The sequence below is a fragment of the Parasteatoda tepidariorum genome, chromosome 9, assembly GCF_982258835.1.
Source record: "Parasteatoda tepidariorum strain Cologne lab strain chromosome 9, Ptep-v5.0, whole genome shotgun sequence".
In the NCBI taxonomy this organism is placed as follows: domain Eukaryota; kingdom Metazoa; phylum Arthropoda; class Arachnida; order Araneae; family Theridiidae; genus Parasteatoda; species Parasteatoda tepidariorum.
Window position 1 is genome coordinate 43995108 of NC_141763.1, and position 54380 is coordinate 44049487.

The following is a 54380-nucleotide window of genomic DNA, read 5'->3' on the forward strand; positions in this document are numbered from 1 at the left end:
ATTTCTTAACGAATATATTTTCAAAGCATACTCATTGAATCATTAAGATTCAAGACCAAATAAAAAATTTGTAATGATCAGAAGTATTTTTATCTCATAGCAAATTTGTTTTCAAAGTACACTCTTTGAATCATTAAGAGTTAAAACCAAATAAAGTAAAGTTTTAGTTTATAAAATTAATAAATGATTCTTTTTAGTGCTGTTATAAGTTTTCAGCAACCTTAGTTTAAGAACCCATTATAATTAGTTAAATACATAAAAATTAACAATTAATTGAATATATTCAAAAATTTATACAGAAATAAGTTTGAGGTAATTAACAAAAACTCAACAGAGCTAAATATGCAAAACACAAAATGTTTTTTAGAAGACATAAGACACTGATTTTTGTTATAAAATGGTTTTAAAATCAGTTTATTTTCTAAAAACCAATTGTGTTTATTTGTAAAATAAAATCTCTTATGAAATTACAAATTTTTTGGTTAATATTCATGTACTTGAAAAAACTTCATTGGTCTTGTGGGAGATATTTTATTGATAAAAGAGATGAATGACTAGATAATGAAGAAGAAATGGGTTACGCACCATCATCTATAAATTCTAGAATGTTCATTTTACTAAAAGTTTATATTTTGCATTCAGGATTTATTCTTCAATCTGTTAAGTACTCAATTCAAAGCAGTTCTGTATTTGTGTTCAATCTTTTTTTTCCCCTTCATATAAATGAATACTATTGAGATGTGTTGAGTGTAGACTAGTTAAAATTGGGATAATATCTATTTTTGCTAAGTTTTACTGATCTGCATTAGTTCCTGAACAGTTATAGCAATACGCACTAGTCCTCCTTGTTCACCAAGAATATCTTGAGGTGAACACAAGAGTTCCTGCAAAATAGAAAATATATCCATCAATATATATATATATATATATATATATATTATAACTACGCTTAAAATTATTGAAAGTTAAAAATTAAATTAAAATTTAAAAAGATGAACCACAGAGTAAAGACGCCCTTCACTTTGTAAAGTTAAATCATTTTTATTCAAGATCTTGTTGGGGCACCTAAAAACATTTACATGTATAAAGAGAGAAAATTCCTGCCGCTAAGTATTTGGCAATCACACTATCGTCGATAAAGATTACGTTGGTGTAAAGAACCTATTGGTTGGGGTCAACAGCAGTGGTCCAGAGTGATGTTCTACGATGAATCTCATTTCAATGTGACAAGTTATTCTAACAAACAATTAGTATGGAGAGATGGGGAACATGTTATGCACAACAGTATGTTCAGGAACGTTATTGGTGTGACCCAAGCAGTGTCGGCAGGCGTCGTGCACAATTTCAGAATATCACTTCATATCTTTGAGCGAGGTAGTGCTAAATCTCAGCAATATTGCAGAGAGCTTATTCTTTATCATGTTTGTCTATTTAGGGGTGTGGTAGGTCCAAAATTTCTATTTACAAATGACAATATACAGCCACACAAGAGCGCTGAGCACACTGGAAGTGAAGGTAATGACCGTATGCAGTTGCCTGCATACTTCCCAGACCTGAATCCTATACAGCCTGTCTGGGATGCCCTAGGCAGGCGTGTTTTACAAAGAACACGCTCTCACTGAGCTTTGACAGAAGAGTGGAATAATATCCAAGATACACCCTGATAATACAGTGAACAGCTAAAATAATAAATGCAAAACAAGCATTAGTGCCTGAGGTGATCTTACTGAAATACTCATACCTGTTTCATTCTGGCAAGAAGACTCATTTTTCTCGACTGTTTGGAAATCGTCTAAGGAGCGTGTTTTTTACATCCAATTTTTGATGTGACAATATTGGTTCAATTTTGCATTACTATAAATGTACATTGTCACCAATAAATATGTACTTGTGTTAATTTCTTCAAACAATGTCTGTTATTAGTTATTCCGAAAAATGTAATTGTTCCTTAGCAATTGTCAAGCAGTGTAAAATATTTTAAAAGTGATTAAATTTTTTTAAAAATCTCCAATTTAGCAACATTTTCTTCTAGCTAAAAATTTTAATAAATCACTGCCTTATTCTCATTTTTTGCAAATTTTTCTGAGCCCAAATATTTCAGCATTGGAGTAAGTTTTAAAATATAAAAAAATAAGACCATAATCGTTGTTCTCTCCAAATTGACATTTTGCACCATTTTCAAAATAAACATAATGGGCACTGGAAGATAGGCTTAACTTCACCTAAAAATCACGAATAACTGTTGCAAACTCACAGTTATTCAAATAACATATTATCCTGCATATCATAGCAGAATAAATATTACAAAAATTTTTTTTAAAAAAAACATAATTTCATGGAACTACAGTGCCTTTGAAAAACAGCTATTCACCCAGAACTCAGTGGGTTTCAAATTAATTATATAAATTTAAATGCATCCAACCACATGCAATTTACCATTCGAAAACAAATTTAACATTTTAAAATTTATCAATGCCTCCTTCAGACTTAGACAAAATAAAAAACTTGCAGCAGATATAACATATCATAAAAAAAAACTTTTGCGAGCAATTTATTGACTCTAGTTACTTGTTTCAAGTCTTTCGTCCCCAGCTACTTCGACGATATTTGCTCAAAAATCACTGATGTTTTAAAAAGTGTTTACATTTTTATAAAACTCTTAATTGATCATTATTCATACCAGCATATATTTCTATACATTAAGCAATTTTTCAGAGATATAAAATTAGTTATTGACTTACCAAATTTTCTGCTGTATTCGAATTTTGCAAAATTGGCTGCATGAAACTGCATGCTGCGTTTTTTTTTTTTTTTATAATATGTATTGTACTTTGTCAATCACAAATTTCCCAAAAACAACTTACGGGTGTTTGTGTTTATTATACATGCCTGGCTCCCTCTACTCTTTTTAACAAAGTGTCTGATAGAATATTTTCTAATCACTAAGCATTGTTTATTGATTTATTTACTTAACCAATTAAAATTATTAAAGATCAGACAATTTTCTTTATTATGCAATACTTATATAAAATAGATTTTTTTTTTTTTTTTTTTTTTTTTACAATTTGAGACAGCTAAGGTTGCAAAAGCACACCACCACTTTTAACAATATTGAAACAAAATTGCTATTTTAATAGTTTAAATTTTTCTCTATTTAACAAAAAAAATTTCCAACAAGAATTTCATTTTAGTGTAATTGAAGAAGTGGAGATAGCTCAAATTTTCCACAAAAATGGAAAACATATAAACACTAAACCCATATTAAATTCCTTGAGTTTTTATTATTTTTTAAATTACCAATAAATAAATTTACTTAAAATAAAGTACTTTATTTATTTGTAGTCAATATTTAACACAAATTTGTATTTCAATAACATCTTTTACAACTCTACTTCACTTTTCAAGATAGCATCAACGCTCGTGTTGTGTAAATATTGTGAAATAGATCAACTTAGCAATTTCGGTTAAGTTATTTGATTTATTAAGTATTTTCAGTTATAACTTTATATTTGTCTTTAATCACCATACAGCAACAGTACACAATTATTTTCATTGGAGGAGAGGAATTGTTATATCTAGTATAACTGTACATTGACTGCATTAATGCTATTTAAAGACGATGGAAAAATTCACACAAATAAATTAAAAGAACGTGCAAGTTTTAAAAAAAAAGCAAGTTGTAAAAACTACATAATATACATCAATGTAAGTCAATCTAAAACTAAAGGTATCAAAACAGAAAGAGAATTAAACCAATTATAATTAAATAACTTTACTAAATTTGCATAATTTGTTAAATAAGCAGTAAAATCAGTAAATTTTTTTAATTAATTTTCTACAAAAAATATTCATTATATATAGTTATTTAAACATTGATAATAATTCTTTTTAGCTTAAAGGTATTTTTTTAACAATTTGTAAAAGAGAGATTGGAAATAATGTGCAAGTTAAAAAAGCAAGATTGTAAAAAAACTACATAATAAATATCAAAGTAACTAACTACAAAAAAAAAGTAATAAAATAGAAAGCAAATTAAAGCTTATTAAATTGTTCAAATAAAATTTTATACTTTGATAAACAGAAGATCAGCTATTTCTTTACTAATTTTCTGTATTTACATCAACTTGCTACTGGCAATATTAATTAAATCTAGTTATACAGTTCTGTCAATATTGAAATTAATTTTTAAAAAAATAATCTTAGAAGCATTTTTTAAGAATATATAGAAGCAAAAAATAGGTATAGATAGAAAATAATGAAAACATCTGGTGTGTGCAGTAACTATATTGAGCAGCATGAATAAATGAGACAACCTCTGTTTCATAAATAGGAATTTAATATATTTGCAATACATAAAAGGAGTAAATATATATGTATATATATATAATTCTGCATAATTTGTTTGATTTAGTTGTAGCGAATTATAAAAAAATAGTTGCCACTTTGTTTTCAGTCGGGTGAAGGAAAAGTGTAAAGGAAAAAAGCAGTGCCAATCAAGACAGTAAGCAAAAAATAGGATAAAATGACTTGACTCGTTGAGGAAGCAGCCAAATTAGGCATTTCTTTGGTATTTTTCAAGGAAGCAGCTTGTGTTTCAAGAAAGGATTCTGCCCAACTTTGAAGTTCTGCCTGGAACGAGAAAACAGGCGAGAACATACGAATTAAAATTTCAACTCATAAAATTTTGAATAAAACAAGGAAAAATAAAAATAATTTTAAACTTTACTTAAACAAATTGTGTAAAAGTGTTATGAGTTTCAATTAATTTGTGATAAAAATATGAGGATTCTTTCTAGAAACTAATGATTAAGGCTTATTGTTTTAAAACAAAATTAGAGGAAATAAAACTTGTTTTATTGAATGCATTCCACACAAGAGTTGATTGCAATCATAATTTTAGTTTGTGAAAGTAAATTTTAAAAAAATTATATCAGTAAATTTTGCCAAAGAAAACTGAAATATTAACAATTCATTAGATTAATTTTTTACAGTTCATGGATAAATATGAGTTTACTTATACATTTTGACGTTTAAACAATTCTACAAAAGAAGTGGACATTTGAAATCATGAATCGTGACTCATGAAAGAAATCATCAATAATTATTATAGAAATAAATAAAGATATGGTGTTGAATAGTAAAAGAAACATCTTTTAATACTGTTTAAAACAGTTGAAACTAGATATTTATTTTTTAAGACAGAGGATTGAAACATGTTAATGTTTAAAACACAAAATGTCTTAACCCACATCTTATACAACAAACCATTATGAAAATATTTCATTCAGTTTTTAACTATCAGGTAATATCTAATATGGTGACTGAAATCATAAAAAAAACTTGTTCATAATTTTAATTAAAATAAAAAATAAAAATTAAAAAAAAAAACAGCAATCTTCTGATATACAAATTCCGAAAACATCTGTATATTTAACATGAATTGTAGTTAAAATTAAAAAATGTTTAAACTTAGTTTTAACTTCCTAAAAAATATTTAATTTGAAATCACCTTTTATCACTGCACTTTGGCTTGATTTTTTTAATTAATAGCCATATAATAGAATACTCCCTATGATCATTGGCAACAGTTTCACCCCCACTCCTTCATTAAACTTTGATGACATTTAAAATACTAACTGGCAATACAAGAGCAAATAAAGCTACTACAGAAGCAACACAGAATCAAATATTACCAATTCGTAATTAAATAATTCATCACGAATATAAACTTAGCATTGATTTTTGAAATATTATTTGGTTATACAAGAACTGAAAAAATACTACACAGCACAAAAAGATAAAATATCTTTCAACTTATTCGAATACAGCGATAGTATTTTAAATTAATTTGCCATACAAGAGTAAACAAAACTACCACAGAAGCCTTATAGGATCAAATATCTTTTATTTATTAGACACCAACTCAGCAATAGTATTTGAAATACTAATTAGCCAAACAAGAGCAAACGAAACTACCACAAAAGCAAAGAGGATCGAATATCTTTTATTTATTACTGAGACCAACTATTTAAATACTAATTAACTATACAAGAGTAAAGAAAACTAACACTGAAGCCCAATAGGATCATATACTTTTTATTTACTACAAACAGCAACTTAGAAATAATATTTGAAATACTAATTAGCCATATGAGAGCAAATAAAACTACCACAAAAGAAAAGAGGATCGAATATCTTTTATTTATTACAGACACCAACTATTTAAATACTAATTGACTATACAAGAGTAAAGAAAACTACCACTGAAGCACAATAGAATTATATACTTTTTATTTACCACAAACAGCAACTTAGAAATAGTATTTGAAGTACTAATTAGCCAAACAACAGCAAACAAAACTACCACAAAAGCAAAGAGGATGGAATATCTTTTACTTATTATGAACAACAACTGAGCAATTGTATTAGAAAAACTAATAGATCATATAAGAGCAAACAAAACTACCACGGAAGCAAAGAGGATCAAATATCTTTGATACAATGCAGACACCAACTGGGCAATAGTATTTGAAATACTAATTGGCCATACAAGAGCAAACAAAACTACCATAAAAGCAAAGAGGATCAAATGTCTGAAACATTGCAGACACCAATTTAGCAACACTAATTGACCACATATGAGTAAATAAAACTACCTCAGAAGCACACGATGACAAATATACAATCTTGTATTGAGATAATTGATTTGAAAAGCAAGACTATTAACTGAAATATATCAAACAGCAACAAAAATGCAAACATACAAATAGAAAACAAGAAATTACTCATCTACAATTGTAATTTTAACTGCTTTTTTTGGCAAATTTTAAAGTATAACAAAACGCAACATAAACTAGTACTAATCACAATTAAAAAGAATATAAAAAGCTGAAAAGAAGAGTTGAAATAAAGATTCGGAGATTATTTATAATATTGCTGCATTAAAAAAAAAAAAAAAAAGGAACAAGAAAAAAAAAAGAAGAAGAAAGAAGAGAAGTGTTTGAATATTTTTATACACTTAAAAGATCTGATTCAGCATTTATCTATGTAGTTCCAAAAAAGCAAATGAAATACAAATTGTTTAAAATCATCAGCCGTATTTTAACTAAATTTTACATTAGTTATTGCACACACCAGACATAAAGAAAAAAAATAGCAAAGAAAGGAAAATGCTACTAAATTGCGTTAAAAGCTAGGCAACACACATGATTTTTTTTTCTTCAAATCTGTAAAATTATTGGTTAAACTATCTTTTAACCATTTCATATATGATTTGCACTAAAAAATAACCTTTTACATCTTAATCAAGAGATTGCGGCTTCATCAAAATATGCCTGAAACGTTAGGAAAAAACTGCATACATATTCATTGATTGGACAATTTCTATTATTACAAAATTATAAATTACATAAATGAGAAATTGATATATTTCTTTTCAGCCTTATTCACTAAATTTTAAAACCTATATATTAAAGTATAAATGAATAAAAAATTTTCAAAATTATGAGCAGTGTTATTTTAAGAAATAAAAATGTCAGCATTTTAAAACAATATTAACAGAGAGTTCAACTCCTGATACAGATTTGGACCATACTTGTGTGATAGAAAAATTAAATAAAAATGATGTCGAAATTTTTATAATTATTTTGTGAGCATTTCTTTCCCCTCTTATGCACAAAAAAGGCATCTTTTGAATATAATTATGAACAGAAAAAAAATTCTTTCAAACATTTCTGCAGAAAAGAAAACCAAAATATTTTACTTTCTAAAAGAAAACTCTTTCTGCAAGCACTCTTAACGTTCTGCGACAATGTCGGCGTGATTCTGCCATGGGGAATTTCAGTGTTACAAATATGTTTTGTATACTGTAGATCATATATTATTCTACAGTATATCAGAATACTCTCTCAATTTTTTCTATTTAGGATACTCTAAGATTAAACATTATGCTAAAGATTTTAAGTAGGATCTATTCCAGGTCATAAAAGAGTATAAAAATGTAATTTAGGCTCAACTATAGCACTTAAAATACTTTGTAAAGAGCAGTCATAAACGCTTAGAAAAAGAATTTCCTTGACTTTAAAATACTGATTTCATTGAATTTGTCTATGAATTATTATTTAATTGCTAATCTTTAAGTTATATATTATCCTTAAACATTAAATAAATTACACAACACTTATATTTCCCATTAGAGTTTAAACAAAATTAAAAAAAAAAAAAAGAATTACTGTAAGATCAATTTTTTTACAAAAAAAAAATGAACTTTTAGGTACCTTATAATATAATTCATTTACCATTACATATTGGGCATTTTAGTTAAATTCACTATTTTTTTTCAGATTGACTAATTTTCTTTACTTTTACCTATTCTCTCTGCCCTGAGGCCACTCTGTATAGAGTAATACTATGCGTAGAATTTTTTTTTCTTCTTCAGAATTGAAAAGATGATACCACAAACTTAGAGAAAAATTTTTAAAACTTTTTTTATTAATAGCTGTGAGTGTCATATGACTAATTTTGTGACTAATTTCAATTGCTGCATATTCTTTGTCTTACATTCATTTATATGGAAAATTTATTGTCACACAAAACAATAATAAAAATATATTTTAATACAAGAGTTTGATATGAGTTCACAGTTATATATGATTTTTAAAGCAATAAAAATAAATTTTACATGAACGCAGTTAAGCAAAGCACATATAGTGAATCATAGATGGCATAAATCAGGGCATGAAATTTCAGTTCCAAAGATACTAGTCAAGCTAAAAGTTTTGACCACAACTATTATAAATTCATAAAAAATATGAAATTTTTTTTAAATGTAAACAAATGCAGCAGTAAGAATTGTTTGTTAGATGAAACCATGAATAGACGAAAAAGAACGTAGGAAGTTAAAATATTGAAATGCATTAATTGTAATAATAATATTAAATCAAAATAATGTTGTCTTAAGGTGTGATAATTTGGCAGGTGAAGAGAGGACAACACATAATTATCTTTTTTATATATAAATAGAAGAAAACTGCTTTCGTCTGATTTCAAAACACCTCAACACACCACTTCATTGAGGTCAGATAATCTAAACGTACATAGTTTAATTAGAAAATTTTTTAAACTATCAAACTTAGTTGACAGTTCTAAATATTTAATCACAAATGCAGAGCTGGTAATTGGAAATATGGCTCCGTTAGTTGAGTTAGGGCATGCCTCATTTCATCAAGTACAGAAAGTGATTCTGCTCAGCTGCAGAATATTTGCACAACTTGCAAAAAAAGAAAATATATATATATATACAGGGGTTTGTCTAGGTTTTTCTAAGAGGTACCAATTTTGTGAGAATGTAGACATAATTTGTGAAAATTAAAAAAATTAACACAAAAATATGGTAAAAATATGGATTTATCGTTTCTTACAAGACACAAAAATAAAATTTTAAGAAAAAGTATTTTGAAAGACTACTGTTTTTCCTTAAGTTGAATTTGAGAAGGTACCGCTAAACGGTAGTAAATTTGGCTTGGACAGACCCCCAATATATATATATATATATATATATATATATATATATATATATATATATATATATATATATATATATATATATATATATTATTAGGCAGATCATAAAGAGGTCAGTAAACAAAGACCTCACTCAGCACAATTACCCCACTCACCAGAGAGGGTGTCATTTAAAGCAAACTGTAAATTGTTGTAAACTGAAAGGCTGTATTTGAACTGTAAATTGAACTTTTATGCAGTACAGTAGATGAATACCTTAGCTAACAACTTGAACACATGCATGAAAAATATAAAATTTAGTGGAACAAACATAGAACAACAAAAAAATAATGTTCTAATCATAAATACTCACATTTGGCACCCCTAAACGCCTGCAAGCCTCTAAAAAATTATCTGCATTCCTTCTGCACTTGGCAACAGTCAACTTAGGCTAAAAAAGAAATTTTTTCAAAAACTTCATTATGCATATAACATAAAACAAATAAGAGCAGTGATAGCAAGAATTGATGCAGTTGCATACCATTATGACTATCAAGATATTACAAATTTTTAATTAATCAAAAAACTCAAGGTATCTAAAAAAGACTAAGATAATCGTTATAATTAAAAAAATTTTGTATGACTTAATCCTCTTACAAAACAATTTTGTAACAGGGTGCATAGCCAAATTATGCAACAAAAATAAGCATCTTTTAAACAATTTTCAAGACTCAAAAAATATTTTTAAGCACTTTAAAAAAATATCATAATTAGGCAGGATTGGAAGTTTTTTTTTACAACTGACGGTTTTATCTTGCTTTAACCGTCATGTCAAAAGAAAAAGAAAACCTTTTGTCATTGTTTTTGATAATTTTAAGAAATCATAGAATTTTGAATCATGTAAAGCGAATGGCGTTTTCATATGCTATGGACGCCGAAATAGATTGGGGTTGAATTAACGTAATGTGAACTGTGTCTTTTTGCATAATTCGAAGCTATAATCAACATAGTAAAGGAAAAAAATCACTTTGAAAAAGGGAAAATTAAGCCCTTTTTAAAAACACCCATTGAAAAAAGCACCTTTAAGGGCTTTTAAAAAAAGGAACATCGAAAATAAGCACCTTTAAGCACTTTTTAAAAACTCTATGTACCCTGTGTAATAGAAGACAAAAGCAGGAAGTTACAAGCGCTGCTATTACAGATGGATGGAGATCACAAAAAACACCAAGTCTTTTCACGAACAAATCAAAGACTTGTGAATAATTTGATTAAAATAGGAAAGATATTACTAATTTTTTTTTTTTAAAAAAAGGAAAAAATCAAAGCAAAATCCAATAATTTTCTGGATAAATTACACGAAAAGAAAATCAGCATATTTTATATATAATAGCCAATTAAATTAGCACTATAAACAAAAAATAGAATTATATTCCACATTTAATAAAATAGATTATGCTAAATATCTATAAATTTGAGGTATCAGGAGAGTAGTATTTATCATGATGTGACTTGAGAGCAAAATTTTTTAGAGCAAAAATTTTGAACATTTCAGCATTAGTACTCTCAGCTGTAACCATACGAATTATACATAAATAAATTTTTAATTATTACATTTAGTACTCATATGGAATTTATACTAACACAAATAACACATAACACAAATTGTTGAGATTAAGTGTTGAAAAGGAATAATAAATCTGAATTATAACACTGCTTTGCGATTGAAAAAACAATGAAAGTGCTTCCTATAGAATTTGAAAAAAGTGGCTTAAAACTACTTTCTATTACTAATGTTATGAATGCTAAAATAGAATTTTTAAAAAAAACTGATAGAAAAAAAATTCATTTTTGAGCAAAATTTTTTTTTCTTTAATAGGTAACTTATTATACAAAAATGCCAAAAATATAAAAATCACAATTTTGATTTTTTTGTTACTTACGTTGATTCTGCTATTGCACAGCAGAACAAATATCCCACTTAATACTCAAGATTGCACTTGTTATCCAAACAATAATCTGCATCGTTATATTAATTCACTAAATGTTACAAGAAGCATAAATGAGAATAATTGTGTTACTAACATAGAAACACTTGCAGTGTACAGGCGGAATTTTGCAAATATTCCACAGCTCAGTGCAAATTTTATCAAATTACTTCATATTGTGATGCAACTGAGCAGAATTTGATAAAAAATTTCGAACTTCCCTGTCAAAATTAGATTTTTCACCATGATTGTTAATCAACAGACTTACTCCGGAAAAAAAATTATCAAAAGCTTTGTAGAGTTTTACCTTATAAGACTGAACTAACAGTACAGATTATTTAAATTGAACATTTTCTCAGATAGGTGTGGAATATGAGGAAAGACAAAATTATTCTAAAATTTTCCTATTAATTAGACTCATCCAGCTGATCTTAAGTTCATATGATACTTAGTAATTGTAAATATGAATATAACCATTAAATTTAGGTTACCTGCCTTTTGTATGAATTAAATTATTAATGTCCAATTAAATAACAATGTTATGTTTTCTAAAACAATTTTTAAACAAAAATTGCCTGATAGGATGCTAGTTTATATGGGATTCTACCAATCCATGACTATGAGACTGAGTCATGGCTATGAGAATAAGTGTGCATTTTTTAGTGAATGAAATAAATAAGCAATAAAAAGGAGAAAATTTTAAATAATTACCACTGCAGGAGAAGGCACATGAATACATGTAACAGAATTAGCTTTAATATTATTTGCTAGATGACACAGGAACACACCATCATTTAATGCAGACTCTAGATCATCTGGAAGTTTCAGCTTTAGCCTACATTCTAGTATCTACATAAAAGAATAAGCCTTTCATCATACATAATGACAAGAAATAATTTTTACACATATATCTTTCAATTTAATGCTTATTAAAATAGCACAAATAAACTTTCAAATGCAAACATGAAAACATTACTAACTACAAAAAATTAAATGCTATGCTGTAAATGTATCAAAAAATTTTCTGCTATGTGCCACGACTTATCGTCTAATATTTCATCTTTCTTTTTTTTGCAGGATATTTTTCTAATGACTTATAAGGTTTAGCACAAACACACGTTTTCAAGATAGACCAAATAAAAATTCCGTCAAATTCAAGTCTGGTGAATAAAGTGGCCATTCTTCTGCAGATAAAAAATCATGAAAATGATCAATTAATCAGTCATGAGGACTTTTAGCTGTGAGTAACAGCAGATAAAAGACTGACACTCATATGCATTCTTGGGCATGTGCTTGGATCATAACAGAACATAACAATCAATATAAGCATCATAGTAATTAAACAAAAAAAGCATAATGATTCATAGAGTTTTATAAACAATAAGAAAGTAATTGCACGGTATGTTACTTAGTTTTGTAAACATCTCTATTCATTTAATCTTTTAAGTACCTTGCTTCAGATGCTTAAGCCTGTTATTCTAGACCAGTGTTCCCCAACCTTTTTATCACCGCGGACCTGTCAACGTTTAATAATTTTACCGCGCTCCGCTGGGGGGGGGGGAGTTGATTGTTTATATTTTAGATTATTTTTATTTTTTTATTTTAATTCAAATGTATTTAAACGTGCCCTCAAAATAAAATACATTTGCACCAAAAAATAAATATAAAGTGATTTAACATTTTAACTTACTAGAACGTTAAATCAATGAGAACCCTGAGCTTGTTTCTTTGCAATGAGACGGTTCCATCTGGGGGTAATCGGAGACAATGACAACCGAAGTGTGTTGCTTATGTCCTGTTTATTCCGTTGCTTTGTTTTGGTTGCTGTTACTGCAGAAAACCCAGCTTCGCACAGATAGGTTGTCGGAAATGGCAATAGGGATTTAAGTGCTGTGGTGGCAATCTCGGGGTATTCTGCCACGACTTTAATCCAGAACACCGGCAGAGTTGTTGCCTCGAACGTAGTTTTAGACAGTCGTCATTTGCAATCTCCAGCAGTTGATCTTCTTCTTGCACAGGCATGCTAGATTCGCCCGATTTGTTGACAAATGGGACACAGATCCATTTCTTACGAGTTCGCTGGTGTTTTGTGGTTGGCGTTGTGGTTGATACGAAAGTAGCATTCAAACTCTTTTAAAAGAAAAAACAGGTGATCGAGCACCAACTGGGAGTCCCATTTTTTTAAATAAATAAAATTTTAATGGAACACAGATATTTTTAATTTGGGGTACAAACCTAGGAATTTAAATTCAGCTTCAATGAAATGGGTGGCCCGGTACCATTTGATCCACGGACCGGTACCGGTCCGTGGACCGGGGGTTGGGAACACTGTTCTAGACTACATATTATACTTGCAGTATGCAAAAAGTTAATCATTTAGCCTTGATAATGACTCAGTATAATTAGGTTGACAAAAAAGTAAGTTTGAATTACACAATTATTCATCTCTGAAACTGTATAAAATTTAAATAATGGCAGATAAACTTTTTCAATTTATAAGAAACAATTAATTTGCTATTGCCACAAATACAAAGGATTTAAAAGAACTATATTCATTATTGCAATTCCTTAACATATCAAGCAATTCAAGTTGTAGCTAAAGCAAAGCTTTTCATCAACTTTAAACAAACTAAGACTATTACTATTTACTTATTTTTTTAACTGTAGAATTACAATATTTAATCAAAATTAAACTAAATTTTTACCACTCCAATACTATAAAGCATTTGTTATTAATTTAAGCAAAAGTTGTACATAAGTGTTAGGCACATTGGGAAAAAATAATGAAATTAAATTTAAGACATTTCTGCATAAATTAAAAAGATTAAAACCATTACTTCTCGTAATCTGGATATTAGCTCTTGCTCTTCTCTAGCCTTGTCAAATTCTCTTTTCATTGTGAAACTGGATTTCAAAGGCTTAGGAGGAGTAGTAGCTAAAAAATAATAACAATTTTACTTTTTCAGTGAAGGCAAGTTAACAAAATAAAGCCTATATTTTTAAATTATACCTAAATAAATACAATTTTTTAATGATTGATAAACTTAGTTTCAAAAAAAAGTCAAAAGAAAAAGAAAGAAAAGAGAAAATAAATTTATCTATTAACAAAATTATACTTTCAATCTTTTTTCTTTCTTCTTAAATGCACGCTATATAAACAGCATTAGCTAACCATTTGAAGGCTGAAAAGCACCCACACGAAAGGGTGGTGAAAAGAAATAAGTAGCAAAAAAAATTTTAACAAAATTATTTAAATGAAAATAATTCATTTTAGCTTTATACTTTTCTTCTTTAAATAAATTGTTCATAAATAAATTTATAAGCCTTATTCCCTACACCTAAATTTACAGGAGAAACTTAAAAAAGGATTTTAAAACATACTTGTTTTTGGCCATGTAAAGTTACTTTGAGAATTGTCATTACTCAAAGATGGAGAGCCTTTATCTTCCTGACTAAATATTTTATCTGCTGAGTTCATTTTCTAAAAATTAGGAAAAATATCATAAATACAACAGACACAATATAAATTAAAATATTTATGAAACTTAAAACATCATATTAATAAAATATTTATAAACACAAGGCTTATTAAGATGATTTTGATGCTAATTTTATAAACTATAAATTGACTAACAAAATCAATGATAAATTGCTATTTACAGCTAATTTTTCTGAAAATTTTCTCATCCACAGCAAGTGTAACCTCATTTACTTGGATACACTTTGAAGAATTCTGTCCTGATTTCTCATATAAAATAAAAATTAATTTGAGTGATAAGTACAGACACAAATATCAGAAAATTTTCTGGAACAGTATACACTTACTAACTTACCAGACTATTTTTATAAAGAGCAAATAACAAACTAAAGAAAAATATAATTTGCTCTTCTTATTAATAATTTGCTCCACTTAAAAAAAAATAATTTGCTCAAATTAAAAATAAAATTTGCTATAACGGCCAACTTTATCACCAAAGAATAATAAAATAACCATTGATTCAACAGCCAAGGAAGGAACTTGGCCTTCTCGATAACATTTCTCCACACAATTATTTTTGCTGCCAGATCTTGCAAGTTATTATAAAATATACTTTTTTTAATTTCAGGTTCACTTGTTTAGAATTGAAAGCTTTTAGGAATTTCCAGCATAATTTCATTAATGGAGCAGTAAACAACTCATAATAATTTGAGATCAATATAAAGAAAATTCATATACATTTCTGATGCATTAAAAAATAACTAGTATCAATTATTGTTTAATAATCATTCACACTAACACTTAATTCAAATTCATAATCAATTAGAAGACTTCGTAAATAAGTAATTTTAAAGTGGATTTCAATAATCTCAAAATGAAAACACAGTGATTATGCAGTTTAACAATTTAGAACATAATTTAGAGGTTTATTCCTTTATTCACAATTTATAAATTGTATGATATGTTTGAGGATTCATACTTATCATTGAACAGACTTTAAAAAATTTTTTTTAAAAAAACACAAATGCCCTAAACTGACCATTCACAAAGAAGCTCACATCTGCAATTACTAGCTGTAAATGACATGAATACTCACACCATTTAAAAAGCTTTTCCCTATTGAATCACTGTGAAACAATATATTAAAATATTTAAAGATGCTTACTTTTCGACTATCATTGTTTGGGGAATAAGTCATCTTTGGCATATTTTCCCCAGGACTATCTGGTTGCACCACTGACTCTGAATGCCATTGATTGACTAGGGAATTGTTATTTCCTTTGGATCCATCTTCAGACTGAAAAGGTTATGAAAGGAAATTTAAAATATAAGAGGTCGAACTCTTTAATTATATGTTAAATTAAAGTTCCTCAAATAACATAAGTCTTTAAAGTAAAAATAGGCATAGTAAACCCTCTATGTATGAAATGGTTCATAAGGTAATTTTATTTTTGTCTATGTAAACTGACTGAGTGTAGAATTTAATGGCAGAATAAAAGCAAAGATCTCAAAGAAGTCATAGAATCATGCAATCCATATATACAAGAAAAGGGACATATCAGGACAGGACTTTCATTGAGGGACATATACAATGGAAAATTTACAAAAAATCTCTTGAATACAAAAATATGAGTTGACAACTTGAAAAATAGCATTTATTATTTCAGGAACATAAATTTGTGGAAAATCAGACTGAAGGAAGATTTCCTTTTGGACGATTATATATTGTTTTAGAAACATATGTTTTTGAGGAATATATCTAAAAATATAAGTACACAATTTTGATGATTGCATAATAAAACAATTAAAGGGCTTGGAGCAAGAGCAAAGTAAGATCAAAACCACAAATTGTTAATGAGAGCTAAATAAATTTAAAAAAATAGGGTTGTGTAGTTTTTGTTCAAGATATTTATAATGCAGGAGAGATCTGATTGCACATTAGCGCCCGGAATTTGTGCTAATTGAAGCAGCGGTATAGTCTACAGTCAAAATGAGAGATTTTTGTTTATTTTGTCATTGCATTGAGTCTCTAAGTTCTTTACCCTGCCTTTTTCCAAGCAGAAAAATCTATATGGATGAATGTGTCTCTGCTTAATAAAAAAATTTTGAACATGTAAAAATTTTAACCTCAATGAAACATTTTTCTAAGATAGGAAATTAAGTTGATTGTTATGGGGTGGAAAAAATGTTTGGTAAAAAAATATTTTTAACTATGAATGAAGATATATTAGCAACTAATATAGGTAGATGAAATTTACAAACACATTATAAATGAAAATTATGAAAAAAGTGACTTTGAAAATGAAGCAATAAATAAATCCCTACTGCCTTCTTAAACAACTGCAATTAAATTCAATTATCTATTCATTCTTTTCAATTATCAAAACAATCAATTTCCTTCTTGTTGTTATTTCAATTTGTTTTATCAATGTAATTTGAACAGTAAAAAACAAAACATTTTTAAACACTCTAATGTGTTTAAATGAATTAACAAACATAAACCTGCAAAAATTTGCAATGAAAAGTTTCTTGAAAATTTTTTTCCTCACAAATTCTGTTTAAGAGTGTACTTTAATTAAGAATAATTTCTCACAGTCCCTTCAAAATCATTAAACAAAGAGCAATCTGTATAATAGTTTTATTCGTTTGTAAAACACAACATACAATTATTTTAATCATGAAAGTAATTGAAAATTACTATGCATAGTAAAATTACTATATATATACATATAATTATTTAGAAATGTTATAGCTTTTTCATAAACTATTCTATATAATGTATATTTACCAGTGGAGCAGCATTTTCGTTTCTGCGAAGAACTTGCTTGGAAGCTACAGATGTTTTTGTTTTCGATATTGGAAGCTTGGGAGAAAGCTCAACTCTAAAAATGATAATTATAAATTGAAACTATCTTTTGAGTTAATTCAGGGATTTGAACAAAAAATAGCATTACTATCAAAACTTTTTATCTGCACAAGAAAGAACAAAATTTTATATATTTTCTAGATTACTAATATTTTATCCAATATATTAAATTAAAGCTTAAATCTATATTTATTAAGCATGAAAAAAAATTTTTTTTATTAATATTTGTATTTTAGGGAAAACTAGCTCTCATTTTAACATGTACTTTACTAATGTGTTAACATGTACCTATTTTACAGTCACTGTAAGAAACTTTACAAAATATAATAAATTGAGGAAAATAGAATAAAATTCTTAAAACCCTCCACCAGTTTAACATTTCTTTAACAGGTAAGGTAATGAACTTTGCAATATACTATGTTTAATGAACAAATATTAATACGTCCAGTCGATAAAAATTATTAATATATCATAAGATAAAATAATTTCAAAACAGCATAATCATAAAATAAATTACCATAATAACAATTAAAGTATTAGCAATAAAATATTTCTTAGTTTAACCAATAATTTTACAGATTTGAGAAAAAAAATCATGTGTGTTGCCTAGCTTTTAAAGCAATTTAGTAGCATTTTCCTTTCTTTGCTATTTTTTTAAAGAATATTTAAGTAAACTGAAGTTCAATTAAGATAATTTAGCTTCACTGTATCATAAAAATTTTGTCTTATTTATAACAAGGAAAAATTTTGATAATAGACATGACAATTTCTGTTATAGCTGAGTAGAAAAAACACACATATATAAAAAAAAATTTAAAGCAGAATTACACAAAGATATTTTGAATCTTTATGTACCTCACTACATTAATACTTCGAATATGGGTAAATTAGTATACAGAAAAATGTGAGTTTAATTATTTTTACATTTTAACTTGTTAAACATTTTTTTTAATTCCAAAATAACAAATTTTAAAAACAATCAGACTAATATTTACATGCAAATTAAAATAAAGGTCTTAAAAGGTCACATTATCAAGCATCAGATCTTTTGGAGTCTAAAATATTTATAAAAAAGGAGTGAATCTTTAAATATTACTTAATATTAAATTCAATTATTACTTAAATATTAAATTCAAAACTCACAGACTTCAATTATTTAAAAACAGTTCTAACTTAGAAATATCACATTTATTGGATTTGAAACAATGTGCAACATAATTAAATTTTTCACGATTCAAAAGAAATTCAAAGACAATGTTCAGAATAAAAAAATCATAAGCTTACCCATTTTCTTCCGGAGGTGTTTTTTTGTAGATATTTGTAGTTTCCGATTCTCTTTTCTTCTTTAAAGCTTCCTTATATTCCTTGAAAGTTTGGACAGTGGAGACAGGATCAGAACTATTTTCTTCAGAAAATTTACCATCATCTCCATTTACTGGGATATAATTAAATAAGGTGCTAGAAATAAAATAATGACTCATTTATTATAACTGTACTTTTACATATTTTAAACAAAAAAGCCATTATAAATGCTGGAATAAAGAAAGCAGTCATCTAACAGACGTTAAATCACTTCTAGTTTTTAACTATATGAGTATACCAAAAAGAAGGCTTTTTGTGAGTTGAATAATTTAATGATAAAGCAAAATGACATGAATAAAATACAAATAAACATACAGAAATAGATATATTACAATTTAAGTTCTATGAACATTCTTTAGTGTCTTAAATACAAAAAAAAAAGTTACTAAAGATAAGTTGTTTACAGAACCAAAACTACAGTATGACCATCTCTGCATGTTTATAGAACTTTATTCATTTTGTTTAGCTCTATCATAAATAGCCCTATCCTCATTTGAATGGAACATTTATATACAGAGAGTTAAAAAAAAAAAAAAAAAAACATGACTAGAATAAAAGGGAAAATGAAGTATGCATAAAGAATTAAATATCACAAAGTAACATTAAGTCACTAATGCTTTTAGAAACAGATAGAAAGGCTTGCAAATTGTATGCAATATGCAAGGAAAATAAACAAATATGCACCCTTTTATTTAAACATCTATAGAATATTATTTTATTATGTTTCTACACTTATTACACATTTACAACCAATACTGATGCAGGAGATGGAGATAATTTTAGTTTCTTTGAGAAGGCGAGACATTAGGTGCAACATAGGTGTAACATGCCAGGCCATAACTTTTAGCACCTTCTGTAGTTCAATATGCTCATAAATGCATAATATGCGTGGAAAAAAAATTTTAAAAAAAAAACTCTCCAGGTATGACACATGAGCCGTGATGGCTCTGGGAATAAAGCACTCGCCTTCCAATGATGTGGACCAGGTTTGAATCTCAACGATAACTGGTCGATATGAATTCCACATCCGGCTTGCACCAGCTACAGTGATAATATAAAATATCCGCAGTGGTAGAAGAATCACGGGTTAGAGTCCCCTTGCCGTCAGGCTAACCGTGGCAGATTTTTGTGGTTTTTCACTCCATGTTACAAAAATGTGGGTTAGTTCCATCAAAAAGCCCCAAAAATCCATCAAAACTTCTTTCAATACTTGATCCAGGAGTTCCCTTGTCGTCTGGATTGGGTACAAAATTACAAGGCTACATAGTTGAACATTAGTAGTCCTAAACCCAAAAATTAGGTTGGCTGTTCAACATCAGTTATAAAATAAAATAAGATGACACATATGCGCTCAAATAAAGATGACATGAGACATCCCCTCAAATAAAATTCTAAAAAAAACTTTATATGTAAGAGAAATTGTGAAATATATAACTTATCAGAAATAGTTTTTAAAAGGGGGTAAATTGATAGAGTTATCCACATCTATCTCATTATATATATACACTGATAACTCACGATCAAGAAATGCCCAAATTAATTGCCGGTGTATAAGTCGATGACTTGATTTTCGTAAAATTTTTATAGATTGAAAAGGCTACTTATACACCAGTATATATGGTACTCACCTGTAATAATAAAAACAAAATAGAAGACTAGAATAATGGAAAATCAAATAACATTAAGGGCAATCGAATAAAAAAATGATAACTGCTGGTAATGCTATATTATAAATACAAGTAGAATAATGTAATAAAAATAAAGTTGAAAATCTCACTTTGTGTTTTGATTTCTAACAGCCAAACTTCCAACATTTTCCCATCTAGGAGATTCGGCTGAGTATTTTTTGAAGCCAAGAGTGAGCTATAATAAGAAAAAATTAAATAAACACAAAACAAATTTTCACTAAAAACTTATATAAGCAACAACAAAAAAAGGGGGGGAAGGGCATAAATTTTTTTATTTTATTTTTTTTAGCTTAATAAGAATAGCATTATGGAAACAAACTTTTGCAAACGAAAAATAAAATCCTTAATTATTATAATTTTTTTTTTTTTTTTCTTTGAGGAAAGTAATAATATAATACTTCTGGGTACTAATCCATATAATAGAAGAGAAAGCTAATAGAAAAGATTTTAGCAAAAAGTACTGAAATTTTTATAGTCAAATGGTTGATAAGAAATCTTTATTTCCTTCATAGTTCCACTATTTTGAAACTAAATTAGTAGCATCTTTTTCAAATATACTAAAATAAAGATTCTTCTTAATAATTAATTTTATAACCTGCCATATTCATTTTGTTAGAAAACTAATGTGACACCTGGTGGTGGTAGAACTTTGTGCTTTCGAGCCACAGGTCCTGGGCTCGATCTCTAGGCTGAGCAAGGTTGACTTCAATGGGTCAATAAAAAAAGTATCAAGCATGCTTGGGGACTAAACACCGGGAGTTCCTTGCTTGGTTGACCTTCCAGATCTGCTGCTGCATCCCAGAGTTCAAGGTCAAGAAAACTAAGTAGGGAACAGTAGGCCTTGGTTCTCTATGGGCTGTCGCATCACTGAGTTTAGTTTTAGAAAGTTAATTTTATGAAAATATTTCATACTACAGTAGAGAAACAATTATCTGGGATGCTCAGGACCATCGCTATTCCGGATGTCTGAATTTCCCGGTTTTCTGGATTGACCAAAAAGTGTCGTTAATCGATGTTTTATCAAACCCGAATTACAAGGAAAAAGTGAAACACATTTTAAAGTACGAGAAAAAAGAAAAGCACTCCTAAATTTAAAAAAAAAAAATTTTAATATGGTAGAAAAAAAATCTCTAAAAGAATAAAAAAAATTGCAAGTTTAGACAAGAAAAACAAGTTTAAAAAATACAAAATTCTCATATTTATTTTTTAAAAATAATTACAATCATAAATTAAGTAATATAAACAAAACCAATGATTAGATAACGCAATATACTTCATACCTAATTATAAGGGGGGACGATAAAATAAAAGGAAAAGTTATTAATCTAAATAAAAACAACACTTGAAAATTATCGAACCGAAACAATAGTTTAAAAAGGCACTAGCATAAATATTAAAACCCAGAGCAAGGCAAGATCAATGGAATTTTAAAAAAATTTATACAATTTATGAATAAAAAGAATTATTTATTGAGTGAAATTTATCGTGAAAAAAAAATCAAACGTAGTAGAATCAGTAAAACAAAACTGCAATCTACTTCATGAAATAATCATATGTTTAAATTAATAAACAATTCTCCTTTTATTTATTTTTTTTACAAAAACACGATTTTTAATTAAAGCAGATGTGATTCCACATCAAGAAAAACTTGCAAATAATACCACACTTCCAAAGAATCAGAATTTATTCAAAAGAAAAGCAATGTCAAATAGCAATATCAAATATCAAATAGCAATATCAAATAGATAAATATATTTCTCTCTTTCATCTTCTGTTCACTGATATGCATGTGCAATGCATTCCCCCCCCCCTAAATCAAAGATAAAGTGAAATCAGCATGCCATTCCTTTGAGTTTGATTGACGGCCTAAAGGAGAAAATTAAACATTCGTCCCTTCCCTGCCTCCTATCGATCTAAGATCTTTAAAGTCACGGAAGAAATAACGTTTCTCTGAGTAAACGGGGGGGGGGGGGATTCTCCCCTTCCTCACATTTTCCTCTACTGAACTTCAAGGATGAGTCCAATTTCAGTTTTTTTTTTTCATAATCGTTCTAGTTCAAAATGGTGGGTAAACCAAGCAAAATTTTTCCCGGCTTTCCGGTTATCTGGATACCGGATAAATGGTTCTCTACTGTAGTAACATCTGAGAAAGTGTACCATCTAACTAAAATTTTATAAATCCAAAAAAATACAGTTAAAGGTCTAGCTCTAATTTCATAAATAGATAAAGACCAAATTATTTAAACTGGTAAACTCATGTAACCATTAAATATAATCATACCTAATTTAAAAACAAAACATTACTTACATCTTGAGATTCTTGAGATCTGCAGTCACCATCTGATGTGCTGTAGCCTGAATCAAATGTATAACTTTTTCTACAACTACCAGAAGTAAAGCCGTTCTGAAACCTTGAATCAGATCTAAAATAAAAAAGAATTTTAATATTTATTTAAACATCCAAAATAAATATTTAAAAACAAGTGTTTAAATTTTAAATAACTTACAAAATGGAAGGACTTCTGTATTTTTGGAATTCTGTTTCTAAAACTATTCCACGCTTATCTTCTTTGATAGCTTGGATTTCAAGGAACTTGAAAACATGAATTCTTCCTCTTTTGCAAAGCTAAAAATAACGATAAGAAACAGCATTGAAAAAATTAAAGGCATAACTATTTAAGCTCAATATTATTTCGGTACCTTTAAAGTGAAAAGAAAAAAAGATTAATTGCTAAATTCTCAAGTTGAAAACAGTTTTAAAAAAATATTATTCAAATTTAATTAAATTATATAGAATTCACATTTAAATTAATAAGAGGAATTACTCAGTTTCAATTAAATACTTAACATGATAAATATAAGATAAATCAAATGAAGATTACAGAATGTTGGGGAACCACACATGTTCACTATTTAAATAATACTATGTATCAATATTTTTTTGCCTTCGTGAGATACAAATACATATTTTTTCTATATTTTTGTAACTATATGCGCTGCCAATAACTTCCTTTTTTACAGAAATCGTTTGTTTTTTTCTTTTATTTAATAGCCCATAAGTCAAAAGAATGTTTCAGCACTTTACTAAACTTTGAAACCCTTTTTCTCTAAAGAAAAGTTTAACTGAAAATTTTAGGAACTTGGAAAACTTGAAATTGCAGTTACATAACTTATCAAATTAACAAGGTTATATCATCAAACAGTGCGATAATTTTGGATCAGCCCAATAAAGATGAAAAGATATACATTTTGAAAGAAAATAAATCTACAAGAAATTTCTCAACTTTAAAAGAGAGCAGGAAATTTCTGGCCACAGTGGATTTTTGATTAAAGATTTTTGAAGTCTTGATTGGAAAAGAGAATTTCATATTTGAAATTTAAGAAAGAACTTCTCAAGGATTGTCTGAAAAAAGTCAGTGAATGTTAGGAGTGTACAATAAAAAAAACATACATCAATCTTCATATTAAACTAAAATAAAAGTGATCAGTAAAAAAATTTGTAAAACAGAATGTCAGTAAAGAATTTTTTTTTAAATATCATTAAAAATGCCCCAAAAGAAAATTTAACATAACACTCAATTCTAGAAATATTTTAAACAACATGAACACACGAATACGTACCACAGCTGGAGGGAATGTCATTGGGTTATGATCTAAAATTAAATCTTGCAAAGAAGTCATGTAACGCATTTGTGTGGGTATGGTAGAAATCCTGTTGGCAGAAATGTCTAAAAAGATCAACCTCAGCTGACATAGCTCTGAAAATACAGATAGAGTTTATATTATGTGCTTATACAAAAATAATAAAGTTATAATATTATAAAGTTGTATCTCAGTCTGCTAAACTGCACCAACAATTGTTCTTAGAATCTTTTGCTTGCAAATAAGTTATCTACTTTTTTTCTGATTTATTCATTTTCCAGCATTTACTTCCATACAAAATTATTTGTTTTACTAAGGTCTTATGTGATTTTATTTTCTTACTCAAGTATTTTGATTTTTTTATATTGTAGCAGAAATTGGATTTAATTCAAACTAATATCTGAAATTGTGTAAAATTCATAAGAAAGTGATAACTAGCAGAAGATTTTCATCCCTGCATACTTTTTTCCCTTTTTTAACAAATCGCAAGTGCTGACAAAAAAAAAAAATTTCTTCAAAAGGAAAAAGAGTTATGTTTATTTAGATTTTCAAAAAGTGTCTGCGAAATAGACCTTTCTGGTAAATGGATGTCGGGATACGGGAGTTCGTACTAATATATATTTGATGAAAATACTTAGGGGCAAACTTTACATGCATATAAAATTTCAGACGTGCCAACCTAGCAAAATTAACATTCAGGAGTTTCCCTAACAAGAATTCAGGAGATTTCAGGAGGGGTAAAAAAAGGTGCATGGTATGCAACATTTGGCACTTCTAAGGAATTTTAAGTAAAAAATTTATTAAATATAAGAATGCAAGAAATTTTACACACTAATAGAGCAATAATTGTTTAAAAATATTAAATGGAAATAAAATAATTAAACACAGATTTAGCAACACAAAACTATATTAGGTAGATACTCTTTAAATAAATACCATTTCCTTAATAAAACATTATTCAAAAACCCTTGACACTGTAATAAAAATGCACAAAAACTTTTAAAAAATAAACAAATTGAATAACTATTTTATTTTAAAAAACCAATTCAATACTAATGTATAAAAATACTAATGTCTGTACAATAAAGAACCAATTAACCGGGATGCTCGGGACCATCGCTATCCCGGATGTCTTAATTTCCCGGTTTCCTGGATCGACAAAAAAGTGTCGTTAATCGATGTTTTATCAAACCCAAATTACAAGGAAAAAATTTAAACACATTTTAAAGTAAGAGAAAAAAGAAAAGCACTCCTAAATCTAAAAAGGAAAAAAATTGTAGAAAAATAAAATTTAAAAGAATAAAAAAATTTGCACGTTTAGACAAGAAAAACAAGTTTAAAAAATAATTACGATTCCTAAATCAACTAATAAACAAAACCAATGATTAAATAACGCAATATATTTCACGGGGGGGGGGGCGAAAATAAAAGGAAAACCTATTAATCTAAATAAAAACAACACTTGAAAATTATCGAACCGAAACGATAGTTAAAAAACGGCACTAGCATAAATATTAAAACCTAGAACAAGGCAAGATCAACGGACTTAAAAAAAAAAAAAAAACTAATGAAAAAATTTGGTAATACAAATAATTTTATTGAGTGCAAAATTTATCATGAAAAAAAAAAAAAAAAAAAAAAAACGTAGTGGAATCAGAAAAACGAAACTGCAATCTGCTTCATAAAATAATTGTATGCTTAAATTAATAAACAATTCTCCTTTTTTTTTTAAATAAAAACGCGATTTTTAATTAAAGCAGGTGTGATTCCACATCAAGAAAAACTTGCGAATGATACCGCACTTCCAAGGAATCAGAATTTATTCAAAAGAAAAACATTTTATTCTTATTAATCGATGTCAAATAGATAAATATATTTTTCTCTTTCATCTTCTGTTCACTGATATGCATGTGCAATGCATTTTCCCCACCCCCTCGTAAATCAAACAGCAAACGAAATCATCATGCCACTCCTTTGAGTTTAATGACCTAAAAGAGAATAAAGATCTAAAATCTTCAAGGTCGCGGAAGAAATGACGTTTCTCTGGGTAAACGGGGAAAAAAATTCTTCCCTTCCTCACATTTTCCTCTACTCAACTTCAAGCATTAGTCCAGTTTCCGCTTTTTTTTCATATCGTTTTAGTTCAAAATGGCGGGAGAACCGAGCAAATTTTTTTTCCGGATTATCTGGATACCAGATAAATGGTTCTCTACTGTATGCATGAAAAAAAGAGTTGCAGACTTAGCTCTCCGCAATTAAGTTTTGCTAAAGTCATTGTTACATGATTTGTTGAAATTGATCCATACTTCCGTTTCGACTTAAGACATCCTTGAATTTTTTTTTTTTTTTTAAATATACGAAGACTAAGCGAATAATTGATATCACGTTGCTAGTTTACGAGCTTGTTACCAACCGTGGAAAAATACGCATTAAAAACTATAAAAACAGCAAGATACAATATCAATTCCAATCCAACTATCGAGAGTACGAGTTTCCCCACTCCTGAACGGACGACACTCGATAACGACATGTGACGTCATTGCATTCAACTCCACACGAAAGAAGAGGAAGATTTCACCCGCCCCCAGTGTAAGGGGGCGGGTGAAATAGGAGTGTTAAGAGGTAACGTTGAAGAGGGGGGAAAATAAAGCATGTTCAGCTACGCTTCAGGCAGATGGTAGTTTGATAAGAGGGGATGGAATTCAAGCTGAAAGAAAAACTTACTTTCGCACTCGCGGAAAAATTAGGTAATTTTGAATTTGGCCGTCGATCGCAGTAAAATTCGGGAGTTTTTCAAATCAATTCCGGAGGGCGGGAGAATAACTCAAAATTCGGGAGACTCCCGCAAAATGCGGGAGAGTTGGCACGTCTGAAATTTGCACCTAGGTATGTCTCATGACAATCAACCACGGGTAATTTCATTAATAATTAGCATTTAAAAAATATTTCAGAAGACCTGTTTTATTTCTCTTGACTGTCACACATAATGGAGAAAATATACATAAATACACACATTAGAGCAATATTATTTTCATATTTTCTCCATATTTAAAAAATATTGAACATATAATTAGCGCTCAAAGCTTTATAGTAATAACTGGGGAACTTGGCCTTAAGCTCGCTACCATTCGCCAATAATCTAACATAATTTACATTACATTAAAATATACATACCAAGCAAAATTATTTTCCCCTCCAAGCGTAAAAAATAGTGAACATAACACATGCTTCTGTAAATTTTTAGTAATAACTAGAGGACTTAGCCTTCTGCTTGCTATCATTTTTCAATAATTTCATATAATTTATATAATATTAAAATATACTTACCAAGGGGTATTTCCAAAAGTAAATTTCTTTTTAAATTGAGCTTTTGCAGAGTTTGAACATGGCCCAACTGAGGAGGGATTATAGTTATTTCGTTGCAACTAACATCCTGAAAAAATTGAGTGAAATATTGTTTGATAAATCATGGCATGTTACATCAGGGGTCTGTCTAGGTTTTTTTGAGAGGTACCTATTTTGTAAAAATTTAGAGATAATTTGTGAAAATTAAAAATTATATTAAAAAATCAACAAAAAATACAGATTTATCCTTTCTTATTCTAATAAAATTTTAAGATGTAAGTATTTTGTGAAACTACCACTTTTCCTAAAGTTGAATTTGTGAAGGTGCCTCTAAACGGTAGTAAATTTAGCCTGGACAGACCCCTGTATGTATATATATAAAACAATTAAAAAAAAAAAAAAGAGCAAAAATAGAAAATATTAAAGATACTTTATTTTGAAAAAAGATAGTAGAAAATGCTATTATTTTTAATTTAAATTTCTTCATTTCAATAAAAAAAAAATTTTTTCATAGAAAAAATTACCAAGTCTCTTAAGCATTTCATTGACGATATTTCTTCTGGAATAGATACTAAACGGTTGTTTCTCAAATTACAGACTTGCAATGGAAGATGGCATAGTGCAACTGGTATAACTGTAAGTTGATTACGGCTAAAAATGACAAAATTGAAACAAATCAGAAAAAATTTGAGAGAAAATTACATTCTATGGTAACATATACATAATAATGCTGCATTAGATATCACATGTATGGCCATAAACAAATTTAGCCAAATACGTACAACACACACAGGGCAAAAAATATGTATTTTTCTGAGAACAAAATCTGATCTTTCTTTTTTTTTTTTAACTATAGGCTTTTCTGCGACAAAAAACAAGTTTTTCCCATGTTATTCAATTGAAAAATAGTGCTTAGCAAGAAAATTTTAGTATTTTTCCCAGGGACTCAATGCTTGGACATTTTTAAAAAAATACGCACAATCACAATGTACTGTGATAATAATAAAAATACATAAATTTTTTGTACATTTACCACACTTCTAGAAAACCTATTTCATTTTTATTGGCTTTGGCACTCTTTAATTAATCTCTCATTTTAATCCTCTAACTTGGACAATACCCAGCTATCTCTTCAAAAATCAAAATATTAACGCAAGGGTACAGACTGATCCTGCGAAAGAGGTTCCTGGGAAATTCATGCAGTATTGGGAATTTTGGGTCTAATTTAAAAATATTGCTACAAAATTTTTAATGCAAAAAAAAAAAAAAAAAATATTTCAAAAGAAAAAAACTTTGAAGGAAAAATTATTTGAAGAAAAAAATCTTCCAAGAAAGAAGAATGAGGACTGCCTAGTAAAAGAATATTTTCTATTTTTTTAAAAGTAAAAGAATATTTTCTGTAATGAATGTTAAATATAACACATAACTTCATAACAATTTGTTTGATCATTAGTTTGAATTCCTAAAGTTTATAAGTAGAACCTTAAATTTAGTTTTGCGAATAACTAGTATTTAAATAAATTTTTATTTCAATCTTTAGCACATATGCTAGCTTAAAATTAAATCCTTTTAAAGTCTTTCTTCTTTATTAAATAAAAACTTATCAAAAAATTTTAACAATATACAAACTTTCTAAAAACATTTTTAAAAAACTATTATAACTTTTAAAAAAAGAGAGATTTTTTTTTGAAATTTTAAATAAAAAAAAACTATGCTCTGAGAAAATATTAGACCCTGAGAATTTTCTGCACCCTTGCATAAAAGTACCATTTATATAAAACAATTAAAAACATTTAATTATTGTTTCATTAAATAAGTAAAATTAAGTTTAAACTTCGAAAAAATTTTCAAAAACTAAATCCAAATGTTCAATACATAAAAAAAATATATTTAAATAGTTTCGATACAAAAAAAAATTCCCTTTAAAAATAGTAGCATTGATGATAATTAATTACATTGATCATAACATTTATTTCTTCACAAATACTATAAACCAGACAAAATACTACTAGATAAAAGAAGCTTGTGGCATTGGCTAGAGCTCGGGGGGTTGAAATACAGGGACGCTTAATGCCAAATATTTTATATGATATAAAATAGTATACGGACAAACATAAATTTTAATATTTACGAGAAGGGAGTAAAAGGAGCATCTACTAACTGTTCAGATGGCACTATAGTTGTTACAGTGCTTTTTTTCAAACTCAACCCCTGAGCTCTAGCCCAGGCCATATTGGTGCCCAACATGGGACCATGGCTAGAGCTTGGGGGATTGAAATAAAGAAAAGCTTAGTGCCAAGTACTTTTATTACTACCGATTATCCGGAACGATCTGGATAATTGTTATTCTGGATAACTGATTTTTCCGGTTTTCTGAATCGCTTCAAAAAGCCGCTTTTTTTTTTAATTGTTGAACCCAACTAAAAAAAAAAAAAATTGGGGAAATAATCTTAAAAAGAAGAATAAACGATGAAGTAATACACTAATGATTCCAAAATGAAGGTAAGGTATAAACATCTTTCAAAACCGAAAGAAAAATCCTAAGATCTTATGAGGAAAAAAAAAATTTTTTTTAAATGCTGGGAACATTCATCGAATTTCGTTCCGGTTTTTCAGATAACGGGTTCTGTACTGTATTAAATAGCACAAGGACAAACATAAATTTGAATAACTATGAGGAGGGAGCAGGGCCGGATTAAGCGCAAGCGAAACCCTAGGCCATTCAAACTTTTGGGACCATTAGAATAAATTTTTTTCCTCATATATTTTTTATTTATTCAAATATAAAAAGTATTTATACATTTTTTCATTTAAGTTGCAAATTTAAAATAAAAAAAGTTAAATTTCACTTTATTTTGTTAAATTAGAACTAAAAAAATTTTCATATTTTATTAATATATACATGAAATTGATATTTTTTTTTAAAAAATCCGAAAAAATCAAACTTAAAAAAATTGTTTTTGTTAATTCAAAAAAAATTCTTTAAAAGGGGCCCCAGTCCATGGCCTAGTCTGGCTAATGGGTAATCCGGTCCTGGAAGAGAGGAACAGAAAAGTCCACTCTGTCCAAAGTCTATGCATCTACTAACTGTTCTGGTTGCTACCAACTTTAATTAGTGTTGTTGAAACTAAGTTTTCTTATGGCTAATAAAGTAAAAATAACTACATTCAACTTTCTTCTAACTTGTAACAAAATATAGATGTTAATAACATAGATAAGATTTCAAGGACAAATAAACTTAAATTATACCTTAAATCTATGTATGTTAATGACTGAAGATTGATGACAACCTCTGGAACGGAACGTATCACATTATTGTAGCACTTTAATTCCTCTAGAAGAGACAATGAGCAAATTTCCTCAGGCAATTCACCAAGGCGATTTTTCGATAAATCTACGGAAAACAAGTTATGTTAAAAAAAGAAAATTATAAACATTTTTTTACAAGGAACCCCATTATTTATTAATTAATTGCACTTGACACTCTAAGTGGGTTACACAATATTTCTTTCTCTCTCATACTCATAAATTTTTTAAATTTATTATTTTTTTTTAATATTAAATGTCGCTGAAAGAGTTGAGAATCTATTGAAAATATTCAAATTCGTTTTTTTTGGAAAATACAGATAATTCCAAAATTTGATAAAAGTAATTATACATGGTATTTGCTACATTTTAGATTTTCAAATCTATGACTTTTCATAACTTTCCATGACTAATTCCAAGAATTTTTCATGACTTAACGAAGTTGCTAATTTCTCCGACAAAAACGCAACAATTGATTTGAAAAAGCATTGTAATAACATTTAATTTAAATTATAGATATAACTAAAACTGTTGTACATCTTCATATTTATCAATTTTAAGTTTAAAAATCAAAGTAAAAATAAGAGTTGAACCAATAAAATAGCTGGGGAGAAAATACAAAAGCAAATAATTTTTTTCTATAGAATTATATCCTATAGATACTTTTCTTGTCCTTCGGAAAGGAAAGAAATACTTCTGATTTTTCTGTTCTCATTTCAGAATAAAAGAAATTTGCCAATGACTGGCTTGCTTCAGCTAGACTTTGAAACTGACAAAATAAAAATAATTACAAAAATTCAGAAATCACAGAAGTTTAAAAGATAATTCACTCTAGAACTATCTTTTAAGCTTCTGTGTGAAAAATTTTATATTTGAATAAAATAAGACTGTGAGTAGGGATTTTGATTTTATAACAAATTCAGATATTTGGAACATCATGAAATTTGGGGGGGGGGGGTAAAATTCCATTTTAAAAATTAGATTTTTTGGCGACCTAAATCCATGACTTTCCATGATTTTTTTTTAAAAAATAGTTAAAATAATGACATTTCATTACAAATTTTGTTCAATAACGAAATTCATGACTTTCCGGGTGCACGGATACTTTTTAATTACACATTTAAAAATGGAAGAAAAAAATTAAAAATTAATTAACACTATGCAAATTATTGTATCCAGCTATCAAATAGTATCGTATTATAATACATCTTTTACATAACACAGATTTCAGTAATGACACATTTGAAAAAAAAAAGGTTTCAAAGTTAATTTAATAGGCATTAATTCCAGAATCTAGCTTATAAACATTTTGTAAGAATCTTCTTAAAATAAAAATCTAATATTATAGAGGCAAAAATGGAATTTTTATGAGATATTTTTCATATTTTTTCAGTGTAAAAGATAATGCCATACTTTGACTTTAAAATGCTTCATATACATATAATAACTGATTAAATTACTATGAATTGACTCATTTTTAAATTAAAATCTAAGGTAGTGTGCTTAATGATTTTTATTCCAGTTACAAAATTAAGTGTATACAACACAGGCCTGATAAATTCAGATAAAAATCAATATATCCTCATCTGCAACCTAATAATGCTATAAAATTTAAATAGACAATTTTAAGATGCAAATTTTTAACCCTCCAAACCCCTTCATAAAATTGCACAACATTTTCATTGCTCTGCACTAGCTTCCTATTCAATAACATTACGAAACTAGTATTTTGATGCAGGAAAGCCTGCATCTAAAAGATTGGAAAAAAGCCGGACTAACTCTCAATGAATTAGTTCTTATGGACAGCTTTTATTAATGTATTATTTCACATCCTTGGTAGTAAACTCATAGATAGAACTCGGGAATATTTCAGTTTTAGTATTTGCTCACAATAAAGATTATAATTATGAGAGGAGAGAACTACAAAGAATAACCTAATATTAACTGTAGGTATCTAACTTAAGACTGATAACTATAAAGTTATCAGTCTTAAGTTAGATACCTACAGTTATTATTAGGTTAAACAATAATGTTTTAATAATAAAGCAATAAATGCATGAAGCAATTAAACCATGACTACTGTAGATTAAGTTAGAAACTATTTAAAGGGAAGCCCATTAAAATAGGGCTTGAGAGAAGATTTAAGGAAGATTCAAAGAAGATGACTTTTCAATCCTTTTGTAAGAACAGATATAATTATTTTGCAAACCACACCCATTTGATGCCATAGTTTAATGAATATTCAGCAAGCATCCTAAAAAGATAGGTATCTGCTTACTGTTCTCATCTATGGAATGCAATGGTACATAATAAATTGCTCGCTCTAATTGTAGAGTAAATCAAGAATGTAAATAGTAGAGTAGTTAATCTTTAATCACTAGTGAAAATTAGTAACTGATATAGAAAACTGAGATATCTTACTTTTATTCCAAAAGAACTATTTATTTACGAAACAAATATTTAGAAGCTATTTTATTAAATAAATACATGTATGCATTATTTACCTGCAGAGACAACGTCAGATAAATCATATTTACAAGCTATTTTCGGAAACTCTTTTAGTTTCCTACAGTTTAGTTCTAGTTTCCCTTTCAATTGCGCATCTTCAAATATTCTATCTATGTTCCGTAAAGAAGCTCCAGGACTACTTAGAATAGAGTTTGAAAATGCCATAATTGAAAAGAAACGCTATCATTTCTTACGATGCTGCAAGTATCACTAATACAACGACATTCCATAAACTGGTTCATTGCTATCCAGATTATGTAGAAGAACACAATTCATTTTTGGAGAAATGTAAATTGATTATATAACATTTTGATTCAAATATCTTAAATTGTATATGTTTTACTTGCGTTACTAACTCAAGTGACAGAAGTACCGATTCTTTACCTATCGACCACTTAGCAAAGCATTATTAGCAAAATTTAAAGTAGTAAATTATGTCAAATGCAGTGTATATGATTTGCTTTCAGTATAATTAGTTGGCTCTCTCTGGCGTTTTAAATAAATCAACAATATAGTTAAATGTCAATCAACAACTATTAAGGATAAATATGAATCACTTCTAGTACAATAGTTTCATTCATCCGTGTCCCTGAAAATGAAGTTGCGTAATGTACAACTAGGGGGCAGTAAAATAAAAACATATTTGGAAAAGCATCGTAAATAATGGATTTTTAATGATTATTCTACCTTAAAATTTTAATATTTGCTTAATAAATCAATTAAAAAAATACTTTAAGATAAAGCAAGCTAAAAGATAATTTTTTAGTCTGAAGTTACATTTTAACTGTAACTGTTTTCATCATGCATATTGTTACTTGTTTTTTCCGTCAAGTTGGCATCACTTCTCGCCATCCATACTCGCATTTTATTATTTGTTAACATACGGAATCACCATGGCCGTCGGTAAAAATAAGGGTTTAGCTAAGGGAGGAAAGAAGGGTGTTAAGAAGAAGGTGTAAGTATTATAAAAATTAATTTAGAATTTTAACATCTGTATAATTGTGTTTTTGTTCTACTAAAGCGATATTTTTCGTTAAGTTAGTGGATGTAATCGGATGTAGTTTCTAGGTGAACCTTACTGTTTTCTAAACTTACCTAATACTTATTGTTTGATTTCTTAATTTTAGTGTTGATCCTTTCACACGAAAAGATTGGTACGATGTTAAAGCTCCTGCAATGTTTACAATCCGAAACATCGGAAAAACCCTGGTCAATAGGACACAAGGAACAAGTAGGCTAAAATTCTTTAACCATTATTAATAGAATAGTAACATGTCATATATACGTTCGTTACTGATTGTCACAATAATTGTTTTGTTTATAGAAATTGCATCCGAAGGTTTGAAAGGCCGAGTGTTTGAAATTTCACTTGCTGATCTACAAAACGATGAAATTGCCTTCAGAAAGTTTCGCCTTATTGCTGAAGATGTGCAAGGACGTGCTGTGCTAACAAATTTCCACGGTATGGACTTAACAACCGATAAATTAAGATCTATGGTCAAGAAATGGCAAACACTGATAGAGGCTAATGTTGATGTTAAAACCACCGACGGCTATCTGTTAAGGATGTTTTGCATTGGGTTCACTAAGCGGTGGGGTACTTCACAAGTTAAGAAAACATGCTACGCTCAACATTCACAGGTACAATAGTTTTTATATTTTTCCCTGTTTATCTGTGTTACTTTTTGCTAATTTTGTTTAAGTGTATAAGTAGGCTGGTACCGCTTGAATTTCTATCGCTATTTCGTGTTAAAGAACTTACCAAATCATTCTGTATGATAATATAAAATTTTTCATAAAACGTGCGTTAATAATTTTGTTCTTGACAAGCAGGATCACTGATAGGAATTTGTTATATGTCAATTTAAAAGCATATTATTAAATATGCCTTGCTTTTAAAATTCGTGGAGAAGTATACCCCTTGTTGAATTAGTATCAATTAAGGTGGTAAATTCTCCTACAGAAAGTCTAAGCTATATCATGTGGCGCACATCCGTTGTGCTGCAATCTAAAGTTTAGATACAGTTTTTTTTTTATATAGTACCATATGGTTGAATTTTTCAAATAAGAATCCGTATTTATTTGGACAACTGAATGTAATTTTTAATATTTCAGATTAATAGCATATTATTTAATTCACATTGCTTTTAAAATTTGTGGAGAAGTATACCCCTTGTTGAATTAGTATCAATGAAGGTGGTAAATTCTCCTATAGAAAGTCTTAGCTATATCATATGTGCACATCCGTTGTGCTGCATTTTAAACAGTTTGTTTTTACAGTATCATAATATTGAGTTTTTTCAAATAAATATCGATTAATGTGTTTTCTTTCAAATAATGGGAATAAAAATGCTGTAGAAATTCTTAAAAGCACCTGAAGTCATTCTTGCTTCGTTACTATCATTAATGAGTGGTTCATTGCAGAGGTGTTAATATTTTATTTTTATTTGTCATTTATAAGAATTCTATAGATTGCCTTAAGCTTTTATAAGTTTTATTCTTTCAACTGAATTCTCACTTGTGTCTGTGATCCATAATATATGATGTCAATCTTTGCAACAACGAAAAGGAATTACAAATGGTTATCAAATAATGCAGAGGCAGTCTGAGTGTATCCAGGATTTTGTCTTTTTCGTATCACTATTTCTGGTCTAAAAATGGGGCTTGAAATTTTTTTTTTGTTATAGGATTCTGCAATTCTCAAGACCTGACTTCCGCAAAATTATGAGACTCATTAAATCCTGTGAACAGGACATTGTGTGTGTATAACTGCTAATTATTTAGGCTTGATTGTATTTGTACTAGCTTTGTTCTAAAAATGGGATTTTAGGTCAGAATGTTTTGGTTTTTCGGTACATTCTTCAGTTCTGGGTGGGTCTAAAAGATAAATGCAGTGTGTGTGATTTTTATGCTGTTGAAATAATAAGTCATGGATTTACGTCACCAGAAAGTCTAATGACTTCATTGTGTTCTGAATGTGTAATAAATCTCTGCTCAGTCATATTTTATTAAAATATTTAATTAAAAAAACTATGTTCTTTAAAAATTATGCTGTTCTCATAAAAGATGAAAGAATAAGCATTTCTAGAGCGAATTATCTTTCAAGCATCTTAGATTTCAGAACATTTTTAGTATTATTATTATTTTTTCATCAATTTAAAATTCTAGTTGAAGCAAGATTGGCCAAAAAAAATTTCGGAAATGAACAGAAAAATAAGGAGTGTTTTTTTCCTTTCTGATGAACAAGAAAAGTATTTTTTAAAGTGAAATCTATAAATATGGAATTACTGAGTATAACAGTTTTGGTTATACCTATCATTTCAATTAATGTTATTATAATGCTTTTTTTTTTTTAATTGTTTTGTTTGTCGGAGAAAATAGTAACCACGTTAAGTCGTTAAAAAAAATCTTGGTGTTAGTCGTGGATTCTAAAATCTAGCATGTACCCGATACCTTGAATCTGGCGACATTTAACATCAGTTTTTTTTATGTAACTGATAGGTACTTTAATTTAAGCTGTTATTTTTAAAAATTATGAAATGTGATTAGTTAAAGGTTGGTATTGTTTTTCACTTTGTGTCATAATTACCCCTGATTGGCTTATGCTTGTGATTCTTTCAACTATTTAATTGGTTTGTAGTTGCATATATCAATTCGTATTCATGCTATTTAAAAATATTGTATTGCAATTTGTGTTGGCATATTTCTACGACCAATTTTGTGGCTCGTATTCATGTGCTTTTTTTTAGTCGTGTGTTGCTATTCATATTGATATGTGTCTAATTGTTGAGTATTATTTATTTTTTCTTGTATTTACACATGATTTAAGAGCTTTGCATCTCGTATGTTTTTTTCTTAATTGATTATATTCTTCACGAGTAGATAATTTAATTATAAACATGAATTAAAAGAATTGAATCTGTGGCTATTTTTGTCTTAAGTATACATTTCGCCTTTTAATTTTGTTTTTAGGTATTTAATTTCACTTTTGCCATTAGTTTTTTTTTTCCTTCAATTGTTACGCAAATGAGATACATTATTAATTAAATTTCAATGTTGCTTTGCTAACACTGTTAATGATGTGTAAGTTATATATTTTTTCAGCTGCTTTATTTGCAAGTAATGAAACTAAGTTGTTATGAAAAGGCATTTAATTTTGTATGTCTTTTTCATAAAAGAACTTTGCTATTTTTCTTCCTTTCTTGGGGGAGGAGTGTATATCAAGCTTTTGTAAAGTTCCATATGATTTTATGTGAGTTCCTGCAAATATGATTTTTTTTGCCCAATATTTTATTAGTCTTTCTACTGGACTAAAGTTTAAAGATAGAATGATATTTTGAGACAGATCGGTTAAATTAACAAGGTGCTTAGGGTTAAGATCTTTTTTTCTTTGCTGTGTCGATTGTCGTTCTAAATGATTTTCAGTTTTCCGTGCAATATTTATCAGAAACTGTTTATTTTGTTCATGGTGATGTATTTCTTTTTGCAAAAGAACTTCTGCATTTGTATTATTTAACAGCTATAAATTAACCATCAATTTGAGACTGCATCTCTTAATGGTTGCCTATTTTCCCTTGTAGGTAAAATTAATCAGAAAAAAGATGACTGAAACAATGATTAGAGAGGTCTCTTCTTCAGATTTAAAGGAAGTAGTCAATAAATTGTAAGTAATATTTTTGTATTTAATTGTGGCTATGTTTTTTGATGTAATATATTGGAGTTGCTTACCTCCCATTGAATTAATATTACTTGGGATATTGATACTCCTATAGCAATTCTAAGCTCATCCTCTGATATATAGCTGTTAATTGTATATCAGGCAGACTGATTATATACAATTTTGTTTGATTCTTGAACCTTTTAAAATTTGTAAAATATTTTTGTCTGCCTATAATTTGTATCTTATAATTTATTTATTTTTTAAAATAATTAGCCTTGTAAAATGTAGAGCACGATGCACAGGAAATACTTATGTCAGAAATAAAATTCAGTCTTTAAAAAAAAAAATATGGGTGATAATATTCCAGATGTACCCTGAAATTCCAAAGGAGCTAGGCGTGTCATTTTTCTGTATATATCGTAGAATTTTGTGTAGTACAAAACCATTGGTTCGCGGGCTTCTGCAAATCAGGGACTTATTTCCCAATAGCTCAGTCCCTTCAACAGGATATTTGTATCCATGTGATTTTTCTGAATTTGATTCTAGCAATTTGGCAGATTTTTGCTTCTTGATACTGCATTGAAATCTGCACAAAGACTAGAAAAAAGAAAAGTTCAGCTTTTTGAATGCATAAGTAACGCGGGGAACTGCTCAGTACTGTACTAGGAAAGCAACTTACATGTTGAGCAAGATAACTCAAATTTAGCCATTTATTCTTTTTTTTTTTCTGTTCAAAATGTATTAGCAGATTTAATCAACGTAAATGATATAAATGTATTCTCAAAGAAATACCAAGAACCTCTGCTGCTGTGCCTGTGCCCGTAAATGTTTTTCCCTTTATATACAAGGAATGTACCAAAACTTAGACAGGTTTAAATTATATCTAAGCCAGCTAACTTTCTTTCAGAATTCCAGACAGCATTGGTCGAGATATAGAAAAAGCCTGCCAGGGTATTTATCCATTACACGATGTAATGATTAGAAAAGTTAAAGTGCTAAAGAAACCTAAATTTGATAGTAAGTATGAATTTAAAATTAAACCATTGTAATTGTTTAGATATATGTGGTGAAACAACCCTTTGAAATTATGCCGGGTGTGATTTCAAGCTTCTATTTTTAATTGTGATAATAAAAATTCTGTTCTCATTTGTACACATTTGTTAATGTTGTGTAATGAATTTATGTGGTCATTTTTGCTAGTGTGTATAAAATTTCACTTAATTGATGAATGAATTATACCTTTGTAATTCATTAGTAAAAGTCCAATGTGACAAAATTATTTCTTTGACTATGACCTAATTTTGACCTTTAACCTAAATTTAATAGTTAGTATTAAAATCCAGTTTTTTGAAATGCACTGTGGAGATGCTTACCCCCCTCTGATTGATATGTCAACAGGGATAGTAATTCTCCTAAATCAACTCTTTGCTCATCCTCTTATTTACTCAATGTAAAACAGGCAGAAGTTAAAGAAACACCTCTTAATTTTGCACATTTTTGTTTTTCTTCAGTTCTTACTAGAAATTTTATATTGAGCCTTCGCAGTAATTGATCTAATTTTTAAAAGGTGATAACTCCCTTGTTTTGGATTTGCCAATTTTAGCTTCTTACAATATAAATTGTACAGTTGTCCACTCACTGTTTTCATCATAGGAAAAAATGGGTTAGAATTTCTCACCCTTTCTCAAACACAGGGTGAGATTTAAAAAAGTTAAGTGAGATTTCTAAAAAGAACACAAACTCTTGAAAAAAAATCATTTCTTTAATTATAATACATTTTTAACGTCTTCTATTTTTTAAAGCATTGAATATTTTTGATGCATCATCATAGAAGATTTTGCCTTTACAAGGTATTTGTCCATCTTGCATAAGTGCATAAAAAATTTGAACGTCTTACGTGAAGAAACCTTACCTACGGTATACGCGTGGTTGCAGACAAATGTGTTCTGAAGGGGGTTCCGTGGTTGTGTTCTGTTGTTCGAAAAGGTTCTGAACAATACTGGTAAATAGGGAGGCTAGATAATGGGGCAGATGTTGAAAATAATGGAAGATCCAGTAAGAAAAGTGAAACGGGTTTTATTCTAAATGGCGTAATTCGAAGCTTTTTCCAAAATGCAAGAAATTCGCGAATTTTGAAATTAATTTATAGAATGCGCTAATTTCTCACGGTAATAATTTTTTAATGCGAGAAAATAAAAAGATATGCGAGGTTCTCGCGCTGTAGTGAAAACACTATTTGTCTGTAATCTGCTATTGTGTTTATGGAATGCCTTAGATTTTCTTATGTATAAGTCCTTAAATGCTGGGTGTGATTTCAAGCTTCTATTTTTAATTGTGATAAAAAAATTGTCTTCTCATTTGTACACATTTGTTAGTGTTGCATAATGAATTTATGTAGCCATTTTTGCTAGTGTGTTATGAAATTTCACTTACTTGATAAATGAATTATGCCTTTGTAATTCATTAGTAAAAGTCCAACGTGAAAAAAATTGTTTCTTTGACTTGTTGAAGTTTAAACAAGTTAAAATATAAATTTCGTTATAAAAATTAAAATATCTTTTTTTATCGCGGATCATATTATTTTTCATAATCTGTGTTTAAATGGAAAGTTGTTATTTTTAAGTTTATGGTTAGTAAAAAATAGAATTTCAACTATCAGAACTAATTTACAACAGACAAGTAATTCTGGTTATCATACCAGAATTTTGTATGGTTTCTTAAGCTTTCTTATTTATATTAAAGAACTACAATTTTTAACTTGGTGGAATTAGAATTCTTAATAAGTATTCCATTTTGTATATTATATATATATTTTGATGGTTGTTGAGGATTGTAATTCTTCTCTTATCATTTAAAACTGTTAAATAATCCCAAGAAAATAAAGTGACAAGATATTACTCAATTAAGAGCTTCATACGCTTCACTTCTTTGGCCATCATTGTTTTAAGTTGATAAATTTCAAAAATTATCTTTAAATGCGAGGGTTATTTATCAATTTTATTATTTTTTTCAAAGCCTAATGTATTACTATACTATTCTTCCCAGATAATTTCCCCTTTTTCACAATTTTAGTTACTTTTTAGTACTTTAGTTTAGTACTGATACTTTTAATGCCGTGTATCAATATATAGTATAAGCAAAAGTAATGTTTGAAATTGTATGACAAAAAAAAAAAGATACTTCTGTTTTTTAAATTTGCTTTATTTTAAATTGTTCTCTTTCAAGTCTATCAATCCTATATCTATTGAATTAGTGAAGAGCGGTTTGCTAATCTGTTATTGCTCGTTAACAATTGTATAATCTAATGTTGTATTTATTGGTTTGATATAGTTAGTTGTCAAATCAGGTTTTTATTATTCGTCTTGTCGCTTCGTTGCATAATGATACAAGTTTTTAAAAACAAATTCATTTCTGTATAGTTATATATTTTTTGTTTGTAATCTTTAACAATTTAAATCATTTATATTTGCAGTAAGTAAACTAATGGAGCTACATGGTGAAGGTAGTGGAAAAACAACTACCACAGCTAAAGTGGGTGAAGAAGGTACTAAGATCGATAGGCCAGAAGGTTATGAACCACCTGTTCTGGAATCTGTATAACGCTGAATAAATATATGAAAAAAAAGTATTAGAAAAGTCTTGTTTGATTTATTTCTTTATAAACTATACTGACTTGTGCACAGGGTACTTTATATTTATATTGTCCAACCAAATTGTGAGTGCGGTGAAATCTCTCATCTACTGTTTGTACCAAAGTTAATTTAAAATGTGTTGTTATATTTTTAGCTGCCTTCAAAATAAGAGGAATTAATCTGCTTCATTGCATAGAATTGACCATTTTATGTGATTTTGTTTTGTCATAATACAGGATTCCCCCAGTGAAAGTCTTTGAATTTGGTTGAAAAGAATCAGGGCCCTGATAAATCCTTGAATTCTGCCATAGGGTTCTTGAAAAGTACTTGATTTTACAGGAATTAAAATACTATTGATTTTTCTTCCAAAAGAGTAATAAATAAATTCAAAGGAAAATTATAGAAATTCTGATTGATGCAATTTTTAATGCTTGAAGTGCAAAAGGGGTTAGAGAGGATGCAAAATTTTTCTCTCCTAGATTTTTCAGACTTGATGTTTTAAAAGCTAAAATTTCTAGCGAATTTTAGGTTTTTCAGTCAAAGTTTTCAAATGATTCAATGTTTTAACTCCATTATTACAGCAGGTTATTGTTATCCTATTTGTTCTTTTAATTTGTGTACAAAGAATAATTAATTTACAGTCAAGTTTTTACTGCTAATAAATAAAATTTAGTTCTGCAGGTTTCATTGATTATGAATAAACATCGTAATTCACATTAAAAAGATTCTTGATTTACGGATGGGAATTCATAAGAAATGTTCTACGAATTACGGTTTACCTGAAAGTGATTACTGAATCACGTGTCTAATATTACTAAGTGATTTGCAAATTGCTCATCAGAATTCATATTAAGATATAATGTGCATTATACATTCATTCAGTTTCATTAATTCTAATTCACTTCATTGAATTTTCATTAAAAGTTTCACTCATGCTAGTTTGTATTGTAGAGTTTTCTTTTTTTTTTTTTTGGTCAATTGGAATTTTTCTAAGTGTTTTGAAACAGCAATGTAAACTATCAACCATTTGTATTATTAGCTGTTAAATTTAATTTTAAAAAAATTTGTTGTCAGATAAGCATTGTCATTAAAATTTCTGCTGCTACGTAATTATAAAATCTGATCGACATGTACTTTTAGTATGTAGCAATTATACCGTATAGGGCCTTGAAAGTCATTGAAAAGTTTTTAATTTTTATTACAATGGTTTTGTTTACTTATCTATGTATTAAAAAACTTATATTTAAGGCAATTTATTAACATTTAAGTAAGATGGAAAGGATGAAATAGACTGAGAAGTGTGATGCATAAATGTAATCAAATAATATAAAGGTATGTTTAATTCTAATAATTAGTAAAAGCTAGCTAAGTTGAGGTCCTTTATTTAAACAGTTTAGCATTAAATATGACTAGCTTAGCATCATGTAAAACTTGCTTTAAAAATATTTTTAATGGTTGGTTTTTGCGTGAAGTAAACGAAAGCTGTGTGCCCAATTTTACATTGCTAACAGAAAAAACCCCCGTGAAAAATGAAATACACAATATTTAAAAGCCCACACTCACTTTTTTTTTTTCTATTTCTATAAACATCTGCTAGTATCTTAAACGAATGATAAATTAAGAGAACTGCAAATAAAACTGGTCGATTAAGTTTAAGGATATCCTTCAGCAATTCAATATGAAGATGAAAAATATTGGTTGAGAATGTTAACTTTTTCACTGGATTATTCCAGGGTGCAAATGTGTCAATTTACATTATATGATGCATAGCCAGGGTATATTTACTACGTTTTGCGATACCTTCACAAAGGAAAAACGGTAGTTTCACAAAATACTTATAGAAAAAGCAAATTCTAATGCAAAACCCGTTCTTGTTGCAATCCATGGAACTGAGTTTTTCTGCCAGCTGTCTTTTACGAAAAGGTAGCACATGTTTGGTCAGATAGTGCAATGTGATAAGCCTAACTGGTCACTTAGCCTTATCAAAGTTTTTTTTTTTTTTCCGCAGAGTTCCTAAAAATGAAGCGACGAGCCCCCTATGAACTTCACGAGAAGTCGAAATTCGAACATTATCTTAAACACTGGTGTAAGTTTATTCTAATAGACCTTTTATTTTTTATGAAACTTTTTTTTTTGTATGACCTGGTCGAAAATGTTCTCATAATGAAAATAACTTAAGTTACTGTTAAATGCACGATTTTATTAAATTCAATTTGAAATTTAACTATGGGCAATGATTTTTAATTTTGGTACAATTAAATTATGGTACGAATTAAAGCCTAAGATTTAACAACAGCAAAATTATTTTTGAATATATGGGGGAAAATATGTAGAAATTTACCAGTCATAAATTTTAATTCGTAGTGACAACTTTTGAAAATATTTTCTTACTCTATATTTTTGTGTTAATTTTTTAATATAATTTTCACAAATGAATGTCTAAATTTTCGTAAAATAGATACCCCTAAAAAAAAACCTAGACAGACCCCTGATAGTGTTCTTTAATGAAATATCAAATGAACATTATTAGATATTTTGAGAAGACAAAATTAACATTGAATTTTGAGAAAAAATGGATTTTAGCTATAATTCCTGTCGCCATTCAACAGAGCCGCCGATAATGAAAATTCTTATGTGGTTATAAAATGGGCTAAACTTTTACTGCAACTTGATTAAAATTTATTTGCTATAAATGTTTTTTAAAAGAATTTTTTGATGCAATTAAGATTTTTAAAATTGCAGCCAGAAGATTTTTTTTTTCAAAGTTTTTGTTTAACATTGAAATGGGGAACGCTGGGAATTATTTTAATTCAAGAATTTAATTTAGGTGGATCAATAAGTGGGTACATTATAGAAAAATTAAGGAAACTAGATATAGAAGTAGTGATTTTCAATTCCTCACACACTCTATATCTGGTTTAAATTTTCAATCGTTAATAAAAATAACTTTTTATTCATCCACTCAAGATCAAATAAATTTTTAATAAAAAGTAAAGTAAAAGTTTTCTTTGTTGACTAATTTTTTTTTTCTTTTTTTATACTACTTGTTTCTTTTGACCAAGTCAAAGTAAGGAAATATGTTAAATTTCTTGCGCAGACGATATTTTAAGTTAAGAAATCAGACTAAAGAGCATGCTTTTTCTGAATAAACATACTTCTTTTTGGCGGATTTGGATTCCTTATCCGCAAAATATGGGAGATTGCTGCAATTCTCTAGTCCTGATTCTAATTGTTTAACAAGAGAACGGTTTATGTTGTAGGATATCTTGCAAATGTTTTTCTTTCTTGCAAAATCATATTTAAAAAAACTTTTTAAATTTTCATTTCTCTGTAGCTGTTTGACAGTTCAAATGTTGGATTTTGTCATAAAATTGCAAAAATCTGTGTCCTATCACTCAAAAAAAATTGACCACTATTAAAATAAATATACAATAAAATTTAATTTTTATGAGTTATTGTTGAGAGACAGAACGGTCAAACGAAAAGAAAGTTATTTACAAAATGTTTTTGTGTCTGATTTTGTAAGTTAAAGTTCGCCTGTACCAAATATTTTGAGTTAGACATTAGAATCATTAAAATTTTCACGCAGTTTTTTGGTAGTTCTATCTTATCTCTGATGGATTTGTTAGGTTAAATTTAATTGGATACCTGTAAGCAACGTCACGTTGTGTCGAACCTGATTGGCTTCTGAATCGATAAATGTCATGATTTACCTACGATGACGTCACTTGCTGTTATCTAATTGGTATTTTATATTGTGTATAACTGTTTCATCGCATTTACAATTTCGCTGTTAAATGCACGTGTTTCGTCTTTTACTGTTTATGAGTTTCATGCATTGTAGTAAGAGTACCTGTAGCACATATTTTACCTACTGATTTGTTTTAAAAACATTTGTTTGGTGCAGAATGTTTTATTTTGGACTCTGTGTCATTAAACCCTGCATTCAACTCAATTCTCGCTTTTATTTTGCGCGTTTTGGTTGTCAGCACATCGAATCAAACAAGATTCTATTTGCAAAATGAAGTGGTAGTTCATAACATGTGAACTCTAGTTACAATTTTTCGAAATTTGATTATTTTTAAAACTAATAAAAAAAATAAAGCAGTAATATAATACGCCTTAAATTAATATCCAATAATTTTGAAATATTTATAGTCAGTACAATTTAATTCATAAAAATGTTCTAAACGCACATTACAAAACTTTTATTGACAAATAAACATATTGCACTTGATACAACTATATCATTTAATGTACGTAATATAAATAATAAATCTTAAAAACATAATCCGGATTTTAATTACTTGGTGTTGCTTTCCGCATTAAGTCTTTGGTAATAGGTACAATGGCAGGGTGTCCTTACAGACCTGCTGTATAAGGGCACTGGGATTATGAGACATGATTAGGTGAATCGTTGGTTGATATCGTTGTTGTGATTATCGATGCCTCTGTATTCCTAGAGAATAGAGTAGAGGGTAGTCTGCAAACCTAGGCTGTGCACCACCGCTTAGATGGGCCCGCAACATTTTTGGTTCTGTCCTGGATCCCTCATTTGTTGTCGCCTTTTGGTCTTGACAGTTTACGGTCGATAAGATGAGAAAGACGCAAACGACGAAAGCAAGAAGCCCCTATACAAAAAGAAAATATATATATTAATATTATTGTACTCTAAATTGTTTTTCTAATATTTGTAACACAGATTTTGCAGAACCACACTGCATCTCGCTTATTCACTTACAGTTATCAGTATGACTTCTTTTTTCCCTTTATGGATTGGCAAAATCTATGGGATATTCTATGAAAAGAATAAAATCTCTAGGCCATTCTCACTGGGTGTGATTTTTCTCACGCATGAATTTTTGGCGGGTAAATTTTTTCTACCAATCTGGTTCTCATTCACATGCGAAAAAAATCGTATGCAGTGAGAAAATGCTGTCTAGCCAGGAAAACCTAACATTTGTTGTATGAACAAGAGGACAAAGAGCTATGGGTGAAGCCTCTTTAAGGCTGTTTTTCGAAGATTTTGTCATAGCATGAAATGATGCTTATTTGTGAATAACATGCTATTTTCATAACTGATATGAGTTTGAAATAGTTACTTGTGACCGTTAGGTCAAGTTTAACCTATCTTTAGCCAGTGTCGTCTATGTTTAATCTGAAAATGGCGCAAGACGCCAATATATAAAAAAGCCACAGTTTTAAGAAAATGAAAAGCGCTTGTAATCTAATTTTTCAATGTTTAGAAACTTACTCCAATGCTGCATTATTTGGGCTCATAAAAAATTTTCTAAAAGGGAATGAGGCATTGATTTTGATAATTTTTACCTAGGTGAAAAAATGTCTCCAAAAATTGACGTTTTTTAAAAACATTTAATAACTTTTAAAATATTTTAGTTATTTGTTCGTTCGAAAATCCAGATAGTTCTTAACAGCAAAATCACATATACAGTTTAAAATTATGACTTTGCTTCAAGGGTAAAACGCTTAAACTATGGTACTTTATTTTCCTTGGCGAAAAAGCTTCGAAAAACCTTAATAACAGTTTCATGTTTAATATAAATATCAGTCTTAACTTTTGCTGATATTCGAATCCATGATAGAGCTTCAGATTCAACCAGCACTATAACGTTATGAACTTAGATTGTTTGTGTATGTGTGAGGAACAAGAACGTTTCAAAACCTGTATTTCCTTAGAAGATATTTATATTTTGGTCATTCGCTTGGTTGACAGTAAGCTTTGCTTCCGATAAAAAGTTCACGCCTTCTCCACTGAGCTTGTTAAAAAAAATTTCCTTTGTTGACTACGAAATCTTTACAGTTGGAGCAATTTTGAACTTGTCAAGAATTTTTTTTTAAGGCCACTATAGACTATAAAATTGATTCTATGTATTATGACGTCAGTTTCTATCTTCTCATTCTAAAGAAAAGATAAATTTTCTTCGATTTTTCAGGCAAACTGATATTTAAGAAAGACATCGATTTTATGATGTAGGGTTAGCCGGGGAAATTAGGAACAATTCTTCCTAGACAAAACATGGGTAATATTTTATTATTTATTTATTACTTTTATAACAAAACCAACTCTGCACGAAGCATAATAAATACTAACTTTTTCCACGTTTTTATTTAGTATCTTAGATCTAAATATGTGTACGTGTTTAGGATTTTTTCTTCAAGTGTAAAAAAAAAAGTATTACATGAATGGTTAATTTTTCCTAAAATTCCATACCGAATTATAAGAAAGAAAAAAATAAATTGTGAATTTATAAAACATGCAACTGTATTTAATAGATCAAGAAGTATCAAATTAATTATAGTTAATTATGAAAAAGAATACTACAATTTTACAGAGGGGAGCGAAGGGGGAAAAGGTTAAAAACATTCTGTTGATAGAGTATCCAATTAACTACTAAAGACAATAAAACTACCTTTATTACTACTTTTTTTTCTTTGTGAAATTCTATTATTATTGTAGGAAAAGATTTGACTCATACTAAATAACGTTAATTAACGTTTGTACAAAAAGTATTTATAGATTTTAATTGTTTATTTGTATTATTCGTACAGTATTTATAGATTTTGATTGCTTATTTGTACTGTATTTATAGATTTTGATTGCTTATTTGTACTGTATTTATAGATTTTGATTGCTTATTTGTACTGTATTTATAGATTTTGATTTTATAGTTTTATAGTTTATATTTATAGTTTTTTAGTTCATCCAAAAGCTGTTTTTTCCCCATACAGTGGATACAATCGTCTTTAAAGGGGCATTTATACAAGTATACATCCGACTTAGGGTATGAAAGCCATTATTTTATTTCGCGTCGTTGTATATTATAAATTTTTTATAATATTACATCGATATCGATCGTTGTTAAATTGTTTTACCGTAAGGTCACTTTTTCATTATAACTGCAGGATACCGACCTATCAGAACCGTTTGTCGCCCGACTATGCAAGGTCTAGTATAGTTTGTCTATGCAAAGAACTCCTCTAGTTATTCTTCTGGAGCAGTGGCGGTGACTACGGTTACGAGATTTAACTATTTTAAGTATGAGTGTCGGGTCATTTTTTTTAAAAAACTTATAATCCAATCTGTAAAAAATAAATAATATAATTACAAATTATATAATTATTACATTATCCAAGATGCGTGAAATTGTTCTTTAAATCTTTGATAGGTCCAAAATTGTTGTAGAAACACTTTTTATTGCAAAAGATATAATAGAATTTATGAGTTTTTCCGTTTATAAACTTAACAGAGAGAGTAGAACTTCTTTATTTACCTTCTTAACAATTACTCTCATTTTATAAATAGATGGCACTATCACTAGTTTGTGTTTTCAACAAAATATTAGGGGGACCGGAGAGTAATGTCGTTTCGGCGCATTAAATATTCGTTTGTCTTAAAAACCAATTCATTTTCTATTCCGCATTGAAAGGTTGTGGCTAACGAGGTGAATACATTATTGATTAAAAATAAAATCTTTATGACAAATATCAGATGCACCAAAATGACAGTACCTCCCGGTCCCCCTAATAATATAGATTAGGATTAAATAGTTTGGTTTGATAAATCGTTAAGAAAATAATTTTATTTTCTTCCACTTCCTCAAATTTTTTAGTAACTATTCCATTTTAAAAAATCGCAATTCTCCAGAGTCAGCAGTACTTTTCGTTTGGTACCGTCGCCAATAGCTCATTTTGTAGTTCAAGTGTGACGTAACTGACGTACTACTACTACTATTTATAAATAATTTCAGTAATCAGGTAATTATGATAAAAATAATTATTTAAACAAGTCATTTTATATGACATGAAATAAGAACTTTCAGTATAAGTAGACGTATTAGTTGGCAAACAATTAAAATATAAATAGCATGATTTAGTTTCTAAATTAATCATAAAACTAATAAAAATGTTAAACATCTGTTAAAAAGGTTACTCTTTGTAAAAAAAGTAAATTAATAATTATATTAGAAGTCCATAACTAATTAGGAAACCATAAGTACACTATCAAAACATACAAAATATCGTGAATTTCTAAAACTGTAGGCAATGTATTTACGGAAACAAGTTTTTAATGAAGTTTTAATTTATTTATTTTTATTTTCCCTTACCTCGTTATATCATAGGTGTATAATTAAAGTCAATAGTAGATTCCACATTTTTTGAGAGTATAAAAAAATCTCACATTCGCTTACAAAATTTTTCAAAAAAGAAAAGAAAAATTAGAAGGAAAAAAAAAAAACTGAGTCTTAAAAATGAAATTTTTTCCCTTTTTGTTCGAAATTTTAAATAGATTATGTTGAATGATTAAATTGAGATTGTTGTACGATTGTTGATGATTAAATTGAGTTTTAAATAGATTATGTCGTTAATAAAAATAAGTGGTATATTTATCAAAGTTCTCTTACAGAAAATTAAGTTTTACTCAAGTATATTAATTATATCACTTTCTTGTTAACAAATAACAAAAATCAAAAATAAAACCATACAGTTATGTTATATAATTTTTAAAAAATTTTTAAAAAAATTATGATAACATATTACTAATTATAAACATTAATAATTAACATTTTATAATACATTTTATGTATAAATTATAATACATTTATTATAATATATAATATAATGTATATATTTTAATATAATGTATATATTTTAATATAATGTATATATTTTATAATATATTTTATTATAATTAACATTTTATATATAAACATTAATAATAAACATTTCATTCGTTTGTTGAATCAACATTTCGTTTGTTGAATCTTTTAATACGATAAAGAACTTCAACATTTTATCTGAGTATAGCTTATTTTTACTTATACATCAAATTAATAAATATGTAATTGTCTCAAGCTGGAGACGAATTAATAATCTTAATGATTAAAAAGGTAACCATCTTTATATCATAAATTTTTTAATCTTTTAGAAAATTCAAAAATGCATAAGTATGTTAAAGACTGCCGAAATTAAAGTCATGTTTTTGATGTTTGTTGAATCTTTTAATACGATAAAGAACTTCAACATTTTATCTACAAATGGATACAACAAATGGATAAATATGTAATTGTCGCTTAGCTGGAGACAAAATGATTAGGGAATTTAATGATTAAGAAGGAAATTATTAATCTTTTAATATTTTAGAAAATTCAAAAATGCCAAAATATGTTGTTAAAGATTGCAGAAATTAAAATTATGTTTTTGAAATTTGTTAAACCTTTTATAACAGTAAAGAACTTAAACATTTTATTAATTGCTCTTTTTCAGTTTTATATCTACAAATGGATAAATATATAATGGTCGCAAACTGGTGACGAATTGATTAATGATTTCGGATATTAAAAATAAAATGATCTTTATCTCTTAAGGATTACAATTATTTAGACAACTAAAAAATGTTTTGTAGTATATTAGCAATTATAGAAAGGAAAATAAAAATTAGATTAAACAATTAAAAATTAATATTTTTTAATTAATATTAACAAAACAAAATTAATATTTTTTAATTAATATTAACAAAACAAAATAACAAAATTAATATTTTTTAATTAATATTTGTTAATTAATGTGGTAAAGAGATTCAACAATTTATCCATCCACATCTCACTCTTATATTCATTAGTAGATAAATATATAATGGTTAAAATCTAGGAACAATTAATGATTTCATAAATGAAAAAAGGCAAATTATCTTAATGTGTTAGAGCTTTCAAAATTTTATATAATTCAAAAATGCATTGAATAATAAAAAGAATTCAGTATTTTTTCCAAGTTAGCCACCATCACTATTCTTTCATCCATTAATACATAAATATATAATAGTTACCATCTGGAAACTAATTGATTAAAAGTATCAAAAATTAAAATTGAAACTATCTTTATCTGTTAAATATTACAATAACTTAAAAAATATAAAAATACATCATAGCACGTTAATGATCGTCGAAAATAAAATTAATCTTTTGATATTTGTTAATATAATGATAGAGAAATTCATCTTTTTATAAAAGTATTTTTTCATAATGCACCCACCATATTTACTAATGGATGAATATGTAATAACTGCATTCTGGAGAAAAATTGATTAATGATTTAAAAAAAATGAAATTTGAAACTATCTTAACATGCCGATTCTCTCAACATTCTAGAAAATTCGAAAAATGCATCTAGTTTGTTCATTGCAGAAATTCGAAATATGTTAAAGAATTTCAATATATTTTACGAAACATTAAACTCTACTTACTGAGTGCCGATGATGAGTCATTATTCAACTGGAACTAAACAGTGTTAGATAAAACTTCAATTTCAGCTTCTAGCGTGAACCTGTTCTCAGTTCTTGTTGTGGAATTACTCTAGCAAGAAGTTAAGTTCAGTGTTTATATAAACTGGAAACAAGTTGCCACTCGGTGTTTCCAGAACTTTCCTTACGTCATTTCTTACTCCATGCTCTAGTTAAAGCAACATCTTGGGAATAGCCCAGAACAATGATACGAACTTGTTTAATGTTCTGAAGGTGTATAAAAAAACTATTATTGTTTTCCAAGTCAAACACTTCAGTGGAATGGCACATTTTTTTTTCTTTCAATTATTTATTTTTAAAGTTGATTAATGCATAATGTGGATTGAATGTTTGCAGGAAAAAGGAATAACTGAAATTTTTTTTTAAATTTAACCCTTTAAGACTCATTGACTCTTTCGGATTTCAAGACGGGGTTCAGGTGTTCCGTCACTACAGCGCCTAAAGATTATAACTAGACCCCAGTATTTTAGTATAATTTTACCTGTTTATAGTTTTTACCATGGAAATTTTTTTTTTCCAAATGTAATTTGTATAATTGTTGTATTTTTTAGCTTGTTTAATTATATGTGCTATAAAATTGTAAATCATACCTTTGCTCACTTTATTTATTTAATCCTTTTTGTTTACTTATTTATTTTTTAATTATTTAAGATTATTGTTAATTGAAAAATATTAAGGGCCGGGATAGCCTGGTCGGTAGGGCGCTGGGTCCATGTCCGAGAGTTCGTGGGTTTGATCCCCGCCGTCCGAAGACTCCCCGTGTAGTTGGTGACTGATACACGTTAAAATTTTGTCGAGTAGCAAAGTCCTCCATGTTCTCATAACAAATCAATACCTCTGGGGATACTGGATTGGAGATCGATCGTTCTCTGATTCAGGTCAAAATTACGATTTGTGGATAAATGAATGGATGCATGAATGGGTCCGCCTTATAAACAGGTGTGACGTATGATGTGACAGAAGTCGAATTCTTAGCCATAGAGGGCGCCACTGAAAATACAAGAATCGCACACTCTGCCTTAAATTTGCTCGGTTTCACCAAGCAGGCTTGCCCGTGTGGCAAGTGGCATTGGAACCAACCAATCAAAATATTAATTGTTTTTACTTAACTCTCTAAAAGTAAGAAACTGTTACGCCTATTTCCATACCGTAACATGCTGCCTATTAAAAAATGTCTCTTTTTCCTAGAAACTTTGAACTGTTGTAGACCCTGCTTTCAAGGGTACTCGACTACCACAAGCACTTATTCCATGCTTCCTGAAATAGGCCCAACAGTTCACTGCCAAGTGCCTTAAACTCGAGGCAATGCTTTAATTCTAAACCAGTTAGAACTATTTTGGCGAATAGAAATGTCTGGACTTTAATAACGCTAAGAATGTAAAATGTCCGGTCACATAATGTCGAGCAAAACACCACAACCTGAGATCTCTCACTTGATCACTCGTATGAATGGGTCCTCCTTGTAAAACCGACTATGGCGTATGTGAGACTAAGTCATATACTTGGCCATAGATGGCGCCACTGAAAACTAAGAAACGCACCCTCTGCCTAAAAGTCGCTTGCATTCACATAGCAGGCTTGATGATATTGGCAAATGGCATTAGTAACAACAACAACAGCACATTCCACGCATTTATATTGAAAGAATTAAAAAATTAATGAAGTTTTTATTCGATGGGTGAGAAGACAAGAATGGAAAAGAAAATGTTTGAGTTTATGAAAACTTAATATTTTAAAATGGCGGTCTTGCTTGACTCTTGTTTGCGAAATGTGACCAAAAAAAGTGAAAAATTATATCTTAGCATTTAAGTAATATTCGTATAAAATCCGAACTAATATATAACAAATTGTGTTTAAGTGCAATAGATTTTTTCTTCCATTATTTAAGATTCCTGCATATTATGTTCGTTCAAGAAAAACTACTTTCGATCAATATGAAAAAAATTAATACGGTAGATATAGTTTTAATAAAATCACTATCAAGTTTAAAAAAAAAAAAAAAACGAAAGTTAGTTTACACATTTCGTATCTTATATTTAATATTGTAAAAATTTCATTTTTCTTATTGAGAACATTAAGTTACGATTTA

At 28.4% G+C, this 54380-nt stretch overlaps 2 protein-coding genes and 1 long non-coding RNA gene across 4 annotated transcripts; 1 reads left to right on the forward strand and 2 right to left on the reverse strand.

Moving 5' to 3' along the window:
- Nucleotides 1-394: 394 nt before the first annotated feature.
- Nucleotides 395-34469, reverse strand: Lrch (Leucine-rich-repeats and calponin homology domain protein). 2 transcript variants are annotated; one of them, XM_043038753.3, is made up of 16 exons: nt 33678-34469; nt 31117-31261; nt 28392-28518; nt 27850-27955; nt 24502-24638; nt 23388-23506; nt 23189-23303; nt 20970-21055; nt 19115-19288; nt 17753-17846; nt 16130-16261; nt 14868-14967; nt 14324-14421; nt 12198-12335; nt 9875-9952; nt 395-884 (listed from the first exon to the last, which is right to left on the reverse strand). In XM_043038753.3, the coding sequence occupies exons 1-16, from the start codon at nt 33844-33846 to the stop codon at nt 786-788; spliced, it is 1917 nt and encodes a 638-aa protein (XP_042894687.2). In that variant the 5' UTR covers nt 33847-34469; the 3' UTR covers nt 395-785. The 2 variants fall into 2 exon arrangements, with proteins under 2 accessions (XP_042894687.2, XP_042894651.1); XM_043038717.3 differs by lacking the exon at nt 395-884 and adding an exon at nt 4317-4629.
- Nucleotides 34470-34553: 84 nt separating this feature from the next.
- Nucleotides 34554-42161, forward strand: RpS3A (ribosomal protein S3A). Its single transcript, XM_016056740.5, has 6 exons — nt 34554-34636; nt 34809-34912; nt 35006-35322; nt 38262-38344; nt 39249-39358; nt 41814-42161. The coding sequence occupies exons 1-6, from the start codon at nt 34575-34577 to the stop codon at nt 41939-41941; spliced, it is 804 nt and encodes a 267-aa protein (XP_015912226.1). The 5' UTR covers nt 34554-34574; the 3' UTR covers nt 41942-42161.
- Nucleotides 42162-46166: 4005 nt separating this feature from the next.
- LOC107443009 (uncharacterized) lies at nt 46167-52860 on the reverse strand. Its single transcript, XR_001583946.3, has 2 exons — nt 52235-52860; nt 46167-46604 (listed from the first exon to the last, which is right to left on the reverse strand). It is a non-coding gene; the product is annotated as an uncharacterized LOC107443009 (long non-coding RNA).
- Between the last annotated feature and the right edge of the window lie 1520 nt (nt 52861-54380).

Coding starts and splice junctions, on each gene's coding strand:
- Lrch (XM_043038717.3), bottom strand. CDS start 33,846: ATGGCATTTTCAAACTCTATTCTAAGTAGTCCTGGAGCTTCTTTACGG. Junction 21,056..23,188: donor GATCTCAAGAATCTCAAGAT/GTAAGTAATGTT, acceptor TTCTTATTATAG/CTCACTCTTGGCTTCAAAAA. Junction 14,968..16,129: donor CAAACAATGATAGTCGAAAA/GTAAGCATCTTT, acceptor CCTAATTTTTAG/AAAATGAACTCAGCAGATAA.
- RpS3A (XM_016056740.5), top strand. CDS start 34,575: ATGGCCGTCGGTAAAAATAAGGGTTTAGCTAAGGGAGGAAAGAAGGGT. Junction 38,345..39,248: donor AAGGAAGTAGTCAATAAATT/GTAAGTAATATT, acceptor ACTTTCTTTCAG/AATTCCAGACAGCATTGGTC. Junction 39,359..41,813: donor AAAGAAACCTAAATTTGATA/GTAAGTATGAAT, acceptor TTATATTTGCAG/TAAGTAAACTAATGGAGCTA.